General features: G+C 33.7%; 4 protein-coding genes and 1 long non-coding RNA gene across 13 annotated transcripts; 1 reads left to right on the forward strand and 4 right to left on the reverse strand.

Annotated features, from left to right (window-relative positions):
* Positions 1 to 17959: 17959 nt before the first annotated feature.
* On the forward strand, positions 17960 to 23345 carry LOC18428396 (Putative thiol-disulfide oxidoreductase DCC). 8 transcript variants are annotated; one of them, XM_088866523.1, is made up of 7 exons: positions 18322 to 18559; positions 18730 to 18770; positions 20981 to 21038; positions 22124 to 22175; positions 22547 to 22654; positions 22858 to 22950; positions 23134 to 23345. In XM_088866523.1, the coding sequence occupies exons 4-7, from the start codon at positions 22165 to 22167 to the stop codon at positions 23213 to 23215; spliced, it is 294 nt and encodes a 97-aa protein (XP_088722649.1). In that variant the 5' UTR covers positions 18322 to 18559; positions 18730 to 18770; positions 20981 to 21038; positions 22124 to 22164; the 3' UTR covers positions 23216 to 23345. The 8 variants fall into 8 exon arrangements, with proteins under 8 accessions (XP_006837779.1, XP_088722648.1, XP_088722654.1 ...); XM_088866526.1 differs by having other exon boundaries at positions 18330 to 18559; positions 22124 to 22215; XM_088866527.1 differs by lacking the exon at positions 22124 to 22175 and adding an exon at positions 22176 to 22215 and having other exon boundaries at positions 18420 to 18559.
* On the reverse strand, positions 23278 to 25851 carry LOC105420204 (pentatricopeptide repeat-containing protein At5g66520). Its single transcript, XM_011622950.3, has 2 exons — positions 25200 to 25851; positions 23278 to 24597 (listed from the first exon to the last, which is right to left on the reverse strand). Exons 1-2 carry the CDS (start codon positions 25767 to 25769, stop codon positions 23659 to 23661), a joined length of 1509 nt encoding a protein of 502 aa, XP_011621252.2. The 5' UTR covers positions 25770 to 25851; the 3' UTR covers positions 23278 to 23658.
* A 7687-nt stretch (positions 25852 to 33538) lies between these two features.
* LOC18428394 (2-alkenal reductase (NADP(+)-dependent)) lies at positions 33539 to 41285 on the reverse strand. 2 transcript variants are annotated; one of them, XM_020663760.2, is made up of 5 exons: positions 41006 to 41285; positions 39468 to 39645; positions 35701 to 35867; positions 35415 to 35497; positions 33539 to 34094 (listed from the first exon to the last, which is right to left on the reverse strand). In XM_020663760.2, exons 1-5 carry the CDS (start codon positions 41216 to 41218, stop codon positions 33716 to 33718), a joined length of 1020 nt encoding a protein of 339 aa, XP_020519419.1. In that variant the 5' UTR covers positions 41219 to 41285; the 3' UTR covers positions 33539 to 33715. The 2 variants fall into 2 exon arrangements, with proteins under 2 accessions (XP_020519419.1, XP_088722656.1); XM_088866530.1 differs by lacking the exon at positions 35415 to 35497 and having other exon boundaries at positions 33957 to 34094.
* Positions 41286 to 53519: 12234 nt separating this feature from the next.
* On the reverse strand, positions 53520 to 54397 carry LOC148782077 (uncharacterized). Its single transcript, XR_016055399.1, has 2 exons — positions 54154 to 54397; positions 53520 to 53665 (listed from the first exon to the last, which is right to left on the reverse strand). It is a non-coding gene; the product is annotated as an uncharacterized LOC148782077 (long non-coding RNA).
* An 8513-nt stretch (positions 54398 to 62910) lies between these two features.
* Positions 62911 to 63452, reverse strand: LOC110006752 (uncharacterized). Its single transcript, XM_020663768.2, has 2 exons — positions 63107 to 63452; positions 62911 to 62927 (listed from the first exon to the last, which is right to left on the reverse strand). Exons 1-2 carry the CDS (start codon positions 63450 to 63452, stop codon positions 62911 to 62913), a joined length of 363 nt encoding a protein of 120 aa, XP_020519427.1.
* Between the last annotated feature and the right edge of the window lie 8637 nt (positions 63453 to 72089).

A 72089-nucleotide genomic window follows, 5' to 3' on the forward strand; every position in this document is an offset into this window, starting at 1 on the left:
TTGGACTTTTTTTTAAAGTTTAATCCAACCGATTCGATCGATTCCTTATCTGTATCGCTGATTCACCGATTTGGATAGGTTTTTTGGGTGCCCGATCTGGGGTACAGATCCGTTTTTTAAACCATTGATGCAAACCTTTTTTAAAAAATTAAACAAACACCAAAAAAAAAAAAGAAAAAGAAAAGAAGAAGAAACTAAGGATGGTCCAAAATCCAAATCACATGCAGTCATTTAGCAAGTGCAAAATTTCCATTTCCTGGAGAGTGGATCTTGGTTTTCAGGAACTTGACATGAATTTTATTTTATTTTCCGTTTTAAAATTTATTTATTTGTTGAATCAAAGATACAATATTCCAATACACAAAAATATCACTCTTTGTGTTTTACTCCATGGAATTAAGCTCTAGAGCCCTGTGGCAAATATAATTTATTCCGACTAATAATATAATTGAAAACTAAATCTTTGAACATTTCTTCCTTTTTTTTTTTTTTTTCCATTGTTTTATTTCTATTTCCTTTTATCTTTGTTTCTCGATTTAATGATATAGGATACAGATTCTATAAGGCCGTTGCTTTATGAGAAAAAGTAAAGTATCACTTTAAAACTTCATCTGGAAAATACTTCGAGCATGAAAAACCCCTACGACGGCTCTAAAATCTATTTTCACTACTGATTATGAAATTCGTAACTTTAAAAAGGGATTATGAAATTTGTAACTTCAAAAATGGCACAGATCTCGTAGATCTATGAATAATTGAAAATAGATGGTTTGTATAAGGTCTTACAATATACACCTTTTGTAGGGATTGAAATCCTAAATTTTTTTCATATCCATACGTTTTTCAACTTCAAAACTACAATTTTTAGTGATACTTGAGATATATACATTTTACTTTTTCTCATAAGCCACATGCTTTATTTTAACCTTTTCCAACAACAGGACATAAAGCCCCGTTTTGTGAGCTGATTAGTTCGCACCCATTACTACTAGGAATTGTATGCAATGAGACCCTTTAACTTTGATACAAGAATGTCACAATTACTTACAACCATCCGATGTGAAATTTGATAGTTTAGATGTGTCACAAAGTTTGAGGAAATTTTTTTTTGAAGTTTGAGCTTAGTCAATAGAATAAATGTAGCCATCTAATTTGACATCCAATGGTCAAGATCAATTGTGACTACCTTGCACCGAAGATAAACAGTGCTTTCCCTTACTACTAGCATGTATGAAACAAGAGTTTGCCTACAAGGCTATTCAAAATGTTGTTTTTATTGCTGATCTTATAAATTTTAAGGAGAAAGTTTTTATAAAGCCGAGGCTCTAAACAATCAAATTAGAGCCCACCTAAACAAATTCACTATAAGATGTTGTTTTGCTGCCCAAGTATCTTCAAATTGATCATCTCGAGATCAAGATGCATGGACATGAGAAAAAAATGGATTTCAAGGTTTGGAAATAGTACATCTTGTAACACATTTTTTTACCATCAATTTTCAAGATTTAAATAGATTTGCTCGATCTACACTATTCTTTAAGCTTTAAATTTTATAATTAAAGATGAAATTATATTTTAAGACAACCACAATTTTTTTTTTTTTTTTGATAATTCAGTGGGGATGACGAGCCCCTTCCTATTTTTTAAATCGTTAGTAATTTTTTAATGCTTTAGATGAGAATAGAAGCCAAGACCTTAGTTGGGGCACAAGTGATGCTACCACCATGATCTCACCTCAATCTCGACTATCACAAATATTTCCAATATTGAAATCACATTTCTCGACACTATTTGAAAATGCGCTTTACTTTGATTGTTTAGAGCCTCGGCTCTATAAAAACTACACCCAAATTTTAATAAAAAAAGTACATAATAAGCAATGTAAAAAAGCCACAAACACCCCTACTCGTATGGCTAGGGTGTCATTGATAATGCTCAACTATGGAGAATGGGATGGGCCTTGGCGATAGTATTGCCGAGCCCCATGATGAGGTCTCTGACTCCATTATCACAAAAAGGGTTAGGGTCCAAATTTCTACTGATTTACCACTTTTTGTGAAAAAATGAGGCACCCTTTTTTTTGAACAAATAAAAAAAAATTAAGGCACCCTTAGTCGCACAATTTCACAAATGACTAGAGGTGAGTTTGACCCTTTTAAATAAAAACTAAACAATTTAATGTTAACGTATGGACATGGATATGTCAGAGAAAAATAAAACATAAAAAAAAAGGTTGGCCTTGTGGTCCATTGTGCCTTTGTGGACCATTTTGTTTCTTTGATCCTACAAATTAAAAGTTTTAATTCTTAGTTGTTCAAATTAAAAAATCCGAATCCTTTTGCCCATTAAGCTCTCCATTGAGTTGATGTGAGCCCTTATGCGTCTTTCCATATCACTGCACCGTCTTTCAAAGTTCGCCAACCATCAATCTTGCACCATATTTCACCATTTGATAAATCGCACAATTATTTTGCATCACCCATCAAAAGCATTCTGCCTTATCCATATTTTCATATGCCTTATCCATATTTCCACATTGTTGCGACTCTCTTATTTGTTTTGGATCTTACTGTTCTCAACTCCAAATCTAAGGTCCAACTGTGCTTGTTGATCCATCTCTGATTTCGGTTGGCTCTTCCAAGTACCGCTTGTTTGATGATCGAATTTATCGACCTTGGTTGATGATCAAGTTTTTTGTTACTTGATCGTGTTTAATGATTGAGTTTTTCGTTACTCAATCCCATTGGATGATGGAGTTTTTCGTTACTTCATTATGTGTGATGATTGAGTTTGCTCGATATCTGTTCGGGATGCCTATGTTTTAATGATTGAGTTCCGTGACTCATTCCTGTTGGATGATGGAGTTTTCTATTGCTCCATTATGTGAGATGATCTAATTTATTTTTCGTTATTTGATGTTCTGAAGGCCTGTTTGTCTGGTGTTGATTGAGTTTTTCGTTACTTGATCATATCTGTTCCGAATGCCTATGTTTTAATGATTGAGTTTTCGTGACTCAATCCTGTTGGATGATGGAGTTTTCTATTGCCCCGTTCTGTGAGATGATCGAATTTATTTTTCGTTATTCGATGTTCTGAAGGCCTGGTTGTCTGTTGTTGATTGAGTTTTTTGTTACTCGATCCCCGATGTTCCTGAGGCCATATGTTCCTGAGGTCTACCGTTTTTCTGTACTTGTTGTTCAAGCAATCTGTACATGTTGTTCAAGTAATCTGAGCATAGAGACCACTGCTTCTATTGGTCACCCCATGAACCTTAAGACTTGAAGATCTAACTCGTTCGTTTAAACAACTTATTGTTCAAACTCCAAATGCTTTGTTTCAAAGCACATTGAGTTTGAGGGAGGGTGTTAACGTATGGATATAGATATGCATCATACTGATATATGTAATTGTATAGATACATATATCTTGATAAGATTAGGATATGTATCATACCGATACATATATGGATATGCATCTGTATGGATACATATCTCTTGATAAGATTATGTGGTATCTATCCATAACCATTGGTATTTATCGTTAACTGATATTGACTGTATATTTATACGGAGTCTTGTATATTTTTAATTAATCAATAAAAAATAGAGTTCTCTGTAGTATTTTGAAATAATCTTCCATGGGGCCTAAAGCCCAATTATACCGAAATATAGTTTTTAACATTTAATAGCCTAAAATCCCATTAAATATGGAAAAATGTGTCATGAGGGCTGGACTGCATTTCTACAATACGCAGTCCAGATGTATAAAGCATCCATCTTAAAGATGGGTGCAAATAGGTGGTCCATTCGAAAACAAGTATAACTAACGGTCCAAATAGTTTTTTTTTTTTTTTTTAATTTTCATATTCATGATCTTCATGTTAAAGATTATATATTCTCTTAAAACTAAGATCAAATTATATTTAAAAAATATATTTATTACCAAGCCCGTATTTCTACAATATGCGGGCTGGCCGCATATAAACCGTATCCTTAAAATATAATAGAAGTTTCATGAGTTGAATCTGTAGACATTCATTGTCACATAAGTATGAAAAAAGAGTTGTATAATAGAAGTTTCATGAGTTGAATCTGTAGACATTCATCGTCACATAAGTATGAAAAAAGAGTTGTATTTATTAGACATCTGCACCTTATTTTTTCCATTTTCTTTTTGCGGAAGTGTACCCATAAAAAATGATATAATTTCACATCAATAATCATCTGCAGCTCTTAAAATCTTTAAAATATCATTTAAATAGATAGTTCCGATCTGCTTTTGAGGTGGCAACGGAGATGAAGTATGTTTAGAGCTCTATAATAACACGTGTTGCAATCTCATAAATGAAGTGTGACAACAACACTGAATGTGATGCATTATAAAGAGTGCAACTAATGAGAGAAAAAAAATAGGGTACCTAAAAATCATGATTTGCATATCTAGGCGACCTTTTATAAATAGTTTCTAAATTGTGGGTCCAACTCAAGAATTTTAAAGAGAGGAATTATATCAAATTTGAAGTTTTAGGGAGAGAGAGTATCTTATAATTTTAGAAAGAGAAACTCTATCAAATTAGAGAGAGATATTACTTGAAAATTTTTAACGAGAGAAATTATCTCAAATTTTTTAAAGAGAGAAACTATCTCAAATTTTAATTTTAGATAGCGAAAGTACCTTAAAATTTTTGAGAGAGAACTTGTATCAAATTTTAAAACGAGAAACTACTTGAAATTTTTTAGAGAGAAAGTATCTTAAAATTTAGAGAGATAAACTATATCAAAATTTAGAGAGAGATTTATCTGAAATTTTTTAGAGAGAGAAACTATACCAAAATTTCAAGTATTAGAGAGAGTATTTTAAAATTTGAGAGAGAGAAACTATATCAAATTTTAGATAGAAAAACTATCAAAAATAATTTCATAGAGAGAAATTATCTCAAAAGTTTTAGAGTGGGAAACTATCAATTTCAAGTTTCAGAGAGAAAATATATTAAAATTTTAGAGAGAGAAACAACTGGAATTATTAGAGAGAAAACCTATCTAAAAATTTTCAGAGAGAAATAATCTCAAAGTTCAAGTTTTAGAGAGAGAGTGTGTGTTTATTAAATTTTAGAGAAAAGAACTATATCAAAATTTAGAGAGACAAATTACCTAAATTTTTGTAGAGAGAAATTATCTCAAAATTTTTAGAGAGACTAACTATATCAAATTTTAAGCTCTAAAGAGAGAAACTATGTCAAATTTCAAGTTTTAGAGAGAAAAAATATCTTAAAATTTTAGAAAATAAAACGATATCAAATTTTATAGAGAGAAATTACTTAAAAAATTGTAAAGAGAAACTATCTCAAAATTTTTAGAAAGAAACTATTTCACAAAATTTTAAATTTTAGAGAAGGAAAGTATACACAAAAACAAAGTAAATATCGTCGAATTTATATATTTACTTATAATTATATAGTAAAATACTATACAATATATATTTAAAAATACTATACAATGTATATTTATGAATTTATAAAATAATACATAACATTTTAATAATCTGGTCAAATCCAAATCAGATCCACTTGTACCCAGATCCAATCCAAATTACTATCTAGATCAATACTGGATCCGTATCTGACCCATCATATCCAAATCTTAGACCCATACCACAATTTAGATCGAATCCAAAATTTGGGTTTTGAGTTGGATCGGCAAATTCTTAGTCCTATTTGCTATGGTCGGGTTCACTACGTCAAGTCTAGCTAAGGCCAAGGTTCAATATGTCTTGGGTTATACGTTTTTTGAAAGAAAAGAGTCGAAACACTTACAATGCACTTTGAAGCTCGAACAAAGATCAATTAATTTCACCAACAGAAGGTGTATATATGTTAGAGAATAAATGGGGATTAGAAACAAGAAGCACAAAAAATGAAAGGAAACAAGCACACGAATTTAATGTGGTTCACTCTTACGGGCTATATCCATAGAGAAAAAAATCAAATTTACTATAACAACTGAAATTAGAGAGCTTGATGATGACAAATACTTTTACTCGCAATCACAACCTTTTTTCCCTTTATCTCTGTTTTTCTGACAAGAGTATTGAATATTGTTACTTCAAAAGAGTCATTACAATCATTGCAGTGCTACAGCAAAACACGAGAAACCACTAGAGAATGAAGAAATGCCACTTTCTTTGCTAGATCATCCGGCATAGAATTAACGTTTCTATATACGTGGCTGAAAGTTATGTTGCTACCGGTAGTTATCTCCTTAATATGCAGCCAAATATGTCTCTTACGCCATGGTGGGCTGGATTTACCACTGCACCAGTCAATAACATTCTTTGAATCCCCTTCCACAATCAAAACGTCCCCCCAAATTCTTCTCATTCCACATTTCAAATTTAGCCGTCATTGATAATTGTAACCTCCTTGTATTAAAAGTAAAGGAAAAAGTTTATATAAGGTTGCAACCTTAAAATGTAGAATTAAAGATGCACCTAAAAAATCCATCGGAAAATGTTGTTTTAATGTTGAAAACCCCTATGATTGATCATCTCGACATCGAGATATATGAATATATAAAAAAGAAACATTTTGAGTCCCAAAAATAGTTCATCTTGCAACAAATTATTTATACCATCCATTTTCAAGAATTTCATATGTTTATAGATCGACTTGTTTTTAACCATTTTTGGAGTTTAAAATTTTATGATTAGATATGAAAATAGATTTTTAGATAATCCTAAGAATTTTTTGTACTATAATTATATGTTATGATAAAATTTGGAGGTACGCCTTAATTGGATTGTTTAAGGTTGCAACCTTATAGAAACCACACCCAAAAGTAAATGATCTCTCGTTTCCTTTCTATTACCATTCAAAAGAGAGAGAACTACAACTGAGAGAAATTAAATGGGCATGCCACTACAGCAGTCCGCCCTCTCTTGGTTTGGGGGCATTAGGGGATTTATGAGCGCATATGCAGCTTTCTCTCCTTTCAGCATATTGTACATTTACTCACCTGGGTATAACTTAGGAGGAGTTTTTTTAAAATTTTAGTGAGAGAAATTATATCAAATTTTAGAGAGAAAAACTACTTAAAATTTTTTAAAGATAGCAACTATCTCAAAATTTTTGGAGAGAGAAATGGTCAACTATTTAAAATTTCAAATTTTTAGATAGAGAAATTGTTTTGAAATTTTTTGAGAGAGAAACTATATCAAAATTTAATTCTTTTAGAGAGAGAAACTATTTGAAAATTTTTAGAGACAAACAATTTCAAATTTTCAAATTTGACGTGTGTAATAATCCTAAAATTTAAAAAAAAAAAAAAACTTTTAATAAGTGATGGTCCATATGAGCATAGTGGTCCTTAGGGACCATCACTACTTTCAAAAGCTTTTACCTTCATTTGGTTTAAGCTTTGTTGCATTGCCACGTCCTTTAGTGGATGTGGTTTTCATGTGTTAAAGGTGGACATTTACGCTGTACCTCATACATAAGGTGAAGGCGTTTTAAAAGATTTAAATAGGGTGAAGGATAAGGCGTCGCCCTACATAACTCCACTCCCGCTCTCCATCTTACAAACACAGTGAGCTCCTCTCTCTAGCCAATTTTTTATCAAAAGCTCCCTCTCAAATATTTTAGATAAGTGACTTTATTATCTTGAAAAATAATCCGTTCTTTTTTAAAAAAATGAAATGAAATAATTATGCTTATTATCATGAATTTTAGGTGAGATAAATTTTATGAACAAGCGACCTCATTATTTTGAAAAAATAAATTTTTAGTAAAATTGTTAAAATTTATTTACTGTTAGGAATTTTAAATATTCTAAATCAATAAAAAAATATAAAAAAATAAAAATAAAAACCAAAGAAGTTCTCCCTTATATCCCTTATATACGTATGAGTTATGAGGATAACAAGAAAGCACGCTTTGATGTTTCTCTTGGAGTAGTCCTTCTCCAACCATCCCTTTTTAACAGCCTAGTAATGAGGTCTTTCTTCGCTTATATAATTTTTACTTCTACCATGTAGTCGGCAATTTCAAGGGGCTTGACCATCCGACAAGGGTTAGTTCCTCCAAAGAAAATAAAAAGGCGAGAGCAGTAACCGTACAAAGTAAAGCTTAGGGACTCTAAACCTTGAATCTCTTAGACCATTTTGAAGGTCCAGACCTATATGTGGTTCCGATAAATCAAATCTGATGAGCTCATTGTCTCGAAAATAATCTTTTTAATAAATTTTTTATATTTTATCTATGTTAGAAATTTTAAATGCTGTAAATTCTTTGAAATAAATTTATTTTTCTTGTCTATTGTTAGAGAATTTTAAATACTGTAAAATTATTAGAAATAAATGTGATATTTCTGCTTTTAGTAAAATTGTGAGATTTCTTTCTACTGTTTTTTAATATTTAGACATTGTAAAATTCATGTGCAAATGACTGCCTTATTATTTGAAAACTGATATTTTTGCATTTGATTATAGCATTGTCTGTGAAATGTTTATTTGCAAATTGGCATCCCATAAATTGTGATAATTCCGTATTCTTAGATTTTTATAAGAGTTTTACTATACATACTAGGTTGGCAATTATGCTAAAATGTCTTTACGAATTGCTACCTTTCTGAATTTGAGCCCAAAATATTTGACTGAGTATTTTTGAAATGTTATTGAAAGTAATGGTTATTATTGGTTTCAGTGAAATTCATATTAATAATTGTAGTGATATGTTGAGTACATGATATTGCTGTTTTTGAATGTTAAAAGAGATTTAGAAATACTTTAAGTATGCAAGTGGACTCATCCGGCTCGCCGGTGAGGTATAATTGGACCTATCTGGTATGCCGCTAGAGATTAAGTGGACTCATCTGGTACGCCGGTGAGGTATAAGTGGACCTGCAGGGATTAAGTGGACCTAGTGAGGTATAAGTGGACCTGCAGGGATTAAGTGGACCTATCTGGGACGTCAATAGGGATTAAGTGGACCCATCAGAACGCTGATGGGGTATATAGGTGACCTACTTAGAATGCCAGTAGGGTATTTTGTAAAATCCTTTGAATTACGCCCTGCCGTTAAAATGTTATACGCACCTGCCGTTAAAATGTTATACGCATTTCAATTATTCGAATTATACTTAATTATGCATTTTTTAAAGTGAAACTGTTGATGCATTTCTGTTAATAGATCTCCTTTTTGAAAATCTTGATATCTTTCAACCATGATTATTTTTAGGATTATGATGATCACTTACTGAGTAGCCCAACTCATCAAACTATGGTAAATATTTTTTCAGGATAACTGCGGTTTCATTTTGAGTGCTCGTCCGGATCAACTTTGGAAGATATTGTAGTTGTGCTTAAACTTTCTTTTGTTACTTTGTAAGAATTCGCCATTGTAAATTTTTCATGTCAAGAGATGTATATATGTTTAGACCTTTATGTTAATATTAGTTATGAACAGAGTGAATATAATAATCCTAAAATTTCAAAAAATAAATAAATAAATAAAAGGGGGTTTTGATTTTGATTCAATGCATGATAGATATCTAAAATTGCTTTGTTTTGACTGTCACATCTCAGGAATATCAGTATTGTAAATTCTTGGGGTGTGAAAACGTGTTATCTCTCCGTGTTCCTATTTCCAATTGTGTTTGCCAAACATGGAAAAAAACATGCTTAAGTATTCTTTTTTTGTAAATTGTTTGCATATGTAAATATTTTCCCTTTAGACTTTCACATATACCAAATAACCCTTAATAGCAACACCCAGGTTATACAAAAAAGTTGATCCAACCATGAGATTTGCATAGCCATCCAAACAAGTCCTACATAAGTAACCAGGTTTTAACATAACTAAGGTTTAACATAACAAGGTTTTGATTCAAAACCTGGGTTTGTTAAGCCATAGAGCCAAACGAGCCCTAAGAGAGAATGTAGAGGGAGAATTGGGGAGTCAAGGCTCACCACAATACTGCAGCAAATTGTTCTATTCAAAATTAAATTACATAAAACATAAGCCTCCAAAATAGTCATGTCCCACCTATATATATTAGAAACTCAAAATACTATAGAAAACTCTCTTTATTAATTAATTAAGAATATACAAGACCCCGTATAAATATACGGGCAGTAATAATTAAAGATAAATTCCAACGGTTTTGGATAATTACTAACTAATCTTATCATAATCAAGAGATACCATAAATATCAACTGTTATGGATAATTACTAACTAATCTTATTATAATCAAGAGACACCTAATTAAGAGATATATACCCATACAGATACATATCCATATTGATATGTATTCATAATGATATATATCAATACTAACAAGATATCCATACCCTAGCACTCGCCCTTAAATTTAAGATGCTTTATACAAGACAATTGGAGTTTGAACAATAAGTTGCATAAACGAACAAGTTGGATATTTAAGTCTTCACGTGCATAGCTTGCTTGAACAACAAGCACAGGATGACACTTAGAAGAGCCAACAGAGCTCGCTGTGGATCCAAGATAGATTCAGCAACTCGCACTCCAGAACACAGACCAAGATAGAGACAAAGGTTGTTTTGCAAAGAGTTGAAATAAAACTCGGCAGAGAGTCGAAACAGATTCGGTAGAGAGTTGAAATAGACTCGGTAGAGAGTTGAAATAAGATTTGGAGGCCTTTGGCAGTGCTTCCTTGGTCAATGAGTTTCTCTCACTAAACTGAGAGTGTTGTTTAATTCAACAATGGACGAAAAGGAGTGCTTAAGTTTTGAGAGTGTTTCTGTACCCTCATCATATGGCACGGTGGTGGAGGTGCTTGGAAAGTGTAGGGTATTGAGGAATCCAAATTCGTATCAACTAAAAGCCCTGGGTGAACTGCAGAAGCAATACTTCGAGGAGATGGCAATGTATCATGGTATTTTGAAGATGGATAATAATAATATCTTGGTACCCCACTAATAATAATATATAAGATTCTCACTGAAACTCTCATAGCATCGAACCCATCGAGAATCTCTGCAAACCGCAAGGCATGGTGCAAGAACATACAGAATGCCTGTTGCTCTGACTTCCAAAGTGGTTGCAACACCGATCCTCTTTGCCAGCTCAGGGTCCTTGGTAGCCACATAGACATTATTATGGTAATGAACAACATCAACTCCATAGATCATAGGAATCTGTAGACGAGATGATAATGCACCTTTTTTAAAATCATTGACCATATTAACCCAATCCTCAACGGTGGCATTAGGTTTAGGAATTGTCCCCCCTCCACTCATGACACTCCTTATTGAATAGTTCTTCATCACATCTTGCGTTGCAACTGAGCGATTAATTTGGGTAATTTCTCCAATCTTTTCAGCAAGAGTCATCCGTTTCAAAAGATCTTTGATACGCGATTGAAGAGGTGCCTTGGGATCTTTGTATGTCAAAATGGCTGATTCACTTGTTACCAGTAATGAAATTTCCCGACCTTAGATTTGAGGTTAAACTCAAATCTGAGGTCAGCGAGCCCAGATATGAGGATGGTGATGCGGACCCAAATCTAATGTTGAAGAGTCTATTGCTCTGATACCATATTAGAAACTCAAAATATTGATGAGAACTCTCTTTATTAATTAATTAAATATACAAGACCCCGTATAAATGTACGAGCAGTAACAATTAAAGATAAATACCAACGGTTATAGATAATTAATAGCTAATCTTATCATAATCAACAGACACCATAAATACCAATGGTTATGGATAATTACTAACTAATCCTATCATAATCAAGAAACACCTAATTAAGAGATATATACCCATACATATACATATCCCTACTGACAGGTATTCATAATGATGTATATCAATACTAACGAGATATCCATATGTTAACAATATATGATTGTTGTTTTCATAAATTCCAATGCACACTGTAAAAACTATCATAAATTCCCTTTGCAAAACCCACAAGTTCTTAAGCTTATTCCAATTCCCTATCCTAGGATATGATTCACATTGACTCTCTCTTACTTCATACAAAACTATGGAAACCGACTATTCATCTATTCTAGGCTCATGAAAACTACATCTTTCTTTCTTTAGATATACCCAAACAAAATCTCCTTCATGGAAGACCTTTTTTCGCCAATGGGTGTCAACCATTTCTTTGTATTTTTCTTTATTTTCTTTAAGCCTTCGGGGAACATCTTTATGAAATTTTATTATAAATTTAGTAAGGTCCACCAATGCTTTGTTTGGTTGATCTGATTCCAGCGAAGGAACAAGGTCAAGGTAGTGAGAAGGAATGCATCCATAAACCACATCAAAGGGACTCCCCATTGATCGATTAACCATTGAGTTGTAAGCAAACTCGGCTTGAGGAAGTATTAAATTCCATTATTTTAGTCTCTTTCCTAACAAGCTTCGAAGTAGATTACCAAGTGCTTGATTCATAACTTCAGTTTAACCATCTGTTTGATGATTGTATATATTGCTGTAGTGGTTGAGAAATTTGGTGTCACGGTTTGATGTAATTGATTTAGGAGTGCCATGATGCATAACCACTTCTCGAAAGTAGAGACTAGCAACATCGGCATTTTAAAGAACCGATCAACAACCGTAAAATTGAACCCATGCCTCTTTGGGTCCTTGGTAAATCGAGTACAAAATCCTTGCTTACATCCTCCCATATAGATTTTGGAACTGGTAGGGGAGTGCAGAGGTCTGAATTTTGACCGTGTTCATTTCAAACTTGGCAAGTTCAGTATCACCTCATATAGTGATTCACATCTTCATCAATTCTCGACCAATAATAATTTTCCGGCCAAAGTGCCCAACCAAACCACTGGCATGCAGCTCATTGATGATGCCCTCTCGTATAGAGCATTTGGGTATATACAAGTGAACCCCACAAAAGAGGCATCCGTCATGGAGTAGGAAGTTCTCGTGCTTTCCGTCCGTACATGATCTCCAAGCCTCTTCCAAATCTAGATCATCTTCATATAGCCTTTTATTCCCTTAAGCCAAAAACACATGTACTCATGGTTTTTAACAGTATAGCACTTTTAGTAAGTGCACTTGCTACTTGATTAAGTCACCTACTTTATGCTTTAACAAAAAACTGAATTCTGGCAAGAGAGCAACCCACTTAGCAATGCCTTTAGCTAAGGTTATTTTGATTGCTGATTACTTGAGTGCATCATGGTCCAAGTTCCTTTTAAAGGAGATAATGTCGCTAACACCTAAGGGCTTGTATAATGGCATAATATTCCAGGCCATATGTTGAGTAGTTTAGCCTAACCTCATTGAATTTTTCACTAAAAAAGGCTAGCGGATGCCTTTCTTGACTGAGTACTCCACCAACACCAACTTTTGAAGCATTACAAATCTAACTCAAACATCTTTTCAAAGTGGGGCAATGTGAGCATAGGTGCGGTAGAAAGCTTTTCTTTAACAAGTTGAAAGCTCTTCTCTGCTGATGATGACCATTCAAATTCTCCCATCTTGCAATTAGTCAACGCTGCTGAGATGGTACTAAAATTCGTCATAAATCACCGCTAGAATGAAACCAATCCATGAAAACCCTGCACATCATGGATACTTTGAGCTGTAGGTCATTCTTGGATAACATTTTCTTTACTTTCATTCACTCATACACTTGTATGCGACAAAATAAAGACTAGGAAAAGTAGGCAATTTGTCACGAAATAGCACTTTTTAAGATGAATATAAAGCTTTTCATTCCTTAATGAGGTTAACACAACTCTTATGTATTCAATTTGCTCTTCTAGGTCATGATTATACATAAGGATATCATCAAATAGACAACAAAAAATTTGCCAATAAATGGATGAAGAACTTGTTTATCATATGTATGAAAGTACTAGGAGCATAGGTAAGACCGAATCGCATAACAAGCCACTCATATAGACCCTCATATGTCTTAAATACAGTTTTCCATTCATTACCTGGCTTAATTTGAATTTGGTAATACCCACTTCATAGATCAATTTTAGAAAATACTAGGGTTCCCCCAACATATCCAACATATCATCTAATGATGATATTGAAAGTAGGTATTTGATAGTGATCCGGTTGATAACACGACTATCAATGCACATTCTCCATGTGGTATCTTTCTTTGGTCTTACAATGCTGGCACACACTCGTGCTTTCTCAGATGAACCCCTTGTTAAGAAGGTCTACAACTTGCTAATAAAGTTCATCATGCTCCCTTGGGCCCATACAATAGTACGCTGTTTGGCAAGCTAACATGGGGTAACAATTTAATTTGATATTGAGTATCCCTTAACAGGGGTAGTTCATTTGGAAGAGCATCAAGTGTGATGTCCTTGAACTCCTAAAAAACGATCGCAACTCACAAGGTACACTTGTAGGTGTTATCTCTTCTTTTGCAACCAATGTAAACATGACCCCACTCGCATTACTTTCCTTCTAAAGCTTAAACAAGGTAGAAAATTACTGCCATCCTATTGGATAGATTTAGCTGCATTCTCCTCCTTGCTAGGCAAGAGCACGACCTCCACATTACCCATTCAGGTGTTTTTATTACCATCCTGTATCATTCGTTTATCAAACTTCCATGGTCTCCCAGGAAGTATGTCACATATGTCCATAGCAATGACCTCACACTATACTTCATCTTTGTAATATTTACCCGATGAAAAAGAAACTATATAGCATTTAATCACTTTTACCTCACTTCCTTTATTGAACAATGCATTTTGATACAGTCTCGTGTCTGATTCAGTTTTCATTTCTTATGAGATAATTATCTCACAAACTTTATCAATAACAATGGTGCACACCTTGCCACCTGATTTACAATTTGAAAAATGCTTGATCGCAACCAATCCTCACTATGGTTTGCCATGTGAGTGGTTAATACTTGGCGAATCACCACATTCTCTCCAATCTCTAGTTCAATCTCTTCTTGTATTAAATTTCTATCAACATCATAGATGGGTTACGCGGTATCATCCACAAACTCTTCCACATCTTTCTCTTCCATGATGTTAAAACAAGTGTCAACTTGTCGTCGGGAACTATCACTTGCAATATGCCAAGATTGGCCACATTTGAAGGAAGTAAGAGGCTGGTTAACTTGTCTTAACTACCTTTCCACTTGGGCTGAACCACCTTAGTCAGTTGTTATGTTCTTTGAAAGATCCTTACTGTTGCTTCTACCTTTACCAGCAGCCGCTCATTTAGAAGTTTTACCCTTTGAGGGTGAGTTGCGTGCATCAACATATTTGCATGAGCTATCACCGGAATGTTTTGCCTCAAATTTCAAATCTAGTTGATGAGCGTCATTGATCTTCCAGAACCGGTACACTTGTGCTTCATCAAAGATCACTTGTAGTAGAGGAGAGAGCAAGAGTACTTGATTTTCAACAATGGTCAGGGTGCAGGTCTAAATTTTGGAGCCGGTAGGATGGGTCTAGGTCCAAAACCCTGGACCTACGTTGGATCCAGGTCCAAGTCGATCCGACCCAAACCTGAACCGAACATTATAATGTAGATACACCACACACACACACACACACACACACACACACACACACACACACACACACACACACACACACACACACACACACACACACACACACACACACACATATATATATATATATATATATATATATATATATATATATATATATATATATGAAAAATGCTGAGATTAGCCCACTAGCTCATATGAACTTATGAGCCCAATGACCCAGATTTAATCTGGGTCGATCTGACGGTCACAACTTTATTTCGTGTTTGAATTTTAATTTTTTTTATACAATTCTAAATAACTTGAAATTTTAAGAGTCCATTATTCTCATAGAGACGCACTTAATAAAAATATTTAAAAAATAATTTGCAAAAAATAAATTGAATAAAATACCCCTAAAACATTTTAAGGGTATTTTGGTCAATTTATTTCATATAAATTATTTTTTTGATATTTTTATTAGATTATCCTATTTTTGAAGAACACACGTCTAAACTTTCAAATTATTCCCATTTGAAAAAAAAATTAAAATTAAAATACGAAATACGGTCGTGACCTTCAGATCGGCCTAGAAATAATGCATCTTGCAACACATTATCTAGACCGTCCATTTTCAAGATTTTCATATGTTTATAGATCTACTTGATTTTAACCATTTTTGGAGTTTAAAATTTTATAGGTAGATATAAAAATAGATTTTCAGATAATCCTAATAATGTTTTACACCAAAATTACATGTTATAATAAATTTTGGGGGTGCACCCTAATTGGATTGTTTAAGGTTGCAGCCTTATAAGAACAAATATATATATATATATATATATATATATATATATATATATATATATATATATATATATATATATATATATATATATATATGGTGTGGTTTCCATAAGGTTGCAACCTTAAACAATCCAATTAAGGCGCACCTTCAAATTTGATCATAACATATAATTTTGATGTAAAAATATCCTTAGGATTATCTTAAAATCTATTTTTATATCTAACTATAAAACTTTAAACTCCAAAAATGGTTAAAATCAAGTAGATCTATAAACATATGAAAATTTTAAAAATGGATGGTCTAGATAATGTATTGTAAGATGCACTATTTATGGGACTCAAAATCTTTTTTTCTCTCACAATAATTCATCTCCATATGCTCAATTAGAGGGTTTTTAAACATGAAAATAATATTTTCCGATGGAATTTTGAGGTGCATCCGTAGTTCTACATTTTAAAGTTGCAACATTATATAAACTTTTCCCTATATTTATATATTAGAAAACTCTTCCCAATGCCTATAGGTAAAAATAAACAGTGATTTTGCCTACCCTCATCACTATCTAAACTTCATCACATGGTCACAGTTGTCTGGTAGTGTTTTAATTTTTATTTTTTTTTCTACAAATTCAAATTACTTGAAATTTGGAGCGTGTATACATCTTAGTGAGGCACACCTAATAAAAATATGAAAAAAATTATTCGTAAAATATAAATTGATTAAAATACCCCTGTAAATTTATGTATATATAGGAATATTCTATAAAACCCCTATAGGAGAAAATGAACAGTGATTTCGCCTACCTTCATCACCATCCAAACTTCTTCGCACGGTCACAATTGTCTGGTACTTTTTCAATTTTCATTTTGTTTTTACTAATCTGAATGATCTGAAATTTAAAGCATGTACATCTTAGTGAGACGCACCTAATAAAAATATGAAAAAAATAATTTACAAAATATAAATTGACAAAAATACCTCCAAAAATTTATGGGGGTATTTTGGTCAATTTATATTTTACGAATTATTATTATTTATATATTTTTATCAGGTGCTTTTTACTAAGATGTACCCACACTGCAAATTTCAAGTAATGTGAATTTGTAAAAATAAAAATAAAAATTGAAACACTAAAAATAAAAATAAAAATTGAAACACTACCGGACAATTGTGACAGTGCGATGAAGCTACTATGCAACGCCTATGGGTGAAAATGAACAATGTTTTTGCCCAGAAGCTTGGTGCCGTCCGATTTTTTCAGATGGCATGGATTAGAAGACCGCAGCGGACCTACTATGCCGCAGGTCCGTTGTAGTACCAAATGGACATACTAGGCTCATTGCGTTAAAAAAACACGCGAAAACCCCTACGGACCACGCGCTGTCCGTTGCGGCTCCGTTCAATAAACCGCCATGGACATAACATGTCAATAGCGGGACGAAACACTATTCAAAATCTCCTATAGGCATTGGTAGGTTCTAGACATGGACCTAAATTGGGTTGAATCGGGCCGAAGTTTTTGACCCTATAGGTCGGGTCCAATTCCAAAACGTTAGACCTAAGTTGAGTCTTGATACGGTCTAAGTCCAGTTCGACCCGACCTTGACCCGACCCGATCCATTGCCACCCACCCATTACTACCCCTACAAGTACCCAAGAGATGATGATGTGGTAGCGGCGAGACTTGGCATTTATTCGTGTATGGGTGAGGGGCGAGTGAAGCCCTGAGATAAATGGGGGCTATGTCATTTTTAAGAGAGAGAGAGAGGGGAAGATTCTCTTTAGAGAGCGAGACGGAAGATGAATAATGGGTGAGTTTTAAGAGAGAGAGGGGGGATTGTCGTTAGAGAGAGCGAAAGAGGGGTGCGCGCACGAGCTGCTGAGTGGTGCTGCTGTCGTTTACGTGTAGCTTTACTCTGCGTGCGTGCGTGCGTGCGTGCGTGCCATTTTCACCAGACAAACGATCATGCCGAGACCCCTGCCTTTCAAAATGCCTGATTAGGATAAATAGCCATTAAAAATTGCCATTGAAAAACCTGTAAATCCCGACTGTTTTCGTATGGCCAACCTCCTTTACACGCAATATGCTGGGCTGCAATTCCACAACCTCCAAAAACCCAAATTGGTGCGGGAGAAAACCAGTCGTTACCTCACTCTCTCTCCTCTCATGGCTGTTTCTTCTCCATCTTCCAAAACTGTAATAGACTGGAAGGAGGCTACCTCCCATTTGTTTTCTGATGACATGAGGCCCATCATGTTATTTGATGGTGAGTCGTTCTATTCAAATTTCCTAATTTTCTGCATCTTCCTCTTGGATTATGCATTTTACTGCCATTATCATAAATTCCTTGTAATTTCTTGTTTTAAGAGTTTTGAATTGTTTTCTCACTTGGGGATTCTGCTTCTGAATCAAAACTTCATTTGGGATTTTACTCAGGGATGGACAAAATGGACTTCAGTTGTTGAAAGAATTAGCAGGTTCACAGTTGGGTTCCTTTTTTACTAAAATTATTAATACCCACTTTTGAATAATGTATTCATAGTTAACTTCGTTTGTTCTTCTTCAGTGTAGCAAATGCCACAAACAAGTATACGTGTTTTCAATCAGGAATTCACGATAGATAGTTCATGAAGTCCTTGTGACTTGCAGTCTGGTCACTGGTGTTAACAGATAAAGAAAGAAAATAGGGGCTTAACCAGTTCCATGAACTTTCTCTCTTGTGAAATTACTACCTATTTTAATAGAACTTGGATTCTTATCCTCCCTTTTGTCTAGTTGCCTCTATAGTCTTTAATATTCATTGCTATCTTGGTGTTCAGCGTTGAGATTTTCAGTGTGCAAAATACTCAATTGGATTCAAGCCCTCTTACCTTTGGCCAAAGACCCATCTTTTCAATATATCAAGTTGGCAGTACTTGAGGCACATACATTACTCACTTTGATTTCTCTATATTTTCTTATCCCATATCTTAACTTGTTAAAACTGATAGGCTGCCTTCAACATGCTTGCAACATGCTTGCCGTCCTCTATTTATCTATATATCCATTGCTTACCAATTTCATTTTCCAAAGCAAAACCTTTTTTACCATCTTTACTTTGAGTATGTTTTTCCTTTCTAATTTCCAATTGGATTCCATTGCGATGTATGCCCTTGGTTCTCAAAAATATCTCTAAGTAGAAAGATGAACTCCTTGGAACTTAATCATAGTACAACTTTGGACCACCATGAAATCCTTTTTGAGAGCATGAAACTCCAGATACAGCCTCTTTGGCTAGGATCATTTTGGCTCGTATTTTTCGTAAACCACCATTTAGCATTTTCTACTATTCCTTGATTATTTTGAATTCAGATTCATTTATTGATAGCAATGGGACTCTAACGTGCCTAAGAGACTGATGTTATTAACACATTTATTAGTTAATTTGCATGCACTACTAATTCCCTGACTTCTTCACTCCATTTCTAAAAGTCTGCAATTCGTATCAGTGTCTGTTGAATGAGATAGCTCCGCAAATACAAGGTGATTTACTGAAAATCACATGATATCTGACGGCATGCACATTCTTCCCTTGAAACAAAGTCCTGTTTCTTCTAATTCCTACAAATAATTATTTGGATAGCTGTCAATCAGGGTTATTTACATCTTCCATCAATTACATTTAATCAACCTCCACCATTGCCAATACGGGTTCACTCCTGTCTGATGACAGAAAGGATTAGACTCTTAAGACACAATTATGTCAATGGTGAATTTCTATTTGCTTCAAGTCCCTCACCTTCCATTCTTTATATGTTCATCCAATTTACTACATCGATTTGAAATTTGAGGTCTTTGCCACAGCATGGCAATTCTAAATTTTACAGTGTTCTTTATCAAATCCTTTGTTTTTGTCGGTTTTGGGGTTTCATCTGTGGTTTTAGCTTTTTGATGCTTTGAATTTTATGGCTTCACCCAAACATTCAATGTGCTTTTCTCTCTTTTTTTTTCTCTGCTTTTCCTCATCCATGTGTGAGAAAAAGTGATCAGTATGAATGTACAAGAACCTAAAGTTTTAGGAGCCTATTTCAACATTATGATCAAGTGTAAATGCTGAAGTGGTTGTGAAATCAACATGTAGGTAACAAATCATCGGACGCATACTGTTATTTTATTATGCATCGAGAAATTGTTTGTTGTGTTATACTGTTCACCATCAAACAAATTGCTAAACCTGATTGCGACACAGTTCACAATAGGTGTTATTGTGCAAACTGCAGATTGGGAACCATGAATCACTAACTCGCTTGATATGGTTTTTCTTTCTTAACGGTTTGAAGCATTGTGCTGAAGCAATATTCATAAAAAGATGATGGTGTTTTAGCATGGATGCTCAAAGAAGCATGATAGATATTGCTCGTTGATTATTCTGCAATTTGCTCTTGACGTCAAGATATGAACCTCAAAAACCTTTACTGTTTACTTATTAGTTTTCCTATTATGTGTTCATGTATTTGTTTTATCTAGAACAGCTGCTTTCTTAAAAGACTAGAACTTCGTCTTTATAGAGTGTAGAACTTATTTGTAAGTTGACTATTGCTTAACATATTGTGAAGGCATGGTGAGTTCGAATTTATATGCTGTTCTTTTTGTAAGTTTGATAAAATTTCTGTTAAGGACACCCATCTTGACAGTCCTTTCATCATAGGTGTATGCAACTTATGCAATGGTGGTGTGAGGTTCGTTCGTGAATTTGATCGCAGCGGGTTAGTCTTCAAATTTTCTACATAGCCATGCATTGTGCCTGTCTAAATGATTTTTAAATCTATTTTTATCTATTTATGAGTGTATCTACTCTATGTACAACCCTGTTAGTGAATAATTTTACAATCCCTTTGGTGAATGACTCTTTGCTGATTACCAATCACCAAGACGGAAGTTGAATATTAGTAAGTCTGCATATTTTTCAGAGTAAATTTAGGTTTACCATTGCTACTTCTTCATATAGCTCCACATTAGGATCATTACCAGTTGGATCTATGTTGGGTCTTCTATCTATCCCAGTTAACTCATACGAAGGTGCCTGAGTGTCCACAACCAATTTCTTCTACCCCATGCATATTTTCTTAGTTGATAGAACCTGTCAACTTGGGGTCCCCCATTCTACAAAAGGAAAGTTGCCAAAGAGTTATTTAAAAATATCAAAAAGACCCATAATATGCCAAGGTTAAATTCCTAATAAAATAATTTTCCTTAAATTCTCCTCATCAATTAAATATGTTGAGCATATATACCAGCATAATGAACCTCATATTCTCTGAACTTTCCTTTCTGTAGTGTTCGTCAGCAAGGCGAAGTTCACTACATGTTCGGCTACGAATAAGAACAAATTTTCACTCAACTGCAAGTAGCCACTAATCAATTATTAGTCCTAAGATTTATGAGATGAGACTAATTTATAAAATTACATTGAAAAAATAATCATTCCTAGGATAGTATGTTGGCTCTTTTTGCCATAGAAGAGATGAAGATCTCCTTGTGCCTTCAATTTTAAGCACATCTAGGTTCAATAACTCAATGAAATCAAGTATGTGTCTAAGCACTTCATGCTGACTGGTGAACTTGCTAATAGGCTATACAAGATCAAGGGTTAAGCTAATAACTTATCACATGTAGTGGGTGGAGTAAATGGTTTGTTCACTTGCCTATGATTTTCAAACAGCACATGTAGTTACACATCTCTTTTTCCCCCCTAGGAATCTTTATATAAGACATATCTTCCTTGCAAACCTTTGATCATTTTTACCATTCTTAATGCCCAAAGAGGGTTTTGATGATGTTGTTGACATAGGTACTGAATTATAAAGTGGGAACTAAGGGCTATTTCTATTTATGCAATCCAGGTATTTGTCCTGGACCAGATGAATGACTCAGTCTGCCAAAGTAACCATTCTTTTCAAGCAATTGTTTTCATATTTCTAGGGTTTTGTACGTTTAGAAGTTTAAATGTCTTTCAATTAAAATGAAGAGCCTCATTGGGATGGCTGTGGTCTTGTTGCCATTGAATCAGAGCAAAGCAACCTGTTTGAATTGAATGGGATTCCATCAAAACTGGTGCCATCTCTGAATTCTGGTTTTGATCTCCCAGTTTACAAAAGAAAAGGGTGCTGATTAAAATGTCAATAATGCTGTCTCTGCATCATTATGTACTTTCCTGGCCTACTTGTATCTGTATCTTCTAAATTGCTTTAACATGAATTTATAATTTTGACAGGAAAATGAGGTTTGAAGCACTCCAGAGTGAATCTGGAAGGAAACTACTGCAAAGATCTGGAAGAACCCCAGATGATATTTCCAGTGTGGTACTTGTTGAGAAAGATAGGTGAGTGGAATTCTCTTGGGAAAATTTTAAACTTAAAACAATACAGGGTACTTGAGAGAGAGAGAGAGAGAGAGAGAGAAAGAAAGAGCGAGCTACATTTGATGTAGGCTCCTTTGATATTGAATTGTAGTGATTTGAACAAGACAATGGAACATCTTTCCGTTTGCCTCTCTCCTTCATCTGGATTATCCTGTGTTTTGTAGATCATACATCAAATCAGAGGCAGTACTAAGGATAATGGAATATATGGATGTTCCCTTCCCTCAGATGGCGCTGTTCTTACAATTAATGCCTCTGTGAGCATCTCTCTCTCTCTCTCTCTTTCTCTCTCTCTCTCTTTCTCTCTCTCTATCTCTGCTTGCATGTGTATGTATGTGGGCACATGTCTGATGTGCACGACTGCACACATGCCTATTCAAGTGGATTAGAGCAGGATGGGGCGGAACAAACTCACCAAACTCGTATATCTCCTCTTGCAGGTTCATGAGAGATGCAGTGTATGACAACATAGCAAATAATCGTTATACAATCTTTGGTCAATCTGACTCATGCGAAATATAGTGCATTGGGTCTTCTTCATCTCATTTAACAGCCATATATTACTTATGTACATGTTTTGTAGATTGGTAATGCAAAGTGATGTCATTTTTTTTCTTCTCATTAATAAATCTCTTCATTGATTTCGACGACATATAAACCACGTTACATATGGACAAGGAGAGAAGAAAAATGTGTTATATTGATTTTGGTTCTGATTATTTCTTTCTCCCATCGGTTGGAGAAGAATGCCCTTGTTGATCAAGGAATGGAATGGAGGTAGAGGTTCATGAATGTTTCTCTACTTCCAATGGGTCATTTTACCCATTCTTTAATGGTCCTGCCATATTGAAAGATGTACTGAATTGAGAAAGAGGTGAACTTGTGGTCTTGGTCTTGGTTTTCGCAGTTGGGAGAGAACTTCTCACTCTGTAAGAATCATTTCACTCCCATTCCTCATCCTATTCCTATGACTCTAAAGCCATATCTTCCTGATCGAGGCCATCCATTTGAAGCTGCGACCTCTGTGGAACATAACCACCCTCCATCTGCAACACTCTTGTGACTGATGCAAGAGTATTGAAAATCTCTCTTCCCTTTGGATGCGAAAAGCCACCTGCCAGAAACTCCTCAACATTCCCATCAACCTCAATTGAGCTACACCCTGGTGTCTTGCTCAACCCTCTTTCTACAATCAACGTTCTCACCCTTCTCGCATCTTCATGGCGGCCGGCCCCATTGTATATATTTGACAAGAGAACATAGGACCCACAATGGGTACTACCCGATTCTATCAAAAAGTTCCCTACCCGATCAGCTACATCTACATTTCCCTGAAGTCTACAAGCGCCCAATAAAGCACCCCATATATTGATATCTCCTTTCATGGGCATCGATTCAACTAGGCTCAAAGCCTCATCTAATCGGCCTGCACGGCCTAGAAGATCAACCATGCATGCATAGTGCTCAAGCTTAGGCTCAATCTTGTAGGAATTGGCCATTAAATCAAATAATCCATAGCCCTCTTTTACCAAACCAGCATGTGTACATGCTGTTAATACGGCTACAAAAGTGATCTCATTTGGTTTTATATTTATTTCCTTCCGCATTTCATAGAAGAGATTGACTGATCCGTGTGCATCTCCATTGGTGGCGAGACCCGAGATCATGGAATTCCAGCATTTTACATCCTTGTTATCAATCTTTCTGAATATGTTTAGTGCCTGGTCTATGCACCCACATTTGGTGTACATGCTAACAAGCGCGGTTCCAAGGATCACATTTAGAGGGAGGTTGCTCTTTTTGATATAGGCATGGATCCATAGGCCTTGACTGAGAGCACCCAAATGCCCACAAGCTGTGAGCACACTCACCATTATGGACTCATTTGGGATCATTCTTGTAACCTGCACCACACTAAAAGCGTTCAAAACTTTTTGGGTAAGTATTTTCTTCTCCCTTTTCCCCTTCTAGAAAAGGAGAAATATAAAAAGAGACCATTACTTTTAGCATAAGGTCACAATTGCTTTTGTTTTTTAGATTTTAAATCGGGTGGTTGCCAATATGTTATTGACTAGATTCAAAATTCAAAACAAAATTTCGAAAACTGTTCTCATAGTAACAATCCCTTAAAAAAGTTGGATTCCCTCTTTTTGGTTACAATGAACGCATTTCACCTCATACATTTACATTGCGTCCCAACTAGAGGTTCAAATTTGGTTGATTTAAGATTTTTTTAAAAGAGCATTTGTTTTCATTTCTTGATTCCAAGAACTGATTTGGCCTAAGTCATGTACCACACTGAATAATTCAAATATTTATGGATGTCTTTTTTTTTTCTTTGGTTCATTTCTTGTTGCCAAGAACTCCTTTGACGTCAATTCTGTGACTTGTACGTTGTCATAAGCACAGCTCAAAAATTTGTGAAATACATGTGGTATTGCAGCAAAAATTAGGTCGCCTGCACTGATGCAAATGAAGAGAGAGAGAGAGAGAGAGAGAGAGAGACCTGCATATCTTGAAACAGCTCCAAGGCCTCCTTAAACATGCTACTCCTCACACAACCTGCTATTATAGCACTCCACGACACGACATTCCTTTGAGGCATCTCATCAAACACTCTCAATGCCCATTCAACATCACCACCCCTGGTGTACCCATCAACCATAGCAGTCCAAACCACCACATCTCTTTCTCTTTCTAAAGTGGCATCGAAAAGCTTTCCAGCCGAGCCCATGTCAAGGCCCAAAGCGTACATTTGAATCAATGCACTCTGTATAAAACCATCGAATGAACCAAACCCATTTGCAATTACATGAGCATGGGCCTGCCTACCAAGGTCAAGAGGAGAGAGGTGGTGTGAGCAGGCGTTTATAAGAGGGGGAAACGTGTATTTATTGGGGGCGAAGCCGCCATGCAGCATGGCGTTATAGCAAAGAATGGCGATGGTGGGTGAATTGGATTGAGCTTGTTTTTTGATAATGGTGTTGAAGGTGAATGTCGTGGGGTGAGAGAGATGGGTTCTGAGAAATTGGGCGTGGATTTGTTTGAGAAGGTGGTGTTGGAGTTTGAGCATCATATGAGCATGTGGAGAATTTGCAAAGAGCTAGCAAATTCAAAATGAAAATGAAAAAGATATTAATAGCACGCATGCAAGAGGGAGGTACAATGGGCTGCCAGGTCTGCCCGACCCTAAAAGCTAAAGCCCGGGCCACAAAATGTGGCCTGTGGGCTCCGCTAGGGCCAGTGTGGGCCCGGTTAGGCCCTTTTTTTCTTTTTTCTTTTTCTTTTTGTTACTTTTTATCCTTTTAGCCCAGCCTAGCCCGGGCCAGCCGGCCTTATACAGACACGTTCGGGGCCAAGACTTGCCCGGCCCGGACCCGGTGTGTTGCTACCCTTACTAGTGACGTCCTTGATAAGGGGGTAAACACTATCTACTATTATTTTATTTTAGAGAAAAGTTTATTTAAGGTTGCAACCTTAAAATGTAGAATCACACATGCACCTCAGAAATCTATCAAAAATGTTGTTTTAATGTTGAAAAAACTGGCTAATCGATCATCTCGGCATCGAGATGTATGAATATGAATAAAAAAAGTTTTTGAGTACCGAAAATAGTACATCTTGCAACACATTATCTAGACCATCGATTTTCAAGATTTTTATATATTTATAGATGTACTTGATTTTAACCATTTTTTAAATTTAAAATTTTCTAATTAGATATGAAAATAAATTTTAAGATAATACTAAGAATTTAAAAACAAAATTTTAAGGTACACCTTAATTGGATTGTTTAAGATTGCAACCATATAGAAACCACACCCTTTATTTTCATATATAAAGTTTTGTTGCACGTGTGACATGGGCTCAAAGTTCTATTAACCGAAACAATGGTCTCATAGTTCCTATTAATGGAAAAATAGCTATTATTTTCAAAATCTCATTAGAGTTGTCAACATGATATGGGGTTGGGTTGGGTCGCGCCAGAGGCCTAGGCCCGAACAAAAACAACAAGTAAAAAAAGAAGAAGAAGGAAAAAATAAGGCCTAACTAGGGCAGGGCCGGGGTCTGTAATGGCCTTGGCTTAGGCTTGGTCCTTGAGCCACATTTGTGGCTCAAGCTCTAGTTTTTTCAAGGCCTAACCTTCCGCCCAGCTCATTGCCCACCCTAAAATGATTATTATTCTTAAAAAAAATCATTTTTTTAAAAACTAAACTAATATGCTTTCAAAATTCAAATACTGACTCATGATTATTGACTTTTTTTATTTAATTTTAAATTTAAAAGTATTTTATTGATTAGGTACCTATACAAAATAGAAGTTTTCCGCTAACTATTCTGCACTCCCCACGAAGGGAACTCTTCCCAGTAAACATGGTGAAGGGGAACTCTAATTTTATCTACAGTAGGTCATAATTGTCAACCGGTGCTCCCACAACTCCATTGGATGGCATTTTTCAAGTTTCCTTTTGAGAAATAGTGGTTTGGAAAAGCATAGAATAAATCTATTTATTTTTGGTACAAGGTGGTCATAATTAAATTTTTTTTGAATTTCAGCTCATTAAATTGACTACCTATGAGGTGAACCACCTCCAAGAATGAATTAATTTTTTCAAAAAAAAACTCTTCATTCAAATCCATTTGTTTAATGGATGTAATATTTTTTCTTTTAATTTTGAAAATTACAACCTTTGATTTGCTATTAAGTTTGATATTCTTCCCATTGGGTGGGAAATTAGGCAGTTGCATTTATTTTATTGACCAAGCGTAAATTTCAAAATAAATTTTTACGAACTTTATGACAAACCCAAATTATCAAATTTCACATCAAATAGTTGTAAGCAATTGCGACCACCCTGTATCAAAGGCAAATGGTCTCATTATATATAATCTCATCCTAATAACATCTAGCCTCATTTAAAGGAATGAAGGTGCCTGAGAAGGACAAGATAAAGGCCCATGAGCACCCCCCATTTTATGGCTATACATGGATCATGGTTAGCAAGTTGGCTACTAATAATATATTAGTGAGCCAAAATATTGGTAATAAATAAGTTTTATTTCAAAAAAATTGGAGGAAAAATCCGGTAAAAAATACGGATCACCAAAAAATAAGGAAGCTACATAATCACCAATATTTCAGATTTGGCTATAAAAAAATAAAATGAAAAAATTGGATATGTAAAGATGACATAATATAGGATTATGATTTGCAATTACCGTATAGATACACTAACGCCATTAAACAATAATTTTATGGCCTTACCCAATATCATTAGAGTAATATTTGATAATTTATTGTTTAAACTTTCAATAAATCTAACAATAAAATCTAAAATGCTATGTTGCATGCACCAATAAAATAAAAATAAAAAGTAGAAACATGAGATTAGTCAAGCTTCTTTATATATAAATAAAACAACAAAATGCTCAAGCAAATTCAAATCCCATACTAAATTCTCAGCTACCTAAATTGAATCTCTTGCTTACTCTTGATAAGGATGCTCTAGGTTTAAAGAATTTTATTTTATTTTATTGGGTTACTCTTCTTCTAGCTTTACATGTTATTTTGAGATATATAATTGTTTTGATAACTTATTTTTTAAGGAATATATTATTTTTTCGTGCATTTTTTAAGGGAACTTATTGGTGAAATTTTGATGGCTATTTTTGTTAAATCCACATTCTTGATTTACTCCCATGACTAACGTGCTTATCTTTAAATTAAAATTCAATAATATTAATATAATGGAGAAATAAAGTTATAGAGAAGAAGTCTTTTTGAAAAAGATTTTTTGAAACAAGATAAAAATATAGATTTATATCAGTTTCATAAAAAAAACATGATTTTTTTTTTAAATCTTTTGAAAACCTTAGAGCTTTTAATGGATTTCAAAATATCAAAGATTTGTTAAAAAAATCTTGTTTTAAATGGAGAATCGCTGACTATGACATGTATTACCTTGGTTACCCTAAGCAAAATTCAACTTTAATACCCCTTGGGTGGTGCATCCCCTTTGTTTCACGTAGACTCTCTATATCCATTAATTATGAATATAGAAACTTGTTTTATATAGACAAATGACAGGTGATAAAAATTGAAAGAAATCAAAAGAACTTAAACACTCTTAAACTTATCTTAAAATATAAGATACTACGCCTACCCTTCTTATATATATTGATTATAATATATATCTTGCATATTAATTTTGTAGATAATATATACTTTCCTTAACACTGTCTACCTTGGCATAGAGGATTTAATATTAAAGTTAATCTATAGAAAAATATTTATATAAGGTTATGAAGCTAACTAGTGTGCAAACAATTAGTAGAGTGACAAGTGAGTTTTTAGTAACAATATGTTTACATCAGGTGTCACTGTTAAGTCCACGCCTTTTGTCTTAGTTATGGCTGACTTAACACCTACAATAGGTTTATATAAGGTGTCAATGCTAACTAGTGTATGTTGTTTGCGGATAATGAGACCCGAAGGGTGTCAATACAAAGTTGGAATTTGAAAGGATGCTCTAGAATCTAAAGGTTTTAAAATTAGCTAGACTAAGACAAAGTATATGGAACGTAAGCTTAATAATAATAAAAGTAGAAATTAATAAGTAATAAAGACTAACAACCAAAAACATGACTTGTGTGACGATGGCAATTCTTTGGATTCGATCTTTTGCAAAGTTTCTCCACTAGGAATGATCCTATACTCTAGGCATCTCAAGGGACCTGTAGCCATGTGACCCTAATTGTACTATGCGTTCTGATTTCACCACCTCGCCAACACCATGGCCATCTATTACCTATAATTACATCACCTTCAATTTAATAAACCAAGATCTTGATTAAATGTAGATGATAATATCAAACGTACGACTAAAAACAGCAATGTGGATTCGACTGCATAAGAACAATGGAGGTCCCAAAAACCCAAAAAATATAAAACAAAAATTATTGTAAGAAATTGTCGAAAATAACTATAAATGGCAAAAACTATAATAATGAAGTCTTTAAAAGTTAGCCGACTCCAATTAATTGGAAAAAAAAGATATGATGATGATGCCTTTGAAAATTGAATAAAATATATAAAAAATGGATGGTTGAAATAATTAATTTGTATTTGAAATATTTCAAAAAGAAAAGAAAAGGAAATTAGAGCACATAACAAGCAAGTTCCCAAATCATCATAAAAAACTAAAAATCATATAGAAACATTCTAAATTATGTATTAATGATTTTTTAACAAAATTATTGATTTTTAAGAGTTTTTATGGGGGAAACTTGCCACGGCAGTTTGCCGAGGTCGAGTTACTCCGTTGAGTCCATGAACAATGGTGAATACCAAATATGAGAAGTATCTATTAATATCATCGTAAAGTAAGCCTAAAATTCATCATTTAAAATCTTTTCTATGTAGAGGTTTGGATTCCTATTTCACTCAGTCCTAATTTCTTTGATTTATCATGAATATTTGTTGCTTAATTACAAGGTTTAAAAAAGCTGATCAGTTACCCAGATCCTCATTCAGAAAACTGGTCCCAATCAGCGGATCTGCAATCCGGGTCAATGATGCCAATAATTAATTAAAGAACAAAAAAATGGAAAAAAATTTAAAAATAAAAAGTGAGAGCAATTCTAATTGATAGAAGTGGCTAGTTCTCGACATTTTACAAGAAACAAACCGGCTCAGCCAGTTCCCAATCCGAATCCATCAGTTACAATCTGAATCACCGTTTCTCCAAACATTGCTTAATCGTGAGTGCAATACTAGATCATACATTGCACATATCGTCTTCTCACATAAATATCCCATGAACTTGGTGATTGTTTTCTCCAACTGAAAGGCTCATGTAAGATAACCTGCATTAACCTTAAAAAGCTACAAAGCCCACAACCACTCTTTCATATCAACTACTCAAACAAACCGAGCAAAGAAGGTTTTACATGTGATCTCACCCACATTAAGCGTATGTGGTGTTCTCAGCCATCCGATCTGAATAAAGTTTCTCAGATGTTAATTCTACAGCTTAGAATTGTTTTATGTTTAATTTTTTCTCTATAAAATTATTTTGCAATTGAATTTGGGGCATGCATACATCGAACATGGTAAACTAATAAGAAAATATTTCTGCCAATGAAAATTTACCAAAATACCCATGAAATTTGCAGGCGCTTCTTGGTTATTTATTTTCATTAGAAATATTTTTTTTTTATTTTTGCTAGATACGCCCAATAAGAAGAGGAGATGTCTCAAATTTCATTTAAAATTATGTTTTCAGAAAAATATTAATTAAACAGTTTTTTAGCATGAAATTATGATATGAGCGATTCCAGACATCCATTCCAATCTAACAACTGAGAAGTAGCATGTATACTTTATAAGTATACGTAAGTGGGGTCACATTTCAAAGCTTTCCTCTGAGAATATCGGAGTAACAATTATATTATATCATAGATTAAGAAAATGTCTATCATATAAGAACTTCATATGGCATGAATATATGGTACATGAAAGCAAGAAAGAGAGAGAGTATTTCGCAAATGAGTGAAATTTCTTGGAGTTCCACAACTCACTTCACCAAGGGGAAGATGAATTGTTCCACTCCAAACTGTATGAAGAGAACTACATGATTTCATGAGATCAACTTGGTAAAGATCTATTGAGAGATACAGATACTTCACAATAACATCTCCTGACCCTTTTCTAGTCTCTCTCGAGAATGGGAGTCTTGATTCAAATTCAGATTCTCATGGCATGCCATTAATATATTCTTCAAGCTAACATACCTGTTGCCAACTTCCATGTATGTTACAGCCTTGAATTATTAATGCTAATCAGAAAAAAGCTATGCGAGAGAGAGATTTCATGCAACTGTTCCGTAGTTGTATGACTTTAAGAAATCATGTTAGAGCTATTTGTTTAACCTCCATTTTTAAACACGCATTCTTTTCATTTTAATGAACAATAATAAAATAGTAAAATTTGAAAACCCACTTTAGAAAGTATTTTCTTAGTCCAATCAATATAGGCCATATATTTTAGTGAGATGCTAAGATATTGGTCTTAGAAAGATTTTTTTTCTTTCAAAATTTTTGAGATAGCTTTATTATAACTAGATTACAATGTTAATTTTAAAAAAAATGATTTTGAATTCATAAAGACCTACATATTGAAATTCACCAGAGGATGGTCTAGATTCATTGTTGGAGGAGACTCAGTTTGGCCATATAATTAAATTTTTGAAATTGATTATTGGGATGATGAGAGTGTGTTCATAACTTGAGGTCATATAACTACCACAAGCACGATTTTCTAGAAGAGTGAGTCATTATAGTACAATGACACAGTGATATAAAATCATTCCCCAAATTTTTTTCTTATGAAATATATTTTTGTTGAAAAATATTTTCTGTAAAATGAGTTTCTGTTGTTTGAATCGATTGGAAGAAACATTTCTCATAAAAAAATTCTTGTATTAGATTTGCCTTTTAAAACATATTTATTAGGGGGAAATTTATCCTATTTTCTTAATCATATTCCATTGTCATTTCTTTTATTTATTTTTATTGTTCCACTCTTCATTACAAAAGATTGAATAAAAACATCAACCACTTATGAAGAAGAGATACCATTTTTTTAAGTGCTCAATTATTGTTACCTCACTAAAAAGTAACTAACACTCAAATTGCTCATATATCTCAAAGTTATTCCTATCATATCATCATGCCCAATCTAGTCTAATACAAAGGGTATGAGTCCCCAAACACAGGCAATAGAAATCTCAAAATTTACATTATCATCTTTCACTCAAAGATACTAGTTATAACCCCTGAAACACTTATCAAGATCTTGTTCTCAAATTTGACAAACATTGCTAAAATTTGGCTTAAACAAGATTACCCAATGCTTTTGAGCATAAGGAGTACAAAAAAAAAAGATGAGTACGAAAAGAAGGCCATCATGCATGCAAGAAAAATAAAATTTTGATTGTACCAAGGTTTGATTGTTGAAAATCCTTGGTTCTTGATTCATCGTGACACGATATCAATGCCTCAATTTAGCATTCTAGCTTTTGTCTCTTAAGTAATCATACGTTTGAATAGAGTTAACGTTGTGTTTTATCTGGACATGTGCGACAATTAGAACATTATTTTATTGAAGTAGGGCTCACCTCAAAAACTCAAACTCATAGGAAAGAGTTGCTTTAATGTTAAAAAATTCTCAAATTGATCATCTCAATATTAAGATGTATGAGTATGAAAAAATAAAAAGATTTGATGAACACATTATGCAAACCTTCTGTTTATCAATCTTCTCAATTTGCACTATTTTTTGAGTTTTTAAATTCATGATCAGGGAAGATAATAGATTTTCATGCTATCGCCATGTTTTCCGACTCCAAAACTATGCTAAAAAGTGGCCCGTGGGAAAAAGGGAGGATTTCCAAAAGCTCTCTATTCTCTCTTCCCATACAACAAAACAACGTGCTGCAGTTGTAATGATATACCATGAGGTTTCTATGAGTCAGCTGACTCCTATGTACACCTGCGTCCCCTCTCTAAAAGTCATTTTAAATATAGTTTTTTTATCCAATGTTTTAGGGATTCATGGTCCTTGAATAATTTTTTAGAAATTATAATGTGGCCTTTTATGGGGATTTTTTTTGCAGCGTCCATATGATATTTTTGTTCGGGGTACTTTACACAACGTTCATCATAAAGATGGACGTTTGTGGGACAGCGGCTGACTCATGAAAAACTTTTCCAATAACATAACATCATGAGGTTTTTAAATCAGAGCAAAAAAAACCGTAAATTTCTTTTAGGAGAAGAATTTTAAACCATGCATCCAAACTAACCCTAATTCCCCTAATTCCTGCATAGTGCCGAAGCAATGGACAAAATAAAGACTGGGATATCATCACAATATTCATTAAGTTGTAAATTAAAAGCAAACACTACAATAAACACAACGGCCTTAGGCAAAGTATGAGCCAATATTCTACTTGTTCACCTTCAATGATGAATCACTTGGACAAGTTTTCTTCCTGTATTGTCTCCATGGAAGAGCCCCACAAAAGCTGCAGGCACGCTCTCGAGGCCCTGAGAGATGTCCTCGACGGCATGAATTTCGCCTCGATGCAAATAATCGACGGTGGCCTTCAAGAATTCCTTGTAGATGTGAACGTAATCGACTACAAGGAAACCTTGAATTGTTATGCGCTTGTCGATTGTGTCAACTGTGTCAAATGTTCCAGTCCTGATAGAGTTAGTGTAGTCTGAAATGGCACCACAGATGCCAATGCGACCAAAACAGTTCATGTTGGCCACAGCTGCCTCTAACATCTCTCCTCCAACATTGTCAAAGTATATGTCAATTCCATCAGGGAAATGCCTGTAAATAAACTCATTAAGTGAAGCTGAAAATCTTCAAGTGGAAGACTCTAAAGAAAATAATTAAGAGGAAATTAGAATCCCCATGTGGGAAGAACATTGCTTAGAAACATGCCTCAGGCCAGGTACTCGGCCCAAGCCCAATCTCGGACTCGCCCAAGTATTGCAAAAAACCCTTGAAAATTTGAAAAAAGAAAAGTAGAGAAAAAGCTAAACTAAATGTATTAAAAGTACCAAAGGCAACCTTAAAAAGTCCCAAAAAGCTTAAAATGGTATAAGAAAATGGATTTAAAGAAAATGATTTATAGGTCGGGGGATAATTTAAAAAATAAAAATAAAAAAAATTATAAGAGTAGGGATTATGGCAAAAAAGCTCACCAATCCTTGCCAAAAATCCAAAATGTATATAAAAACTTCATACCACAAGCCCATAGTTTCCCTATTTTTTAGAATTTTTTATGTACCCCAAATTGTACATACAACTCGGAACAAATTGGCCTCACCCATAAAATGTAAACTGGTTGAAAGGATAAAAGCTACATGCAAAATGTTTCCACACGGGAATTCTTGATGAAAAACCAAGTTCAATCACTTGTTAAATCTGGCACTTCAAATTTTTTTTTACCATAAGGATTATTAAAGATCATAATTTTAGTTTTTTTTTCAATTAATTGGGGTCAGCTACATGAATAATGGATCTCCATTTTGCTCTATTAAATATCATATTCTTAGTGAGACTGTAAATCCTTATAGCTCTCAAGATATCTATGAATAATTCTTAATTAAATTTTTTTATAATAAAAAAAGTTTATATAAAGTTGCAACCTTAAAATTTAGAATTACATAAGCAATTAAAAAACCCATAAAAAAAAAATTGTTTTAATGTTGAAAAAACCACTAATTGATCATCTCTTACATTAAGATGTATGAATATATATATAAAAAGTTTTTTTTATAATTGCATTTTTTTTAGTAACTTTTTTAAAACCAAACTCATGGACTGAACCGATCTAGATGGTGGACCAACCAGTTTAGATCCTGTTCAGCATAGAGAAATTTCATAGAAATTGAAACGTACTAAAAAATTAAACTGGTGGGAACCGGGCCAGTCTTGGGCTTTTATGAATCAGGCGAGGACCCCAAATGTTCCAATTCGAACCACACAATCTCATCCGCTTTAGAAACACTGACTTGGAATAAATGTCCCTCTGGTTTCATCCTAAAATTTCAATATCTTGTTGTCCAAAATCATTCAGAAAGAAGAACATTCTAGCCCCTTCATGAAAATGGCTAATAATATCCTATAACAAAAGAGATGCACCTTTTTAGTGCTGCTTTTAGATCAGGCTCATCCCTGTAATTGAATGCATCATCAAAACCTATCTTATCTTTCAACATATCAACCTGCATCTCCAAAACATCATAATAATCTCATAAAATTGTATGAACCCACGATGTTTATTTTCTTAACCCAGAAGATATTCCTAACAAACCCAGAAACTGCTTGTGTTTTCTGGAGATTGAATAGAACCCTAACAATGCCTCTGGCCCCAAATCTGAACCCTACTAAACGCGAGAATTATCACAGAAAAATAATTGAACGAAACCTTTTTCTTGCTTCCGACACAACCAACAGTGTAGCAACCTGCAAGTTTTGCATATTGCCCAACTAGGCTTCCCACCGATCCTGCGGCCGCAGAAACAAATACACGATCACCTTTCTTTGGTTTACATACATGGTGAAAGCCAACGTATGCAGTAAACCCACTAAGCCCTGCATTAAAACAGTGTATAGTTGAGATTTATCTTCGGCCAATTTCAACATTTTCTCATAATAGATGATACTCATGACTCGAGATATTAACCAGTTTCAAAAGTTACAGTTAGTGTGTAGAGGCTGAGGTGAGTTATCCGGTGAGTTTACAAGACTGAGGCGAGTCACGCTTGGGGCAAAACAAATCCCTAAAAACTACGAAAAAAATAAGAAAAATTTGAAACTTACAAAATTTTATAAAAGTAAAATAAAACAAAAATGAACTTTAAAGAGCTAGAATAAGGTTAAAAAGTAGAGAAAAAATTGATTTTAAAAAAAATTGATTCACAGTTTGGGGCATTTAAAAAAAATCAAAAAGGGAAAATATAAAATGGAGATTATAGCAAAAATAAATCACCAATCTTTTGAGAAAAAACATTTTAATCATATACAAAAAAAAAAATTTATAAAGCCGTCCCACATTTTTTACAATACTTTTGGAATTCTTTTGAATCTGTTTTAAATCCCAGAATTGTACAGACAAAAACTAGAAACCAAAACAATCTTCAAAATCAGTTTAAGATTTAATAAAAAACATCTGTTTGGCAACAACAATCTTCAAACCAGTTTCAAATAATCTCTAATTTCTATATAGTAAAAGTTTACTGGGTAGAAAATAAAAGTACCACCCCAAAACTAGAAAATAGAACACAAGAGGTAATCCAAGATCTACAAAAAAAAATAAAAGAATTTAAGATTTAATAAAAAACTAAAAAGTTAGGCGGATTATACTTTGTCTAAAGAAAAGCGTATAATAGTTCCCTGCCCATACCCTTTTGTTCCTGCCCTTTTTCACCTCTAGTTAGACCATTTCACCACCCATTCCTTCCCTTTTTCATCTCTCTCTCCACCGCCCATCCCTTTTCCTACCCGTACCACTTAGGCCCTTTTCGCCTTTTGTCGATGTCCTCCCATTAACTTTCAGCCACCCTTTCCCTACCCGTACTCTCTTCAATATATAGGTTAACACCTAAGATAGATTATCATCTCTTTTATGGGTTGGATCATAGTTATCGAGAGCGGAAGCGGCTTCAGTTTAGGGAGCTGGAGCATCGAATCGATGGCTGCCCGAAGCTCCGGAGTTCGGGGAGTGAATTCCGGTGAGGGTAGAAATTATGGATCGAAGTCCCGTTTGAACATGAAGCGAGATCTCGATATATTGGGATCGTGATCGCTATTTAACAGGAGCGTATTTCATGTATGTACGGAACGAGATCCCGTTTGATTAGAGAGTGAGATCCCATTTGAATAGGGATCAATATCTTGATACATTGGGATCGGGATCCCTATTTGATATGAGCGCATTATATGTAACATGGGATCGTGCTCCCATATCTATTAGAATAACGCTCCCATCGACAACAAGAATGAGATCCCATTTAATGTTGAGTCTCGCCCTTATCTAAACAATACAACGATCTTATTTGGCTAGGATCGAGCTCTATTCATTGTAGGATCGCGTTTCATACAATGGTGGTCGGTGCCTCCATCGCAGAACTCCACTTGTATGATGAGTTGTATTCTATTACACATGAATTCGTGCACCAACTAAGCATGGCAGCCCATTCCCCTACAAATATGATCTCAATTTGGTTAAATTTAAAAACTATTGTCCTATCTATCAATGACCCATGCAGCTAGATCCATGCACAACCAATCCTAGATGTTCATGAGTTAATTAAATCCCATTAATCTAGTATGAAATAAAGTCTTCTAATGCTACGAACGATTAATGTAAGTATTGTTCAAATTCGCATACATGACACGAAAATGAACTTTACGTTGGTATTTGTATACATGGAAATATATTGTCTAGGATTTGGGTGCCATTTGGATACAACCTAAGCATATATGGTTACTGTTAGGCTTAAATTCGGGGAAATACATCACTGCTATTTTTTGGTAGAAATAACTACATGAAAATTTTACTAAAAACATTAATTTTTATATTTAAATGCTATTTTTATTTAAGAAGTTTCTTTTAGAAAGTCATAAAATGGTAAAATAAATTTCAAAATTTCAAAAAAATTATTGTCATAGAAATAAAGGTAATTTTAAACATTTATATATATATATATATATATATATATATATATATATATATATATATATATATATCCAAATTTGGGAACTCATTTGAGAATTATATATTATTTTATAAAATCAAAGATATAGGAAAAGGTTTATATAAGGTTGCAACCATAAAATGTAAAACTAAGGATGAACCCCAAAAATCCATCGAAAAAAGTTGTTTTAATGTTTAAAAAGTCTCTAATTGATCATCTCGACATCAAGATGTAAGAGTGTATGAAAAATATAAAAAAAAATGAGTGCCAGAAATTGTGCATCTTGCAACATATTATCTATTCTGTCCATTTTAAGAATTTTCAAATGTTTATAGATCTAGATGATTTTAACCATTTTTGGAGTTTAAAGATATTTAATTAGTTATGAAAATAGAATTTAGATAATTTTAAAAAACATTTACACCAAAATTCCATATTATGATAAAATTTAGAGGTACACGTTAATTGGATTGTTTAAGATTGTAATTTGTAACCTTATAGAAACTACACCCTATACAAAATTAAGTCATTTTGTTTTTGGAATTACTATAGGCACAATTAAATGCCCATTTCAGGTATGAATCATCGACTACAATGAACAAATAAATAGACTTGGAGTTAACATCGGAGTTCCTAGGGGTCGCAATCCGGGATTTCATAAGTTGAGAAGCTTATACTTTCGGGATCGGGATCCACTTTCCTCGTGAGCGAGATCCATAGATTATAGGAATGGGGTCACAACCTTGTTAGGTTAGGATCTAGTTTCGAGAACGTTGGGATCACGATCTTAAAATTCTGGGAGCGGGGATCTAATTTATTCTGGAACCACATCTACAATGTTACGGAACGCGTTCCGTGAGACAATACGAGCGAGATCTGTGAAGTAGAGGGAGCGAAATCTGTTGTGTATGGGATTGAGATCCGTGCTTTAGCAGAGGCGAGATCCGTTGTGAATGGGAGTGAGATCCTTGACGTATCGGGAGCGAGCTCTGTTGTGAATAGGATCGAGAATCCCAAAAATTGGAGCGATATCCCAAAAAGATGGGAATGGGTTTCGAGCGAGATCCTGGCTCTAGAAACCCGGAGCGAGATTCTGGAGTGGGAGCGCCACCCTATGGGTTGGATATCCTGTCATGGGATTTGTTTGATGACCATAATATCTGGCTAATGAGGTTAACGCCTAAGATGGGTCTGGCCCACCAGGGGGCCTTGTGGTGGTCTTTTCATGCTCCCTATTGGGCAGTTGAAATATCTCTAGCCAGATCTATTTCTTTGGTGAGTCGTTTGAGCTGGATTCCTGCCCTTCATATTTCTCTTTATATTTATTAGGTCCCTTTCTCCTCTATCATGGCCGCTTCATCTCTAAAATAGGGAGTATAGCTTATATTCATCTATTTCTTCCTCTCTATTGTAACATTTGAGCTCTGCTTCTTTGTCTAATGAAATTTTATGGGAATATTTAAAAAAAAAATGTGAGATATTTTGACAGCATCACCTAAAATTCCAGCATGATGTGATAAGGGGAATTCTTTGGTCTCAATCTTTCGCATGGTTTCTCCTCCATGAATGACACTGTACTCCTGCCATCCAATGTGATCAGCAACCCAATCCCCCTTGTTGTAGTCTGCAATGTCTGATGCCACTACCTCGCCAACACCAGGTGCGTCAATTATCTATTGTATGCTCAAATAAACTAAGATTGTGAGTAATATAATAAGCAAAACTGATACAACGGATATGGCATGAGATTTTTATGTCCATAATTCTATATGATAAAACTATCAAAATAGTTAAAAAATTAATATTGGAAAAAGTATAATAATAAAAGTGTGCAGTTTGTATAGAGTTGAGGCTCTAAGAGCGCACCTTCAAATAGTGTCAAGAAATGTGGTTTCAATCAGTGTTGGGAAAATCGAACCGAAACGGTTAACCAGACATGACGCTAGAAGAGGTTCAACCGCTCTAACCGGTAAACCAGTCGACTTAACAGTGTAAGTCCGAGGCGGTCAAAAAAAAATCTAATAAAATATAAAAAGTATATTTTAAGCATGATTAAACAAAACGCATCCAAATGAAGTTTAAAATTAATGAAAAACTAGATTTTAAATAATCTATTTGTGCCCATAGGTACTTTGAAATTTTTCCATAAAAGATGGAAAAATGTAAAAATAAGTATTAATGGACAAAACAATTTCCAATATTTTCCAAAATGATAAACAACATCAGAAAATGCATTACAAACAAAATCCCTTATTTTTTTGGATTTTATATAATATTTTTTCAAATTTCTTTTAAAATACCTGGCCGTTTCACCGAAGCTGGTTGAAACTAGAACAGACCAGTGGCTCGTTCCGATTTAATTGGGCTAATCAGATGGTTAAAATTTGAACTGCCCGATTTTTCCTACACTGGTTTCAATACTGGAAATCTTTGTGATTGCGTTAAAATATATTTTCATCTCTAATAATAAAATTTAAAGCTTCAAAGATAGTGTAGATCGAGCAGATCTATAAAAATCTTGAAAATTGACTGTCCAAAAATGCATTAAAAGATGTACTATTTCCAAAACTTAAAATTTATTTTTTTCTCATGTCCATGCATCTTGATGTTGGATGATCAATTTGAAAATATTTGACATCAAAACAACTTCTTCCTGTAAAAGTTTTGAGGTGCGCTCTAATATGAGCTCTATATATACACTTTCCGTAATAAAACTCATTAGAAATCTATAGAAGTCCAAAAATATATATATAAAAAATGGGTTTTTGAAAATTTTGATTTATATCTTAAAATATTAGACAAATAAAAAAATTGGTGCATGTAACAAGAAAGTTGCCCAAATCATCTAAAAACCATATCAATCATAAATGAATATGAATACAGTTCTACATCATTAATTTCAGATTCTTTGACAAAAATTATGGCCTTTATTAATTTTAAACAGTTGAGAATAGCTGCCCAATCCTAGAGAGCGAGAGAGATTTCAGCATAATTCTAAGATGGCCAGAAAATTCATAAGGTTCCATGACTCGCCTGGCCGAGAGTGAGAAGTCTAGAAGAGCTGCACAATTTCATGCGATTGAGCTGGTAAGGATCGATAGAGAGATAGAGGTTCTTCACAATCACATCTCCTGAACCTTTTCGGGGCTCTAGAGAGAGAGCTGCTGTCTTGATTTCAAGGTCAGATTCACATGGCGCGCCATTGATGTACTTCTTTAAGCTCACATATCTATTGCCAACTTCCATGCTCAACAGAGATGATGCTTGCACCACTAATTACACTGTTGAGGTGAGTAGAGAAGCAAATAACAAAGATGCATTTGTTCATTTAATGGTGGCACTGATATGTGTTTTAGACAAGGCCACACTTTTTGGTGGGTCAGTCTACTCACCTACTACGATGTGGTCCCTTATCTATCAATGTCTATATCTAAGATGGATGCCAAAAAATGTTCTTAAGAGTTAAAAATGGATGGTGGAAAAAGGAATTCAAACAGCCAATGAGCAACGTACAAGCACGCGATTTAAAATCTGATGGACAAAAATGCTTATGACTTCTTTGTATTAAAAGTAATTGGTCTCTTCATATACTTCTCCCATGAATATACTTAAGGGCAGGTAAATTTGTTCTAACCAATTTTTTATTTTTATTTGAAATTATTTTAGCTATATCACTGATTCAGCAAATCTAATGTTGCCTGATTTGCCCGTTCTTGATCTGTAAATTAATTTCTGAAATTATAAAAAGGGTATGGTTTACGCACCTCTAATTTTTATCATAAATATAATTTTGAAAACTGTTTCATACGGCTAGATCGCATTTCTACAACATGCAGTCCAAGGTATAAAACATATATCTGAAAGATGGATACAAATAGGTAGTCTATCTAAAAACAATTGGAACTAAAAGTCCAAATGTTTTCTCGATAGAATTATTATTTCAAAATTTTTAAATTTATTTATTTATTCCATAATCACGATCTCCATGTTAGTGATTTTATGTCCTTAAAAATTAGGTCCAAATATCCATCTCAAAAATAGATCTTTAAGAGGTGACTCATTTCTATATGGACTCACCCTATCCATATAATTTTTGGTATAAAGAATTCTTATAATGGCATCTATTTTCGTCTCTAGTTATAGCATATTAAACTCTAAAAATGGTTCAAATCAAGTAGAACTATAAATATATGAAAATCTTGAAAATGGATGGTCTAAATATGTGTTGCAAGATTCACTCTTTCTTGTATCTGAAATATATTGTTTTTCATATTCATACATATCGATGTCGAGATGATCGATTAGAGCGTTTTCCAACATCAAAATAACATTTCATGAGTGATTTTTAAGGTGAACCTTAACTCTACATTTTAAGATTGCATAAAAAAATGTTCCATATTTTAGGACATTTTACAAAGGTGCCCAAATTTTCAGGTTATCTCATTTCTACTGTTTAAGAGTTTAACTTTCACACCACCCAAAATCGATGTACAAACCCAAAAGGAAAAAAGAGAACAAAAAAGAAGAAGAAAAAGAAGCATAATAAGTACTAGGCAAGCTTTCTATGCTTCTCCTACATCATAGGAGTTCTATCCTCCCCCTTATCCAACCGTCCATTCTGAATGGAGGGCTAAGATTGCACCAATCACATCATGTCTCTACACTATTTTATTTTTAATTTTTTTCTATAAACTATTTTGACACCAAATTTTGGATGTCTATTCTTCTATTAAACTTGCACTAGCAAAAAATATAAAAAAAATATTTTCAATAAAATAAAATGACCAAAATACCCCTGAAAGCTTTAAGGGGTAATTTGGTCATTATATTTTATCAAAAAAATATTTTTAATATTTTTTATAGGTGCACCGTAATGAAAAGATGGCATGCACCAAGTTTCTTAATCATACAATTTGTATAACAAAACTAAAAATAAAATACTTTGAGACATCGGATCTAAGATCAAATGGTGAGTGGCTCTCATGATCTAAATTGGACAGCTGGATGGTAGCGGGAGGATAGAACTTCTATGCTAAGGAAAGCATAGAAACCTTTCTCATAAGTACTTGGGTTGTTAAAAAAGAAATGTATACAAAAAGACTATTTACTTTTGATACAAAGAATTCACAATCATCATTGACTATTAGATTTGAAATCAAGTGGTTAAGGATGTGCCATTGTTTAGGCACAAAGTCCAAAATAAAATTTTTCAAATGTTGCGACACACTTTCATCCAAGATTTAAAAAAATGGATCTGTACTCGAATCGTCCACACCCATACCCGTGTCGGATCGGTGGATCAGTGGATTGGATCGGATCGGAAAATCAACCAAATCGACAAATTTTTTCCTAATGTTTTTGCAAACAATCACTATAAATCTCTAAAAATAGTGTTATTTAGTTTCTAAAAGAAATTAAGAGCAGTGCATTATGTATTTTCATTACTTTGTAGAAATATGTGAATACTGAGATGTTGTTTTCTTCTGGATGTCTATATAATTATTAATTATAATATAGTATTATATATTGCATTAAAATAATTTAAAAATATTAAAAAAAACTTCTATATTATAAGATTAAAAACAAAACTTGTCATATAAAGTGAAATTAGTATCACATCAAACATTTATTAATTCTTTTAACTCATCCAAAATTATCACAACCTAACTAACATTGAAATTGAAATTCTTAGTTTATATTTTATCATCAAACATTGAAATTGAAATTCTTAGTTTATATTTTATAATCATTTTACTATACAAATAAGAATAAAATTGAAAGTTTTCTTATAGTATCATTTAATTTAAAAAAAATCTAATTTACAACTATAATAAAATTATACATTATATAATTTATTATATAAATATATTAATAAATAATATATGAGATTTGGTTATCAATATAATTAGTATAATTATTAATTCTAATATTATATTAAATATGATTCAAAAAACAAGATGGCTCTTGTATATATATTTTAAATTGCTTGTATATTTTGTATACTAAACATAATTAGTTTAAAAAATACTTTAAATTGCTAGTATATTTTGTAAGTAATATTTGGGATGCTAGTATACTTTAAAAAACAAGCAGTGCTTATATATATATATATATATTTTTTTTTTTTCCTCCCAAAATATATTTTTCCTAAATTAGTCTTCTATTTGAGCAAGTAAGTATACAATGCTCTTGCTTAAATATTTGGGTTGGAGCGTTGGGCATTAGGTGCGGGCTCTCATCCTCTAACTTCTAGACCATTTTTTTTGGCTAAGTTCGATCCATACTGTGAAATTAGTCATCATATTAGGTAGTACTAGTAATATGCACGTGTGTTGCATGTGATATTTAGTATCAATCACTAAAATATATTTATCATTGAAAAAATTTCAATAAAACATGGTCTTAGAGAGAGAATTTAATGTATTTATCTTTACAATTGAATATTTTATTAAATAATAATAAATGTGATAGTAAATATTATTTTTAATATATTATTAATTAATACAAATCCATTTGACATACAATTAAAATAATAAAGATTATTTAAATAAATAATTTAAGTTATATAAATAAAAATAATAGAGAAATTTATGCAAAGTCTTACTAATGCTAATATCCAATATATTAGTTTGAGACATTGGATTCTATTAATATCTATATTTAATATATTAATCCATTAAAGCATACTTAAGAAGCATTAACTTTATTATAAACAAAAGAGTGATAATAATTTTTATATATTGATCAATACCTAATTTGAAGAATAAGAGAGGGGAGTCAAATTTAAAGAAAACGAGACTGCGAAATATAAGAAAAGAGTGAGTGAAGAAGAGATTTAGGGGTGAGAGTTGAGATTAATATATATTTCTTTCCTTAACCCTCATGTTTCTCACTAAAAATAAACATCAGAGATAATAACTTGAGTGAGAGGGAAAAATTATCATAACTAAAAATATGTACATTTTGTATTGGGGTAGGGGCTTTTTGTTGCGCATGTGAAATAATGACTTGAATGTACAAGAGATAAATTAAGCTCAATAAAAAATGCATGCTTATTAATGAGGGATGTGCATTTTCAATATATCGTCTTTTTTCTATTGCACTAACTTAAGAGGTATAAAATTTATTTAAAAAGCATGAATTGAAAAAATAATTCAGATATATTATTTGTCATAAAAAGAGACTAAATGCGACCAAAAGATTTTCAGTATTATTTTAAATAGAAGAATCAAGAGGGACATATTGCAAATGAAAAATAGTAAAAAAAAGTTAGAGGAGTTGGGATCATAAAATATCAGTTATGAATCATTTTTAATAATTCAAAATTCATAATTAAAAAATAAAAAATATTCAAGTATCTTAGAAAACAAAGAATCAAATTTTATATATGCTAAGTCACATTAAAAAAATATAGTGTTATCATTAAAAAACTAATCTAAAGATAGTCATAAAAACTTTTAAAACATAAAAATGATAGTTAAATTACGCAAAGGCCAAATTTCAGATAGAAACAAAATTATTAATTTATTTTATTTCTATTAATAATATTAATAATACTACATTATTATTATTATTTTATTTTTTAAAATAAAATAATAATAAAAAGAGTAAATTATTATTATTTTATTTTTATCTTATAAGTTAAAGCCCATTGATCTTGAGTACTAAAGAAAAAAGATTATTATTATTTTTTGCATTATTAAATGATACATCAACTTTGTTTCTACCTTAATTTTGCCTTTTAATTTTATTTCATAATAAAAAGTTCAAAAGAGGCAATAATACGCCTAGAAATTAGCAAGACAATGCTATTATTGTCATAAAAAACTAATGTAATGTTAAAATATTCATAAAAAACTAAAAATATAACATAATGTAGTTAAAATCATAAAGGTTGAAATTGAGATAGAAACAAAATTGATATAATCTAATGTAAGAATCAAGAAGGAAAAAAATTATTTTTTCCATTTACGTTTAAGATCTATGGGCTTTACCTTGTATAATAAAATAACTTATAAAATAAAAAGTAATTTATAAGAATTAAAATATTATTCCATAATAGAGACATAATACAACTGAAAAATAGCAAGAGAAAGCTAGAAGAGACAATAACATAAATAAATCCTTAGTTTTTTTAATCTAATTGAGTTTCACGGTCTGAGAGAGTGATCAAACCACTTATTTTCTATATGTAAAAAAATCATATTACAAATTTGAAAAACATATTAGTATTTTATTACCATAGTAAATTTTATAATAAAACATTAGAACCATTCAATAATCTAAATCCTTGGTTTTTGAATCTATTTGAGTCTGTGAGAGAGAGATCAAATCACTTATTTTCTATATGTAAAAATTCTTAATACAATTTGAAAAATATACTATTATTTTATTACTATGTTCAAGTTATAAAAAATTATAACTATTCAAGAATCTAATCTTTAGAAAAACCACACTTTCTATGCAACTTACCCCCAACCTAATTTTTTCTCTCACTTTTTTCTCCAAAACAAACTTTCTATGCAAATACCCCCTAGGGAAAAAGTTCATTTTTTTGAAACATAAATGCCCTTCCCGTACACAAAAATCATTTTGGACATATTTTTTGTTGACTTTTGGACCACAGTAGCACATTGCCAGAGCGCACCATTACATTGTCAAAGCGCACAAGTGCCGGACCACCCTTTGCAACTGCTGGACCGCCCTTTTGCCACGGCCACACCTCCCTTTGCAACTGCTGTATGCGCTTTGCAACTATCAGACTGCCCTTTTCAATTGCCGGACCACCTTTACACAGTATTGGAACCCTACTGCCAGACGGTACTTTACACAGTATCGGAGCCTTACTGTCGGACCAAACTTTACACAGTCTTGGAGCGCTATTGCCGGACTGCATTTACACGGTGCCGGAGCCCCCTATTTTGGACGGATAGAGGAGAGAGAGGTGTGGGTAAGGTAAATGTAAGGGAGGGTAGTTTAGTCATTTTTTTATTTTTTATATTTTGAGAAAAAAAGTAAAGGAAAAAGTTCGGTTAAGGATAAGTTGCATAGAAAGTATAGTTTTGGGGGTTTTTTGTAATTTTTCCTTTTTTTAATCAAAGTAAGTTTCATGACATGTGAGAGAGCGATCTAACCACTTATTTTCTATATGAAAAAAATTATATTACAATTTGAAAAATTTACGATAGAGGTAGAGACAAACATTGTACCTTCTACTTTTTTCTTAGGAAAAAATTTTCGAGCTAAAAAATATTTGTGAGAGATCAGTAAAGTGTACTTGAGAGAGAGATAAATACATTGTTTTCTCACAGGATAAGATAGGGTGTGATAGGCGCTTGGGCTGGGCGTGAGGGTTTATGGTGAGAGAGGATCGAAGAGATTTTCCCTTAAAAGATATTTTGGGAGTGACAGATTGAGAGAGAGATCAAAGGAAAAATTGATGACTGAAATATGAGAAATATTATAAGAGAAATTTAAGATGGGAGTTATCATATAGCAACATTAATTGCAATTAGTGCAACTTAGAAAAAATAAAAAAGAATAGCACATAAAAAAAAGGAGCTAACATAGTAGAGAGAGAAATAAAATGTTTCTTTATTATATGTCTTTCGTAGTTACTGTAAGATAGAAAATAGAGAGAGAGATAGAGAGAAACCGTTGAGAGAGAGACTTTTGAGAGGAAAAGATTTTAGGCAAATAAATGGGAGAGAGATTTTATGAAAGAAGGAGAGAGAGATAGAAAGGTAGAGAGGAACCCGTAGATGATATCAATAAGGGAGAGATGAGAGATTTTAGAAAATGGGAGAGATGTTTTAGGAAAGGAGACAAAGATAGCAATGGTAGAGAGGAAAACTGTATATGATATAAATAAGAGATAGATAAGAGAGAGAATTTAAGAAAGATGTAAGAGATTTAAGGAAAGGTGTCAGAGAGAGAAAGAGAAAATCATGTGTGTGTGTGGGGGGAGGGTGACTTATTATGAAGGAGGAAAGATGTGACATGTGGCAAGAAAGAAGTTTAAAAAAAGGTGTAAAAGGGAGAGAGAAGGGAAAAAATCATGTAGGTCAGGACATAGATTTATTAAAAAAGAAAAAAAATTGGACAGATGTCACAAAAATAGAAGAGGCAGAAGGCGAGTGAGAGTGAGAGAAGAGAAGACATAATGTAGGTAAAGAGAGAGATTTATTAACGAAGAGAAAAAATGAGACATGGCATAAAATTAAAAAGGTATCCCTCTCACTTAATATATGGTAGACATTTAGTGTTGCTTTAGATATGATCATTATCATTTATCCAACGATTTAAGTAGCAATTGTTTTTAATGATGCTGCTGGACACCTTAATGGTTTTTTCAAGATTTATCGTTTAATTTGCACATATAAAAGGCATGGGAGAATTGTCTCGTATCAACAATTTTAGGGAGACTTCAAGTGTATAAAATGCTTGAGGCCGACATCTTTAATTACTTATGGCTGAGCTAGACGAATAATTTTACTTTGAAAAAAGATTTGAATGTACCCTTTCAAAAATTTTAAAAAAATTTACTGCAGCGCCACGGTGATTCAAAAAGATATACTAGAGCGCCATGGTGATATATCAGGCTAAGAGCGCCACGATGACGTATCCGGTTATTTCCCACGGTGACATATCCGGTTATTTCTTAAGACTTATAAGACAAAATAGTTATTTCTTAAGACTCGAATCTCAAATCTCTCTCTCTTTGATGATGACATCATCACACTGTCTCTCTTCTTGATAATGACATCATCACACCGATTCTGTACAGTGGAATCATCAAATCTCGAATATTTATCTATGATGATATCATCACACTGATTCGGGACTCGAATCTCGAATCTCTCCTATGATGACATCATCACAAAGAGAACATCATCACAATCTCTAAAATCGCTTATGATGACATCATCATAATCTCTCTTTATGATGACATCGTCACACAGATTCTGCTAAGTCGAATAGCTGAATCTTGAATCTTTCTCTTACGGTCAAATTCTCTTTATGATGACATCATCACACCGATTCTGCACAGAAGGATGACATCAACACATCGATTCTGCACAGAAGGATGACATTAACACATCGATTCTGCATAGTAGAATTGCTGAATCTCGAATCTTTCTCTTACGGCCAAATTCTCTTTATGATGACATCAACACACCGACTATGCATAGTATAATCGCTGAATCTAGAATCTTTCTCTTAAGGTCAAATTCGGAACGGTCCAGCCGAGGACGGTCTAGCCGCTCTTTATGATGACATCATCACACCAAATTCTCTTTATGATGACATCATCACGTCGATTCTGCACAGTAGAATCGTTGAATCTCGAATCTTTCTCTTACGGTCAAATTCGGGATGGTCTAGCCCCTCTTTATGATGACATCATCACACCGATTCTGAACAATCTCGAATCTTTCTCTTGCGGTCAAATTCGGGATGGTCTAGTCGAGGACGGTCTAGCCGCTCTTTATGATGACATCATCACATAGATTCTGCACAGTAGAATTGCCGAATCTCGAATCTTTCTCTTATGGTCAGATTCGGGACGGTCCAGTCGAGGATGGCCTAGCCGATTCCCGATCCGAAACGCCCGATTTCAGATTGGGACGGCAAACTTTGTTGTCATCTATTGGATTTCACATCTAATGACTAAAAATGATTGTCGCCTCCTTGTACCAAAAATAAATGATCTCGTAGTATACAATTCCTATTCAAAACTACAAACTTTTAAATCGCCCAAAGTTCACGAAAGAAAAGGAAAAAAAATGGTTTGTGCCGTTCGAAGCCCAAGTTTAAAATTGCCCAGCATACGGTAAAACAAGCGTTTCGGCGTTTTGCAAGATGGATTGTAACCCCCCCAAACACTAGGCGTCTTATTTGGTCTTTTAGGCGGTTGAAAAGTTAGTTTAAATTTGTGTGTTTTCTTAGCTAAAAAGACTTGAAATTTTACACATCCCTTAAACTATCCAACTAGATTATTTTTTCTAATCCCAAAACATTTCATACTCGCACTTGAGCATACTGTCCATATTCTCCTTAGGGCATAGACAAGAGAGAAGTATTTTTAAGACCCAAATTATAGGGATTTAACCCCTTTCGACACATAGAATATCCGATACAATAAAAAGAAATCCAAATCCCACTGTTGGCTTGAAAAAAGATATTGTCTAAAAATTGAACAAAGAACATCCAATTTTGCGGGCGAAATCTAAGTGTTGAGAACTCAAAATCTATACCACTTATTTTTAAAAAAATCATCTCATAACTATTACGTGGTTATCAAATTTGTAGATTAAAAAATCCTCTCAAATAGGTCTGGACCAATATTTTTCCTACAAGAGGTTTTTGATTTAATGAATTGTATTCAATAGTGGAAGCAAGTGAAAACCACGTTTCTTTTCTTTTATTTAGTTGTTTCAAGAGTTATTTGTTTATAATTGGACATTATAAGTGGTCTTGTCAATGTAAAAATAAATTTTTTTTTTTTTAATTTATATACACTGTGTTTGATCACTGACACCTTAAAAAATAGCTAACTCGTTAATCTATTTGAAAAGATGGATAAGGCCATATCAAATTACTGTAAAAAAAAAAAAACTCACTACAATTACTAGTGTCGCCAGTATAAATATCCTTTCTCCAGTCCCATTAGAATCTGAAATCTAACATTTTGATCCATTGATTGCCTTTGACACATTTGACCATGCTATCTAGCCCAAGAAACCTGATAACGCTAGGGTATCCGAAACTCCAGTAACATTAGCCTAATCTCTTTAGACCAAACCAATATCAAACGTGGGCTTTAGAATGACCCTATATAGAACAGAGTTTTTTTGCTCTTCAAAGCCCCCAATTCTATACCAAACTCGTTCAAAATATCAATCTCTTGAGACCCCTAAAGTGTAGACCGTAGGGTAGATGGATGCCCTTATTGGAAGGCACCTTCAAACTTAACTTTGATGGGAGCTCTTATGGAAATCCGGAGAGGGCTGGCTACGGGGGTGTGGTGAGAGACTCGAATGGACTGGTTATTTTTTCCTATGCAATGCCGTTAGGGATCACAATAGTCAACCACACGGAGATGCTGGCTCTCCTCAATGGCTTGAAAATGTTCATTGAACGAGATATAGGTTGGTTTTGTGTTGTGGAGGTGACTCTTTCAATGTTATCAACTGGTGTAATGGTGTGCTTAAGCCCCCTTGGGAGCTGAGTTCTTCCTTGCTACAAATTTGGGGCATGTCCAGGTCTCTTGTTATTTCTTTTGTGCATGTCTTTCGCGAAGCTAATGTTTTAGCCAACTCTCACCAAAGGGGGGACTTCCCTGTCTTCGGCTATTTGCTCTGACACTTCCCTGTCTTCGGCTATTTGCTCTGACGCTGTAATCTAATTTTAATAATCAACAAAAACTCCAAACTTCTTTCAAAAGAAAAAAAACTTTGATCTAAGCCCAACTCTAGGTGCCAGGCAGGTGGCCCATGCTCGAGTAAGTAAAGTGGTTTGCATTAAATTTCTTTTCTCATTTTAGTATGCTTCTTTCTATGCTCACAAACCTTTGCATGCTTACAAATTCGAGTTCTTGAAATATTTTCTTTATTTTGGTTCGGGCGAACCGTACCAGGGATGCGTAGCGGCTCATTGGAAAAGATGATATATAAGTGGATTTTATGTGAACCGTAATTTGACAAAATCCATTTTTTATGCCTTTTCTCTATATTCCAAATTCAATCTCATATAGGTGCAAATCAAGGTGGATGAGGTCTCGAATACCCTTAACCGAGATTTTGGTCTAAAAAAACTTTATTTCTCTTCAGAAATTTGATTTAGTTTAAGCACAAAACCAGAGTATGGATTGCTTCGACTCTTCTTGCCCAATTTTGGTTACAAACATGATGATAGATGGTTTTTTTGAAATCCAAGTGAGAATATTGTATACTGACCCTATTATAAAATTTAAAAAATTGCTGGATTGTCTGCAAAGATCATGTATCTTTTATATATAGAGGTCACACTCATTTCAACTCATGAGATGTCAAATTAGATGGTTTGGGGTGAGTCACGAAGTCTGAGAATTTTTATTTATTATTATTATTATTTTTTTTATATCTTTGTGTCTATTCAATGACACTCTTATAACCATTCATTTTAAAATTTAACGGACGAGAATGATTGTGACCTCCATATGCTAAAGATAAATGGTCACTTTGTAGACAATCCCAAAAGATGCCATTGATACGGTGGCTTGAAAGCTTGTCGAGCTTAGGCTCGCTAATCATCTGACTCGTGACTAATTCTTGGGCCCAATTGAGTTGGATCTGGGTCTCGTAGTATAGACCCGAACTGTATTTATATACAAAATATATGACGTATATATTACTTATGTTATGAAATATTTAAACGGTGCGGTTTCTATTAGGTTGCAACCTTAAACAATCCAATTAAGGCGCACCTTCAAATTTTGTCATAACATGTCATTTTGGTGTAATTTTTTTTTTTTAGGATTATTTAAAAATCTATTTTCGTATCTTATTATAAACTTCTAAACTCCAAAAATGGTTAAAATCAAGTAGATCTATAAACATATGAAAATCTTGAAAAAGGACGTTCTAGATAATGTGTTGCAAGATGAACTATTTCTAAGATTCAATTTTGTCTTTTTTTTTCATATTCATACATCTCGATGTTGAGATAATCAATTAAAGGGTTTTTCAACATTAAAATAACCTTTTCCGATGGAGTTTTGAGGTGCATCTTTACTTCTACTTGCAACCTTATATAAACTTTTTCCATATTTAAATATCACACATTTATTTATCTTTTTATATTTTATATCGTAGCCAGGATTTGACTCATCCCAGTTGGTGGCATTCAGGTCCCATGTACCTAGACCAAACCATGGGTCAACCCATGGACTCTGTCCACTCAGGTCCAATTCGAGCCCGGCCCAACTTGTTTGCACCCCTAGGGCTGATACTGTAAGGCATAGGGCCTAGTTTTGATGCTCTGAAATAGAAATATTTCATAAATATTTCTGATGTAGACTCGTCAATTTGGTCTTCCAAACCGGCCCTAAGTTGGACTTGGAATCCCAATCAATATGATCCACGCTTGCATAGTCACTAATGCTGCTTTTGAGAAAACTATCCACAGGAGGTCCACAAAAGATCATGCGCAATCGTATTTTAAGTTCATTCAAGAAACATAGGGTTAGCTCCCTCATCTTTCTCTAAGCCCTAGGGACCACCTGTTGTGCACGCCTTGTGATTTGATTTCATCTGTCACTACAACCTGAGTGATTGAACATCTTTTTAACAAGGACCATGCCCCTTGACACACAATAATTGATCAAGGGTCTTTTTAGGTCATTTACCATGCGTTTTAGTGATTAAGTGATATTTAACCATCAATTAATCTTCCTAAATGAGACCATAACACAACAAACAATCCTAATCTTGTTGTATCCATACTATAGAAACGTGTCAACTCAATGGAGAAAACTACAAAAGCAGAAAAAGAACAAAAGCACTTCAAAAAAAGAAAGATTGTGTTCCCATTTGTGACATACTATTACATGGTACATAATCTTTGTTGATTATTACGTAGGCTTGCATAATAGTGTTGACTGCCACAAACGATCCTCTTTCTGGGCTTGCGCATCTTAGGGCACAACGTATCCTGCACAATATAAAGAGAAAAATATAGAATTCAGACCCCTTGTAAATGATAAAATCATATATATATTCTAGTTACTATAGTAAACCACTGCGAGGCTCCATGGGATGTCAAAACTGTTGAAATTTGAGCTAAAGATCACTTTTATTCTATTTACTTAAAATAAGGAAGCAGCAAAGAAACTTCCTTTAAGTTTCATGTCACACAAAATTCCTCTAGTTGGTGATGTGGCAGCAGGACCCAATTTACAATTTGATCCTGCTGGACCACCATGCTTTATAACCCCACCTAATGCTTCTTTTTTTTTTTCACCCATAAACACTAAACACAATGAGAAATATTAGCTCCCCCATTTTTTTAATTCTCTAACCCCATGTTTGCTGGATTAATAGATATGTAATAGTTCAAATTAGCTTCTATAAGAGAAAAAGAGAAGAGGGGGAAAACAAAAAGAAAAGAAAAAGGGAAGTATCATAGAGTGGTGTTCATACGTCCACATTGTATCCGACCGGTCGCTTCTTGAGGATGCAACGCTTAGGGATGGTTATGGCCAGTCGGATTTATCCCGACTTGTATGGTAAGGGGTGACGAACAAATACAACCAGCAGAGGTCTTAGAAAAAATGTCTGCAGTTTTGGTACAACAGGACCGCGGTGGCTTAACCAACGGGTTCTTTGCCGCATCCATGCATGACGTTAAGCCCCAGGCGACGCTGAATATGGATGTGTTGCCACATGGTCCATCACCACTACCACCAAGTAATATAGCATTTGAAAAGAGCAGATAGGAAATGGCAATGAACATAGTCTTCATGTTTGATGCCATTCTAATGAGCAACTAGGGTTATCTAAGGCCACACATTGTGACTTAAGTCATCCCAACTATCTACTCAAATTTGACGAGCAACTAGGGTTATCTAAGGCCACACATTGTGACTTAAGTCATCCCAACTATCTACTCAAATTTGACGATTGAGAGTTAGGGTACAACTTTCTCAGTTTTCCTAGGGGAGCTATATGATGTGACCACTTTCCTTGTGCTCACAAGTTATCTTTAAGTCGTCAACAGGTTAGATCGACTCATACTCAACTCGTCGAGTCAAGTCCATATCAAATGAGATTGTAGAAGACAATTTATCTTTGTTACGAGGAGGTTACAATTGTTCCTAACCATTGGATGTCAACTTCGATGGCTTGGATGCATCTAAAACTTTGAGAATTTTTTGTTCTTTTTAATTTTGAGTCTAGTCAATGGCACACTTACAACTACCATATTTGAATTATGCTAAACAAGAGTGATATGTGACCTCCGAGAATTATTCATGTGCTTTTATAGGGGAAACTGGGGCTATGTGCCATCAGTTTAAGATCTAAAGCTCAATTGCCAAATTGTGACATTGTGACTTAAGTCATCCCAACTATCTACTCAAATTTAACGACTGAGAGTAAGGGTCACATATACAACTTTCTCAGTTTTCCTAGGGGAGCTATATGATAGGACCACTTTCCTTGTGCTCACAAGTTATCTTTAAGTCGTCAACAGGTCAGATCGACTCATACTCAACTCGTCGAGTCCTGTCCATATCAAATGGGATTGTAGAAGACAATTTATCTTTGTTACGAGGAGGTTACAATTGCTCCTAACCATTGGATGTCAACTTTGATGGCTTGAATGCATCTGAAACTTTGAGAATTTTTTTTTCTTTTTAATTTTGAGTCTAGTCAATGGCACACTTACAATCACTAAATTTGAATTATGCTGAACAAGAATGATATGTGACCTCCTTGTATTAAAAGTAAATGGGATAGTATACAATGAGACCATTTATCTTTTATACAAGGTGGTTACAATTCCTTACAACCATTTGATGTGAAATTTGATAGTTTGGCTGTTTCACAAAGTTCGAGAAGATTTCAGTTGAAGTTTGAGCTTGGTCAATGAAATAATTGCAGCCACCCAACTTTACATCCAATGGTCAAGATTATTGTGATCATCTTGTATAAAAGATAAATGGTCTCATTCTATACTTTGCTAAAGTAAATAGTCTCTTTGCATACTTTTCCATATCAAATCATAAATAATAAAATATATATTATGTAATATATAACATAGTTGGTATAAGACTTGGATGATGTGGCTACATAATACATAAAGGGAAAAGATCATGTCAGCCCAATGGCGTACTGCTACAGTAAATGCCAACGGCCCAGATTGAATTTGGATCGATTTGACGATCCTAGATATCCGGTAGTGTTGAATTTTAATTATTTCTATAAATTGGAATGATTTTAAATTTGGATCGTGTGTACATAAAAAATAGGCGAATCTTCGAAAAATATAAAAAAATTATTTTACATGAAAAAATAACCAAAATACCCCTGTAAAGTTTCAAGGGTATTTTGGTCAAAACATTTTACAGATTATTTTTTTATTTTTTTATTAGGTGCGCCTTGATGAGAAAAACATACACCTAAAATTTCAAGTAATTTGGATTTATAAATAAAATAAAATAAAATTCAAACACAAAAAGAGGTCGTAACCGTCAGATCGGCCCAGATTCAATCTAAGACATTGGCATTTACTGTAGCGGACAGTTAGTGGGCGTACTGAATCCACTCCCATTCATAAATATATCTATAAGTAGAGTTAACCCCAACCTAGATCCAACCTTGGTTGGTCAAGGCTGGACCTGATAAATGTGTAAGCAATTAAATTCCTTATCTGTCATAATTTGTCTATATATAGATGACATGATTGTTTTTTGAACTAATCTAGAAATTGTGGAAAAAACTAAAAGATTCTTCACATTTAACTTTGATGTGAAGGACTTAGGAGAAGTTGATGTGATTGTTGATATCAAAATAGTGAGAAAAGAAAAAAAATTAATTTTGACTCAATCTCACCACAATGAAAAAATGCTTAAAAAGTCTGAGCATACTAATAATAAGCTAATATCTACCTTTATAAATACTCATATTAAATTAAAAAAAAATAATAGGAGATGTACATCTCTAATTGAATTTGCAAGGGTAATTGGTAGTTTAATGTATGAAATCACTAGCACGAAGCCTGACAATGCATATGTGGTGGGTAAACTTCATAGATACACAAGTTGCCCAAGTAGAGCTCTGGGATACAATATCTTGAGTATTAAGTTACTTGAAAGGAGCTATCAATTCTGACATAATTTATGTGGGTTATCTCAGAGTGTTGGAAGGGTATAATAATGCTATTTGGAACAAAGAAATCCAAGATTCACTATCAATCTCCGAATGGATATTTACACTAGCGGATAGTGCGATATCATGGGGATCAAATAAGAAAACATGTATTCACGCTCTACTAGGGAGTAATTATTGCTTTAGACTTTGTCGGCAAAGATACAGAATGGCTAAAGAACTTGTTATATGACATTGCCATAGGGTTAAAACCAATACATATGATAACAATATATTGTGATAATCAAGCAACTACTGCGAGAGCTTATATGATGTATATAATGAAAAATCTACACATATCACGAGAAGGCATACCTCTATTAAAAGATTAATTCGAGAAGGAGTGATTAGTATAAAATATATAAAATTAGAAGAAAATTTTGTTTATCCTTTGACAAAAGGCTTTACAAGGGATGACATTAGTAAGATGTCAAAACAAATAGGGCTAGAGTCCATTGAGTAATTATCTATAGTGGAAACCCAATATAGATTTTTGTAACCTCAAAATTCTAGGTTCAATGTGGTAAAAATAAACTATACTTTGGTCATTAGACAACAAAATTTTGTAAACACCCATTCTTAAAAATCCATATGGTAGATGAGTCTAGAGAGAGCATATATGTTAGTTGGATGAGTTATACTCTTAATGTTATCGATGGACTATAATAAGTAGGAGTGTTTTAAATACATGAGCACTATTGATAGATACACCTATGTAAGTGTGGAAGTGATGCCGCTTCCTATGAGATGGGACTTGTCTCTAGAGCACTTATGAAATCAGGATATAAGCATAAGGCCCAAAATGTGCTGGCAGTTAAAAGACCCCAAAGTTAAATAACGTTTGTGAGTTATACTGCCATTCTATTATATAAGCAACCAGGTTCAAAGCCGTAAGGTACTACGATACTTGATGAAATTTGTAGTGTATACTTTAAGTGAAAGTTCAAATCGAAAGATACTTTTATGCTATGCAAATAATATGTTTCCTACATTTTTTTTTCTTCTTATTACTTTGAATTAGTGGTGAAAAATGTTAGTATTTTTAGTTTAAAAATACTTGCATGTATTTCAAAACATCAATATTGTTTTGTGGTTTTTTTCCTAAATTATTTTCTAGAGAGATAAAGTTGTGGGTTTGAGTCCCACATTGACGAGGAGGGGGTTAAATGAGCTGCATTTAAGAGTATGCATTCACATGCCTATTCCTCTTAGTGCAAGGTGAGAGAGATGGCATATATGTGAAGCACGCGAAGCATGCACGCATGCGCATGTACATGTGGGTGTGTGACGGCATGGGCACTTAATGACTCACTTTGCATTTTATATACTTGCATCGGCGTGCGTGAGAGTCGCCCTTCACCCAAGTACAGGTCAAGCTCGAGGCTCGATAGCTTTTTGTAAGCTAACTTGTGTGAGACACTCAATGGTCATCTAGCCGTTGATGAAATGGAGGCATATCCAACAGTCATTTAGCCATTGATGAAATAGAAACTTGTAATAACAACTTTTAAGGAGATACATCTAACTTGTAGCTATTGGTGGTGCTTGTAAACACCACTACAATATATGTGCAGCCTCTTGGTAGCTCCATAATATGGTCCCTCCTTCCCATACAAAATTATGCACTTGGACACTTTTTGGGCCTTTCAATAACACATGTTTCTCTACATTTTCAGGGAGCTAAACTAGTGGGCTAGCCTCTCTCTCTATTCAATTTTGTCTCTCTCTCTCTCTATAACATCAAAACTCTAGTGTTTAGTGTGTGGGTTTCAAGCTGGGTGCATAGAGCTTAAGAACATCAAAGAGACCTATCTATTTTCCTGTATTCTGATGACAAATTGCTTTTCTTATGCACATTAAATACAATATCGAAGGGGGGCAAATATCATATTAAGATAGCGCTTCTTCAGTATGTGTGCTGCCTCCTTGTAGCTTCATGTTACGGTCCCTCCTTCCTATACAACATTATAAACTTGAACACTTTTTTAGCCTCTAAACAACACACATTTTTATGCAATTCTAGGGAGAAAAACCACTGGGCTAACCTCTCTCTACTCAATTTTATCTCTTTCTCTCTCTATAACATCAAGACTCTGGTATCTAATGTGTGGGTCTCAAGCTGGGGTGTATAGAGCTTAGGAACATCAAACATATCTCTTTGTTTTCTTGTATTTTGAGGATCAATTATCCTTCTTGTGTATATCAAACACAATATCGAAGGGGGTAAATATCATATTGAGTTCCCATTTCTGTATGCCCGAAAATAAGAAGGAATCAAAGCTTCAATTCTGAAATCGTACTACCTTTTGCCCCTTTTTAACCCAACAAATTTTCCAACACCTTCTTTATCCTTTGAGTCCTTTATATTTACAAATTCATCTTACTTGGTTTATCTTAAAACACATCTCTGCCCACAACGGGTGGAGATGCAAGGTCATGGATCCAATTGAAACACCCATCAAAATTTAGTTTTACCCACCCCTAAGCTGGAGGTTCTCAATTTACCAACCTAGGTCCCTATGTTACTTCAAACTTGCAGCCTCAACAAGGGGTGGCAAGGGAACTAGACCCGGCCCAGGATCTTATGGCTAGACCTAACCAAGGTCCCAGTATAGGTCCAAAACTTGGACCTGGCGGCTTGGGTCTGGGTCCAAATCTTGGACCCAATAGTATTTGGGTCTAGGTCCCACATTTCACAATTTATGGAAATACATTAAAATATATTTAAATACTTAGATATTTGAAAAATTACGTAAATATCCATTTTAGTTTGTGTTATTACCAAAATACTGAATACTCTCGGTTATTATTGATATGTTCGTTTTTAGACTTCATAACAATTTTTTAAAAAAAGATGAAACCACCCATTTTCAACTTTTCAAAAACAAAAATCAAGCTAATTTTGATTTTTGAAAAACTGAAAATTTTAAATTTTCGGTTCTTCAATTACCAAAATTTTTTCCCTATTTTGTTCCTCTGCGTATTCTCTCTCTACCTCTCTCTCTATCGACTAATCAAGTTCAAAAACTGATTTTTTTTTAAATTCGGGTTTTTGAACAACCGAATTTATTATTATTAGTTTTTAAACACTCTCTCTCTATACGCTTCCTTTCACCCGTGCATTACCCTGTCTTTTCCCTTTAAACTCTTCTTTATCTCTTCTATCTGTACATTTGCAGAAATAACTGCCACAAAATCTCTCTCTAAAAAGAAAACTAAAAACTCCTTTCTCTCTCTCTAAAAGAAAACCTAAACACTCTCTCCCCCTCTCTCTAAAACATAAAGATTTTAGACATGAGCTTTCCCCAATACTCTCTTCCCACGCTTTTTTTCTCTCTCTAAGAAAAAAGATTTTAAACATGAGCTTTCCCCAATACTCTCTTCCCACCGTCTTTTTGTCTATCTAGAAAAACCTAGAAAACTCGCATATAGAAACTTAACCCTAGCTTAGACCAAATACTCTCTCTTTCTAACATGCACGCTTTCTAATTCTATATTAAAAACTCTCTCTTTAATAAGAAACCTAAAAAACTTTTTAGCTGGCTCTGGGTGTGAAGACTTTCAAGACCTAGAAAACTTGCAAAAAATTGCGGAAAATGGAAAGCTTCTATGTGTTGATGAACCAGCCCATGATGCCCTACCTTTAAGACGAGATCTCTCGTCAATTCAAGCTCTTCAAGCAATGGGAATATCCAAACCAGGCCGAATTCCTCTCAAGACGCTGGGTGAAACTTACCAAAAAAAAGACGCTGGGTGAAGGGGAGAGAGAGAGTTCTGAACAAAAACGTTTTAACCTGTGTAATGAAGAGAGAGGTAGAAAAAAAATATGCCGAGAATCCACAAGAGAAAAAAATTTAGGTTTTTCAAAAATCAAAATTGGTTTGATTTCGATTTTTGAAAAACCAAAAATGGGTAGTTTTGTCTTTTTTAAAAAAAAATTAATGAAGTCCAAAAAAACTGATATATAAGTAATAACAAAAAATATTCGATATTTTAATAATAACGGAAACTAAAATAGATATTTACGTAATTTTCCCTAGATATTATAATTTTGGTGAAATTCATTTTTTGAACTCCCCAAAACACCTCCTCGTTGTAATCCAGTCATCTACATTTGATCAATGTTCTCCCTTTTATTCCCTTTTTTTAGTACGACAGGCATCATGACAACATTCTTCCTTCCCTTCGAGTCAATAGGTTTCTCCTCTCCCTTAATGACTCCTCTGTTTCGATTCAACATTCAACACAGAGAAAAGGGAGTAAGTTAAAGACGCGAGAGAGGGTACGTAAGAGGGAGAAATCAAGTGGGTGCAGAAGGTTAAGAGTGTTAGGTGCATAATGGGTTGAACTTGAACTAGTGTAGAAATACTAACAAAGGAAAAGTGAGAAAAATGCCAAAAATTGCCTGGTGTCGTGGTTCTGTTGGTTATCACATCGGTCTCCAAGACACTAAAGGTCTTTTATCTAATTCCCCTTTTTTTTTGTTTTTAGTGAGCCAGTGGAGAGAGGGACCCTACCCTTGATAAAAATTGAGCCTAGGACGCAGCGTTGCAAATCATCAAGTGCTAACCAAATAAGCCTGGGGTATTTTCTTACATTATTTGTTCTTAAACAGTGCAACTTTTGTAGTGCAAGATCTAGGTTTTGATGGGGAATTTTCCTACGTTATTTGTTCTTAGACAGTGCAAGATCTAGGTTTTGAATAACTCTACGTATTGGTTTTTGTGCTTGTTAAAAATTGTTATCTAGTGATTGTTAAGTAGATCCCAAATACATTAAAAAAAAGAAAAACAAAAAAAAACAAACTCAGTACATGGGCCATAGTCATTTCTTGGTTTTTCATGTGTTGTTGATTTGATTTCATAATTATTATTATTATTATTCGGGGTAGATCACATTAAAAAAAAAAAAACTCAATACATGGGCCATAGGAATTTCTTTGTTTTTCATGTGTTGTTGATTTGATTTCATTATTATTATTATTATTATTATTATTATTATTATTATTATTATCATTATTATTATTATTATTATCATTATTATTATTATTATTATTATTATTATTATTATTATTACTATTATTATTATTATTATTATTATTATTATTATTATTATTATTATTATTATTATTATTATTATTATTATTATTATTATTATTATTATTATTATTGTTATTAATATTATTATTGTTATTATTATTATTTTCGAGGTAGATAAGTGGGGATTACATGCTCCTACCCCTTTTTAGAAATAATTAGCGGTATTTTAATACATCAATGAGAATGGAAACCTAGACCAGAAGTTGAGACACAAGTGGTGCTAACATCATGACCTCAACCCCTTCCCTTGATTTGATTTCATCGATCCCAACAAAATGCACATGATCAGTTTGAATAGTTGAAAAATCATTATATATTAAATAATCATAAGTTAGGTGTATTTTGAAAAATTTCCTCAAAATAGCATATTATTTTAGCGACTACATTTCAATAGGGACCAGAGTAAAGAAATATAAGGGTTTTGATAATAGGAATGCATATTGTAAAGGCCATTTATCTCGATGAACCGCAGCCTACGGATGTGAAATTTACGTGACTGAACCTTAGCCTTTAGGTTGCTAGTGTGTAGCCATCATTTTGTAATAGAGTGTGGAACTATGCTTTTCGAACTTTAAGCACAGGTAATAACACAACCATTTTACATCTGACAACTAAGGAAGAATGTACATTTTTGTTCTCAAAGTCTTAATGTTATGTTTTCTTCATAAACCCCGCTTATTTTAATATGAAAAAAAAGTAACACATCATCATGCCATTTATAAGAGCCATCATAAACCTCAAAATATTTCATATTTGACCATATTGGTAGGGGCAAGGCCTGCGTGTCAATTGATAATCAATATTAAAAAAAAAAACCCGATATCGATTAATCCAAATTATTACATTGTATACAGTCTTTGTTTATTATTACATAGGCTCGCATGAACATTGTTGACTGCTACTAGCAATTCCCTTTCTCGGCTAGGGCATCTTAGGGCAGCACGTATCCTGCACAATGTAAAGAAAAATATAGAATTAAGACCCCTTGTAAATGTTAAAATTACACACACATATTTGGCGGATATATATATATATATATAATGGTTGAAATTAGCTTGTATAAGAGGAAAAGAGAGGTATGAAAAAAAAGGAAAAAAAAGAAAAGTATCATAGAGTGCTGTTCTTACGTCCACATTTGTATCCAACCGGTCGCTTCTTGAGGCCACAACGCTTAGGGATGGTTATGGCCACGGCCGGTTTTATCCCGACTTGCTTGGCAAGGGGTGACAAGAAAACAGAACAAATACAACTAGCAGAGGTCCTAGAAAAAATGTCTGCAGTTTTGGTACAACAGGACCGCGGCGGCTTAACCGATGGGTTCTTTGCCGCATCCACGCATGACGTCAAGCCCCAGGCGACGCTGAATATGGATGTGTTGCCACACGGTGCATCACCACTAACACCAAGTAATATAGCATTTGAAAAGAGCAGATAGGAAATGGCAATAAACAGAGTCTTCATGTTTGATGCCATTCTAACGAGCAACTAGGGTTGTCTAAGGCCCACAGTTTTATGCTTGTTGTGTTGAGGGGGGGATTACGGATGTGCTTTTATAGGGGAAACTGGGTTATATTAATGGGTGAAGTGGTTAAGATGGGATTGGTTCGTTCTTTCCACAACACGATTTGATTATCTCCACAACACATTGCGGTTTTCCTTTCCTAAAATAAGGCAAGGTTGTTTCATAAACTAGTAGAGGGATTATCAAAAATAGTATTTGGGGTAGTTTTTCTAGGGAAAGCTTTCTATGTCACCTTACTCACGTATAAATTATATATGATTCCGCTTTTCAGCCATTTGATCTGAATAGATGGTTAGGATTGTTCATGTCGTAATGTGATGCCAAATAATGGTTGATTTTTCATTTTTCTTCTTCCAAGCTTTTTTTTGTTAAATTTCGGGTGTCCCATCTTCTTATTTCAGCGTGCCTAGCAAAAAAAAATTAAAAAATATTTCTCTTAAAAATAAAAAACCAAAAAGCCCCTAAATAGGTCATGGGCATTCTAGTAATTTTATTATCAAAGGAGATACTTTATTATTTTTATTTTTATCATGTGTGCCCCTATCATTTTTTGTGCTTACCCCAAATTTTGTTGCATAATGATTTATAGAACAAAAGATTAAAAAAAAAAAATACTCTGAGTCCTCGGATTAAGATCTGACGCTCCAAAGCCAAATTGTGAATAGGGGACACATATGCTCAATATATGAAAAGATTTCTCATTTTTCCTAGGGGAACTATACTATAATATGACCACTTTCCTTGTGTTCACAACTTATCTTTAAGCTGTCAGCAGGTCGGATCGACTCATACTTGACCATCAAGTCAGGTCCTTATCAAATGGGATTGTATAAGACCATTGATCATTGTTACAAGGAGGTCACAATTGCTCCAAACCATTGGATGTCAAAATGGATGGCTTGGATGCATCAAGAACTTTGATAAATTTTTTATCCTTTTTAACTTTGAGTCTAATGAATGGCACGAGCACTACCACCTGATTTGAAATCTACCAGACAAGAGTGATATGTGACCTCCTTGTATTAAAAGTAGATAGTCTCTTTGTATACTTTTTCATATCAAATTACAAAAATAAAATATATATTATGTAATATATAACATAGTTGGGATGAGATGATGATGACTACATAATACATAAATATATCCATACATTAAAATAATATATATATATATATATATATATATATATATAGGAATAGGGTTGACTCCAACCTTCGTAGATCAAGGCTGGACCTGATCTAACAAAACAAAAATTACCAAACAGAAAAAAGGAATCTTGAAGTTGTACCAAAATCCCGACTTAGGAATCTTCGTCTCAGCGCAATCACCAAGCCGAACCTATTTTGTAATTTTTTTCTTTTTTTTTTTGACAAACCAAGCCCCGTCTTTATAAGTAAAATTGTGGAGCTAAGGGTGTATCAGTTTATGTACAAGGTTCAAGAAATTTTTTCCTAGACTTTAAGTAATGTCTGTGGCAAAACCCAAACCATCCTATTTCAACCCATAACGAGCAGTAATTATAACGTTCTTGTACCAAAAACAAATCTGATTACAATGTACAGCCTCTCTCCTTCCATTACATCGTTATACAACAACACTTATGCATGAAATGTCCGCATAAAATATGGAAGAACTACATTTTGGAGATCCTAAAGGCTAAAATTAAAAATATAATCAACGACTTTGATTTATGCTTTTCTGGTACAGCGGATCCACGGTTCTTTTCTTGCTTGATTATTAGAAAAGCAAAATTCTTTACCTAAAATAACGTCCAATTACCAAAGAAAGGAAACTTGCTTCAAACACGAAAAGAAGTAGAAAATGTCTATACAAACCAAGAACTCTCTTGCAAAAATTTTCGTGAAATTCTCCAAATTATTGGGCCTCTAATAGGTAAGGAAAAAGTTCATATATGTGCGAGACTTTAAACAATCAAATTAGGGCGAACCTCACAATTTTCATTAGAAGAGGTTGCTTTGATGAGCAAATATCCTCAAATTGATCATCTCGATCTCAAGATGCCTGGATATGAGAACAAATAGATTTCAAGTTTTGGAAATGGTGCATCTTATAATGCATTTTTGGACCATCAATTGTCTAGATTTCAAGTTTTCATAGATCTGCTCGATCTACTATTTTTTAAGCTTTAAATTATATAATTAAAGCTGAAAATATATTTTAAATCTATCATAAAGATTTCCGGTATTAAAATCACATTTCTCAGCATTATTTAAAGGTTCACTGTAATTTGATTGTTTAGAGATTCGGCTCTATACTTTGATTTTCTTCTACAAAAGGTAGATATTTCAATGAGCTTCATTTTGAAACAAACCGTAACTTGAAAATTGAGCTTAAATTCTGGATAAAATTGTGCTTTGAAGTAATGCACTGCAAACTTTCAACCCATCGATGAATTTTTTAAAAATAAAAAATTAAAAAAATCCAAAGCTATAAGGATCAGAATTTACGAGTATTTATAGAACATTAGGGGATAGATACGTGCACATGTGCATCACACATTTGGCCAATTACACATAAGCGCGACGACCTTGGTTCGCAATGAATTAAGAGCTACTACGAACCTGGTTCCCGACAGAGTATGAGCCACAGCGAACCTGATCATCAACAGACCATGAGTTTGAGGCGTATCTGGTCCACAACAAACTATGTGCCACACCAACCTTCAAAATGTTCCCATTTTTCTCTGTTCTAATTCAAATCATGGTCTTTAAGGACTGTAGTATAATGTAAAGCAAAAATTGGGCAAATCTCGAACTCAACCAAGCACGTGCATAGGCTAAAGGCACGCTTTGCACTTTGTATTTTTTTGTACTATAATCTGAATCATGGTCTTTGGCAACACTATGTATCGTAGTCCAAGAGTGTAGACAGCATGCATCATGAAAACATTATTCCCTTCATTCCCTTAGTTCAATACCTATCTCTCCTCTCCCTCAAAGACTCCTCTATTTGGATTCAACATTCAGCAAAGAAGAAAGGGGTAAATTAGAGAAAGAGGGCAACATAAGAGAGAGCCAGTTGGTGGTAGAGGGTTAGAGCCCTAGGCGCATAATGGGTCAAACTTGGAACTAGTGTAGAAGTATTAGGAAGGAACCAAATAATTCTAATTGCTTTGTATAGAGGCGATAGGCATTTCTTTACTATTGTTCTTGTAACATGTAGACCGGTGTAGGAAAGCACGACTTCGCCCCTAGAACCCGGCCCTAGGTAACTGGGACCGAGTCCGAGTGACTCAACCCGAGCTGGGCAGGTCTTGTCCAAGCCAAAAAATGTTAAAAAATAAAAAAATAGAAAAAAATTCAAAAAATTTATAAAAATATGTTGAAAAGAAAATTAAACAAATAACATCTAAATGGTGTTAAAAGGTAGTGAAAAATGGATTTTGAAAAAAAAATCAATGTGTGACTAGGAGTATTTTAGAAATAATCAAAAAATAAGGAAAATTGTAAAAATAAATATTCATGCCCAAAACACTTCCCAATCTTCGCAAAAATTATAGAAAACACAAAAAAGATATTGCAAATAAATTTCTTATTTTTTGATTTTTTATAATTTTTTTTGAATTTTGCAAATAAAAAAATCAATGTGCAACTGTTGGGTTTATGCGGCCTATAAAAGCCTTATAAGAGCTTGTATGATCATTTTATATAGTGAAACATAAACTCACTGGGAGTGTGGTCCTCTTGTGGACCATAGTAGGCAAATGTGATTTGTTGATACTCGGATTAGGCTCGACGTGCTAGGTCAGTCGAGTTTGAAAAACCCCAAGATACCTGGGCATAGGGATCTACCGAGAAGGGTTTAGTAGTAGCCCTTGATGAGGTTGGAGTATGCCCTGATGAGAGCCGATGGATTGTGTGGCCCTTGCGTATGATGAATAGCCTTTAGAGACAAGGCTAAAATCTCATCGTTATATCATCACACGGCATGTATATAAATAGACGTTTTGATATTCGCCAATGAGGATGAAGCGTGTATATGTACTAGAGATTACCTCTATGCACCACAGAGATGTGGTTGCATCATGTTCTGGAGAACCATGATTTTTTTCTTCTTTAGGGGATAACTTGAGATTTATAAATTGCGATCGTGTCCCATAGCCTATTGGCTGACTTTAGTGGTCTAATCATGAGCCCTTGCAGTGGATTATTTGTCATGGGAATTGTTGGGTCAGTTTTAGAAAGCTAGGTGGATCATGATCCGCAATTGAAGCTGGAATTTTCCCGTATATTGATAAATTTTTAAATCTACAGGATTCAATTCCCATCAAAATTAATTAATTTTAATTAATTTTATAAATATATGATTTTTAGAATACTTATTTAAATTTTTGAGATCCCCTAAAATTTTATTTTATCATTTGGATTTATAAATTTAGAGAAATTAATTTTTTAATATTTAAAATAAAATATAATATTTAAAAATTCTAAATACAAAATAAAATACTTTCTAGAATTATATGGGACCCTCCATAAATATGGGGGCCTAATTTAGAACATGTCGGATTACGTGGCGCCCACATGTGGCTACCAAAGAGTAGCACACCCCACCTGTAGGGATTAACTTGTTATCCAAGATTTAGGTGATAGTTATGCCCTTGTTTATTGGATTATCTTTTGAGTATAGTCAACTTACATAATAAAATTGAATATTTGAAATATTTAGTAAATATTTGAAATATTTATTAAATATTTGAATCAAGATTGCTTGATCCAAGAAATAAGGATTGGATATACTAAAGTAGAAAGCAAGATATATACTTTTTTTTATTTAAAGATTTGATTGGAATGGTTCTTGGAAATGGAGGATAAGGTTCTAGCTCATCTCTTTGAATCTTGATGGTGGATCAAAAAAATAGATGACTCAAATCTCTCACCCCACAAGTCTCCTTAGATCAACGGTCAATATTTGCCCCTACAAATTGAGGTAAACCGCAAGGCATAAAAAATCTATATAAAAAAGCTCTCCCACCTCATAAAATCTAGACACCTATTCTTTCAATATATAAAGAGGCTCTCCCACCTCATAAAATCTAGATACTTATTCTCTCCTCTCTCTAAAGGCTTATCTCTCTCTCAAAGATCTCTATATAGGTGGCACCCCCCACCTAAGGCTTCAAGATCTCTTTTAAGGATTTCTAAGGTGCGGCACACCCCAACTAAAATCTCTCTCAAGCCAAGGGGACACGCTCGAGTAATCTCTCTCAAGCTAAGGGGGGCATGCCCAAGTTATTTCTCTCTCTTTCTCTCTTTTCCAGGTGGGACACCCAAGCTAAGGTTAGCTTGTGATGGTTTGATTTTTTTGTAGCAAAGGGGACGATCCCCATGCTAGTAGATCTCTCCCTCTCTCTTTAATCAATTTGTCGTCTCTCTAAAGATCAAACCAAATGGCGTTGAGGAAGATGAAGACATTCAGGCCTTAGGTAGTTGGTTTTAGATCATGATCTATATGCTATTGAGAGGGTTTTATCATTTGTAGGAGAATCAAGAGACCGATTATAGTTCCCGAGCACTATCGAAAGGAGGAAACTCGGTGTGGGGTATACTAAGCCCGTTTGAGTAAATCTTTGGCAATTTTACTTCTTTAAATCTTTATTTATGATTTGATCTTCTCTTCCCATAAAGCTGAGTTAAGGTTTTTATTTAAGGAATTGTATTCAATAGTGGTAGCAAGTGAGAACCGTGTTTTTTTTCTTTTTTTTATTTGTTTCAAGAGTTATTTGTCTGTAATTGGACATTGTAAGAGGTCTTGCCAATGTTAGAAAAATAAAAAAAATTTTAATTTATATACATCGCGCTTGATCACATAGTCCAACTTTCATCGTTATCACAACTAGATCTACTTACTTCCCTATTTATTTTATTTCATTATTTTTTGTGAGTTAGGAATGAGATATAAGAAAGCCAATGATTTTTGTAGTCAAGTGATACACCTCCGAAAGAATTATTGACACGTTCAAACGTCGAGAATGCACTCTGTAGAATCGGGTATTCTTGCTGTTTTTGCAGCGCTGATATGAACAAGATAATGAGGTATTTCTTTGAACTTGGGGGAATTGAGACTTATGGACTCATCAATGAGGGATGTCAGTTTTGGCCTTGCTACATCTAGGAACTGTTCATTGGATTCCATGAATTTTTCCACCAATCATATGATTTTATTATTACCTAAAATTTGACTGTGACTCATCAAATTGAATATACTTTAAAAAGAAAATAGTTTCATGAAGAGACCTTGTGGTTCGAAATATATGGTCAATTTATTGAAGGGTGCGCAAGTGCTGTTTTTTACAACGAAAATTGTCTCAATGACTTGGAAGTCATAATTTTATTTTTATTCTTAACAGAATGTTTTAAGGCTCACACCAAGTTTCTAGACTTCTGTTTTGAATCTAGTTCTAATAAAATTTATTTGAGAGAGAAATATCTATAGGAATAGAGAAATACAAATTTGGATTGAAGATAGGTCATCCTGAATTTTCAGTAGTTTGGTGTGTTGTTCATTGAGACATGAATAACTATGATTATCAAGCCTACGTAACAGAGTGATATAAAGCTTGTGAAAATAAATGTGTTATCATTATGTGTCTACTTTCAAACAAAATAAGTTTGAAAGCGAAACTATATAAGGGTACAGAAAAAAGGCAATTTTACTAGATAATATTCATCTTGAAATTCTGAAGTATGATATATTTTGTGAAGTGAATATCGCTTATTTATTTCTTTGAAGAAAAATATTATTTGAGAGTAACACCTTGATGTTATGCTTTGATTTTGAGTCTAGTTTTTAAAAAAGGTTTCTGGAAGAAATACTTTGTGGATTGAGAGAAACAATTATTTTATTGAGAGGTGCGTAACAAATTTTTTGATATAAAAGCTATATTGTGACATGAATGTCACTAAATAAAAAACTCACTAAATAGTGAGAATTAGGGATGGAACTAAGTTCAATTTTATATTTTTTAGTATATTTCAATATTCAAAAAGTTTCAGAGATAAATTCCTCATGAGTTGAAAGATATCGTATTTGTATCATAGGATGTTCATCTTCTATTCTACAGTAAATTAGAAGATGTGGCATATTAAAGTACATCTTTGTACTCTTTATAATTGAAGATCTTTTAAGGGTTATTCAAAAATTTTATAATGTGTCACGAGTATGATTTATAACAGTAAAACTTCAAAGAGAGGTAATATAAGGTCGACAAGATATGACACTCTATGTGAAGAAGTGAATCTGGGATTTACAAAATTTAAAAGAAACACAATGCATGTGAAAGCACTTTGGTTTCTTCGCAATGAAGGGATAGGTAGAGATACTTGGTGGCAACATAGAAACTCTAAAGATCAGTGGGAGAATTAAATTTGTGATTTTTGGAAAGATGAAATGTAGAAAAATATTTTTTATATATCTACGGGAGAATCAAAAAGGCCGAAGAAGTGGATGCTTCATCAACGTATAAAAGATGATGACCAAGTGTTTCTTCATCAGTTGTGTACTCTTCTAAGTTTACAAAAGCTCGTCAGCAAGTAAAAGAAAAGAATCAAGAAAGCCCAGGTACCACACTATATGTTTTTGAAGTATCTAATATATCTTACATTAGATGGAAAGGAAAAATGATTCAATAACCTTTTATTTTATGATTATATTTTTTGGCTATTTGTTTATGAATATGTATGTAGTGTAAGAACATTAAGTGATAGGTGCTAACAAATTTGAAGGAGCCGTTTTTTAATACCTTGAGTTTTTTTGTGCCTCATTGTGCTTAAGTATGAACTATTAAGGAAGTGATACACATGGAGATGTGGTTTGATCAAGGACCATGAGCCTAAGTATGAAACACGAGAGATGAATATGGTTCATTCAAATATATAAGCACGAAGGAAGTGTTCAGATGGAACCCGATCTCAGTGACCATCCTCCCAATAATGTCTAGTAATACGATGTAATGTGATGATGATCTCATGATAAAGTCTACATATTTGCCAATAAGAAGTGTTTTTGTCAGGTTTTTATAACCATTATTTAGTCATGCTTTATTTTGGATAAAATTATAAGATGGACTTTATGATTTGTTTTGTGGCTATAAACATGACTCGGTAAGTAATTAATGGTGAATGTGGTAAAAACGATTTATGAAGACTAAGCATGTTTTTTTAAAATTAAATTAGATCATTTGTGAAAAACCCAACGTCTATACATATGGTTTTGAAAAAACCCCATATTCTTAAGAGATCCACTAAGCATTTAAGAAAATCGTTTTGAAACCACTATGTTATTTTCTAACTATTTGTGAAACAAGTCAAGAGTTTCTAATATAAGGAAAAACATTAGGTCTTAAAAGTATTTTTGTATATGTGAAAATGTGTCATTAATATATGCATTGTTTTCAAATACCCGCATGTCTTAACTCATGGTATCAATTATGTGACCTGGTTTTGAGTTTTTTAGAATCCTCGATTACCTAAGACCATGAACTATATGGCATGTTAAAGGATAACCATCTTGTTAGGTCTCCTTGACACGTGCTATGTGGATTAGACAACATGGTTTGTATGGGTTTACAA

The sequence above is a fragment of the Amborella trichopoda genome, chromosome 5 (genome assembly GCF_054954075.1).
Source record: "Amborella trichopoda isolate Santa Cruz 75 chromosome 5, AtrichopodaSantaCruz75HAP2 v2.0, whole genome shotgun sequence".
Classification (NCBI taxonomy): Eukaryota; Viridiplantae; Streptophyta; class Magnoliopsida; order Amborellales; family Amborellaceae; genus Amborella; species Amborella trichopoda.

What these genes read in the sequence shown, in the direction of transcription:
- LOC18428396 (XM_006837716.4), top strand. Translation starts at nt 18,352, where the DNA reads ATGGCCAACCTCCTTTACACGCAATATGCTGGGCTGCAATTCCACAAC. An exon ending in CGTGAATTTGATCGCAGCGG is followed by an intron (nt 21,039 to 22,546) that starts GTTAGTCTTCAA and finishes TAATTTTGACAG; the next exon opens with GAAAATGAGGTTTGAAGCAC. An exon ending in GTACTTGTTGAGAAAGATAG is followed by an intron (nt 22,655 to 22,857) that starts GTGAGTGGAATT and finishes TGTGTTTTGTAG; the next exon opens with ATCATACATCAAATCAGAGG.
- LOC105420204 (XM_011622950.3), bottom strand. Translation starts at nt 25,769, where the DNA reads ATGATGCTCAAACTCCAACACCACCTTCTCAAACAAATCCACGCCCAA. An exon ending in AGCTGTTTCAAGATATGCAG is followed by an intron (nt 24,598 to 25,199) that starts GTCTCTCTCTCT and finishes AGTGTGGTGCAG; the next exon opens with GTTACAAGAATGATCCCAAA.
- LOC18428394 (XM_020663760.2), bottom strand. Translation starts at nt 41,218, where the DNA reads ATGGAAGTTGGCAATAGATATGTGAGCTTAAAGAAGTACATCAATGGC. An exon ending in GTGTCGGAAGCAAGAAAAAG is followed by an intron (nt 35,498 to 35,700) that starts GTTTCGTTCAAT and finishes TTGGAGATGCAG; the next exon opens with GTTGATATGTTGAAAGATAA. An exon ending in CTAAAAGCAGCACTAAAAAG is followed by an intron (nt 34,095 to 35,414) that starts GTGCATCTCTTT and finishes GTTTATTTACAG; the next exon opens with GCATTTCCCTGATGGAATTG.
- LOC110006752 (XM_020663768.2), bottom strand. Translation starts at nt 63,452, where the DNA reads ATGGCATCAAACATGAAGACTCTGTTTATTGCCATTTCCTATCTGCTC.